This window comes from Bidens hawaiensis, unplaced genomic scaffold (assembly GCF_021521415.1).
Source record: "Bidens hawaiensis isolate Kalapana, Puna unplaced genomic scaffold, B.hawaiensis_p1.1 tig00014098_1, whole genome shotgun sequence".
NCBI classification, from domain to species: Eukaryota; Viridiplantae; Streptophyta; class Magnoliopsida; order Asterales; family Asteraceae; genus Bidens; species Bidens hawaiensis.
Window position 1 is genome coordinate 574,321 of NW_027492213.1, and position 72,089 is coordinate 646,409.

Consider the following 72,089-nt stretch of genomic DNA (forward strand, 5'->3'; position numbering starts at 1 on the left):
CATCCAGCATTTGTAAGTTAAAACATCTCAAAGAGCTTTACCTTTCCAAATGTTCTGAACTCAAGAAACTACCCAAGAATCTAGGAGATTTAGAATGTTTGGAAAAGTTGAATCTAGAGGGTACTCTGATGAGAGAGATTCCATCTAGCATCTGTAAGTTAAAACATCTCAAAGAGCTTGACCTTTCCAAATGTTCTGAACTCAAGAAACTACCTGAGAACCTAGGAGATTTAGAATGTTTGGAAAGGTTAAATCTAGAGTGGACTCTGATAAGAGAGATTCCGTCCAGCATTTGTAAGTTAAAGCATCTCAAAGAGCTTTACCTTTCCAATATCTCTGAACTCAATAAACTACCTGAGAACCTAGGAGATTTAAAATGTTTGGAAATGTTAAATCTAGAGGGTACTCTGATAAGAGAGGTTCCATCCAGCATTTGTAGGTTAAAACATCTCAAAACGATCGACCTTACGAAATGTTCTAAACTTAATAAACTACCCGAGAACATAGGAGATTTAGAATTTTTGGAAAAGTTAAATCTAGAGGGCACTGTGATAACAGAGATTCCATCCAGCATTTGTAAGTTAAAACATCTCATAGAGCTTAACCTTTCCAAATGTTCTGAACTTAAGAAACTACCCGAGAACCTAGGAGATTTAGATTGGTTGTGTTATTTAAATCTAGATGGTACTTTGATAAGAGAGATTCCATCCAGTATTTGTAAGTTAAAATATCTCAAAGTACTTGCCCTGTGTGAATGTTCTGAACTCAAGAAACTACCCGAGAACCTAGGAGATTTAGAATGTTTGGAGCATTTAGATCTAAAGGGTACTTCGATAAGTCATCTTCCCCGTAGCATTTCTTTGTTGCAAGGTCTTACAATTGAAGGATATGAAAAAAGGATTAACCCAAATGCAGTTCTTTCTGAAGAACAAAAAATGGCACATGCTCCTAAAAGAATAAAGGTCAATAGTGAATCAACAGCATGTGACAGAGGTTTTTGTTTAAATATATAATGTTTCAGTCTTATTGAATAATGTTTTTTCTACTCAGATATGTACTTAAAATATATTAATGGTATTGTAGGTGACATGGTTGAAAAATGAAAGCTAGAGCTAGGATGGGAAGTGATATTTTGTGTAGGACTAAAGCTGGAACAAATGAAAGCTGGAAGAGGCAAAATGAAACCAGTCTTAAGCATGTGTTCAAAACGCATAACAATCAACAGAACAAAGGACTTCGATCCTGTGACTATAACAAAAGTTCAGGGGTTTAAGCTGAAAATTTAAGAAACATCATTACCGTCATAATTCATTTTAAGTCTGTACTTATAATGTCTCTCTTTACATGTGTTCTTTGAAACAAAATGAACATAACTTCTGTTGTCTTTGCTTGTAAGTAGTAACAGAATAATGCTGCTAATAATATCAATAACCGTTACATTATACACACAGATTTGGTACGTAGAGACGGCAATTTTAACTCTTTTTTTAACATGTGTTGATTTAGATTATGTTTTGTTTCTAAAGGATGAAAAGGGTAAAATAAAAGTATTTAGCTTACTTGTTTTGAGCCAAACCAGTTTTTATCAATTACCCAACGCCTGACCAATGCACTTGTCACCTCTAGGATTTAGTAATTAGTCCATTGTCTTTTCAATACAGTTAATTTGAGTACAAACTCATAGTTATGCGCGCTGCAGCTAGGTTCCTAGCATTGTAAGGCTGCTTGATGTGGCATTTCTGTTTATGGACTCGGCAATTTCTTGTTATAATAGTTAATTTGGGTGCGGTTTTGAGCAACTATTTTGAGGTTAGTGTTTTTTTATCTATAAATTATTGAAGTAGTGATGGTTTACTGTTTCTTAAAATCTTGTTATCATGTAGTTGCCATCTTGATTTTAGTGATGAATCGGTTGGTGAATTGTTTGTAATCGGCAAAACGGAAGTCAGTCTGGTTTTGATCTAACCTAAAAGGTGAATAAGATGTAATTAATACCAGAATTTCCCAAGATGCGGTCATAAGTTGAGCTGGATGTCAATGATTTGAAATCAAAGCTACGGTTTGGACGTTTATTACCATACTTGGATAGAGCCCATATGATACACGGATAGTTAAAAAAATAAAACAAAATGAAAGGTTGTGGATCTATAACAATTAAGAAACAGAGAAAGCTAACATCAATTCATTCTAGTTGAGTTGGTAAGCCACAAGCATTTTGAAAGCAAGGTAGTGAGTTTGATATCTGTCAACAACATATTTTTCATTTTATCCTTCATGAGGAGAAATTGTAAAAATGAAAATGACATGTGTAAACATTAGGTAGATTTTCGCTTTAATAAGTCAAATAAAGGTTTTAATTAAATTCGGTCAAACCCTTGATTGAATGCCATATATTAAAATGACTTATCATTTGAAACCAGATGCACATATCATCACATTAGGTACCAATATCACCATTCTATTACTAAGTGCTATGGTTTGACTTTGAAAAGGTCAAACTTTTGCATTTCTCTTGTGCTTTTTTATTGGTACATGCATTCATTTAAGTATCTAACGTTTCGGAGAAATGTGAGGTGTTTGTTGCAGCAAAACCAACTCATAAAGTTAACTGTCAAAGTATCTAGCTACTTAAAATATATTCATTTCGTTTTCACTAAATTATCTTGGTGTAATAATCTTTTTAGAGGGAGTATACAAACACCTCGTAAATGTTGGATTTCTGAAAAATACTTGATAATTTGATATTTAATATACACGTAGGCTAACTTTATGCTTATAAATGATAATGAAATGCTTGAGACTCAATGTTGACGTTAATTAATAGAACTTTATTAACCTTATTAGCCCTAGTAATTAAATGTGTGATCGTTGTTTCTTTGCAGTCATGCGGTAAAACCCTGCAAAACATACCTCGTATGGCATGTTCTTCAAATTCGTTCATTAAGAAGAGCTATCCGTATAATGTGTTTCTGAGTTTCAGTGGTGAAGACACTCGTAAGAACTTTGTGGGCCACCTTTATGACGCCCTTAAGCAGCATGGTATGCACACCTTCAAGGATGATGAGAGACTCAAAAAAGGAGAAAACATTAATGACCAACTTTTGAAATCTGTTGAAGATTCAAAGTTCCTCATTATTGTTTTCTCAAAGAAGTATGCATCTTCGTCTTGGTGCTTAAAAGAACTTGTAAAAATCATGGAGTACCAAAAGTCAACTGAACAGATTGCTTATCCTGTTTTTTACGATGTCGATCCCTCTGAAGTCCGCAAACAATGTGGCCCAGTTCGAGAAGCCAATGACGGATACCATAATTTCAGAGGTAGTGTTCAAAAAAAAAATTACCCTATTTCATACAATAACCGAATTTTTTTCCCAATATTTCATATAAGCGTTTTGTTTTTTTTTAACTTGCTTTTGGGTCGATATCATCATTTTTTTTTAACTTGCCTTTGTTGTTTCATCTTCCAAATTTCCTAATTTTAAAAGGGAGAAAATTTAAAATATAAATCTATAATCAATTTCAATTTACACATAAACCCTAAATCCCTAATCAATTGCAATTTCCAATTTATATTATCCGTATATCCAACAAACTATAATCAATCATTCAATTGCTTCCAATGGGGTGGTGACCCATTGCCAAAGGCAAAGTCTTTAAAACACCTGGGTTTGGAGGGGAGGTCTTGAGTTCAAATCCTAAAGACAATAAAAATTAAAAGAAGTTCACTGTTAAAAAATCATTTAATGGCCCATAAACAATTCCAAATTAACAATTTATATAAACAAATAAACAATTACAATTTTAAGTAGAAGTAGAAGAATACCTAAATTGAACAAGTAGAATTCAAACCGTGGACGAGGGAGTGAGGGACTGAAGGAGCACCGACCGTTGGCTACTCGGCTGTAGCATGCAAGGGGTGGGGCAGTGTGGGGTGAAAGCAATGACTGAATGAAACTTTGTTTTGTTGATGTTGATGTCCGACATAAACCAAACGTTTTAAGCATAAAGGAAAAACAAACAAATGGTTTTATCTAGTTTGTGCTTAAATTTGGTTGGGCTTTAATTGATTTCGGCTTTTAATTTAGTTGGCCTTTAAACAAACAGAGGTAACGTTATATTTTTTTCAGGGGTAGCGAAATACGAAAACCGACCAAAACATATAAAATTTGTACTGCCGGCGAAAAGTTGAGGGGTAGCGGAGGCTACCCCTAGTTATATACTAGGTCCGCCCCTGCGAGAAGCCCTTGCCAAACATACCACCAAAGAGACCGGGAAATGGAGCGAAGCTCTCACAGAAGCAGCTAATCTGTCTGGGTGGGATTTAAGGAACACGGTTGATGGGTAATTCCTTCATCATTTCTCTGCAATATCCTTTCTTTTTTGTTTTCTTTCTAAATTTGCAGAAAGCTCGAATCTTATCAAAATATGCAACATGAATTATCTGTACGTTATTACGCTTATTCGTAACACTTTCGTACTAGCGAGGAAGAAGAAGAAGAAGAAGAAGAAGAAGAAGAAGAAGAAGAAGAAGAAGAAGAAGTTTTTTTTGTGTGTGATCTTAGGCAAGCTAATTGAATGTTTTATAATTACAGGCATGAATCCAGAGTCATCAAGTTAATTTTTCAGCGTATTTCACTTGAGCTACGGTCTATTTATGTGAACCTTGATGATATGTTAGTAGGCATGGAACTCCGGCTACATGACCTTCAGAAATCTTTAGATATTGCTTCGAACGAGGTTCGCATGATAGGGATTAAGGGGATGGGAGGTGCTGGTAAGACTACACTAGCCAGGGTTGCTTTTGATCAAATATCAATTCACTTTGAAGCAATCTTTGTTGAGAATGTCAGGGAAGTTTCAAATTAAAGCGTCGTTGTCCGGTTTGTTGTCATTGCAAAGAAAGATCCTTTCAAATTTGCTAAATGATCAAGGCTACAGCATAAGTAGTATACCTGACGGGACAAACATGATGAAAACAAAGTTGCATGGAAGAAAGGTACTTATGGTTTTAGATAATGTGGATAATAAAGAGCAACTTGAGGCACTAGTGGGTGACCTTAACTGGTTCAAGCCCGGAAGTAGAATTATCATTACAACAAGAGATGAGCAAGCGTTGATGGCACACAAAGTGAAAGGGATTCGTGATGTCAGTCTATTATCGGCTGATTTGTTTACTAAGAGCCTTCCAATTAAGTACCAACGATCATGATCTTCTTTGCAAGTTGGGGTTGTCATCTCCTCCAACTTAAGGGGGGGGGGGGGGGGGTATTTAAAAATAGCTTACTTGGTTTTCGTTAATAATAGTTAGTTAGTCGTTAGTGTCTGTTAGTTTGTTGACTTTCTGTTAGTCACTCGTTAAAGTTTTCTGACTAGGTTATATATACACTTGATTTCAATGAGAAGTTAAGTTTTCTCCCAATTCAGTTCTCTAAAAAATTACAGTTACATCGATTTGTTGAAGTATTTGTAAATAGAGCATATCTTTCGTTTTAATTTTGTAGTAAACATTTTGATTTTTTTGTAAGTAGTTATGAACTTTTTGTGTTTAAAAAAAGCCTCTTCTTTAAATACTGATTTTTTCAAGTGGGAAATATACTAATTCTTAACGCATTTTTTTAACAGGAACGAGCAGGGGGTTAAATAGTGGTTTTGTATGTATACTCTCTCCAAGTAGATCTAGATCGAAACAAGTCAACTGGTCAACTTTAAGAGAGTTGAGACTGAATTAAGGCTCCAGTTGGAGTATTTTTGTGCGTTGTGAAGCAACTTTTTTGAGGTTATTTTTTTAACTCGAATCATTGAATTAATGAAATAGTGATGATTTATTTATTTATATCGTATGTTAAAGTCGTGGTTGGTGGCATTAAGAAGAGTCCCGATGATTTGCAAATTGAGGGGCCCACTCTTTGATTTTTTACGTTCTATGATTTTGACTATTCAAATTGTATTATTTTTTTCTTGTTCCACTTGTTTACTTTATGCTTGGACATAATAATCAAATATATTAAAAATATCATCTTGTAAACAAAAGTCTAGAGGCTGCTTGTCTCTTTACAGTAAACCATTATGGTTGCTGGTTTTCCATCTTATTTCTCATCTTGTCACTTACGTGTAGTACTTGGCCTTTTAGTCCTGTTTAACTTTTGCTTATCTAATCAAAACTCGGATCATATATTGTGCATTGAGGGCGAGAGACAAGCACTTCTCCGCTTCAAGTCTGGCCTCATTGATGAAACAAATCGACTTAGTTCGTGGGTTGATGAGGACATAGACTGTTGTAGATGGGTTGGGATTGTTTGTGATAATTCCACCAGTCATGTCCATCGGATTCATCTTCCTGGACCTGATGGTCAATGTGATTATCAAGATTATGGCACCCCGAAAGAATACGAAGAAGCCTCAAAGCAAAGGCTGAAGGGGGGTTTAAGTCCATCATTGTTGGACCTAAAGCAGCTCAGACATCTGGATTTAAGTTGCAATGATTTTAGAGGGACCCGAGTTCCTAAATTCATTGGTTCTCTTGAAACCTAAGGTATCTTAACTTATCTAGTTCCAACTTTGGTGGAATCATCCCTCCTCAATTGGGGAATCTTTCAGAGTTGCGCATCCTTGCTCTTGGAAGTTTTCATAATCGTTTTGTCCCAAAGAAAACAATTGTGTGGAATATGCAATGGTTGTCAGGTCTACGTCGGTTGTATCATCTGGATATGAGTGGCATAAACCTTAGCAAAGCAAGTGACTGGCATCAGGTGATTAGCACCCTACCTTCTTTGGTCCAACTACATTTGTCTAATTGTGAACTCTCTCATATACATCCCCATGTTCCTGGTATTAATATCACATTGCTTTCGTTACTTGATCTTTCTTTTAACGATTTCAATAGTTCAATGCCACTGTGGATATTCACGTTAACGAATCTGGTTTCATTGGATTTAAGTGGTGCAATATCCATGGCATTATTCCCAGTAGTGTTTATAGCTTCCGTAATTTGACTTTTCTCATGTTTCTTGATCTTTATGGGTACGAGTTTATGAATTCTTCATTTGTGTTAAAAGAGTTGTCTGGTAGCAATCTCATCTCATTAGATATTGGTTCTTGTGGTGTTTCAAGTTTACTTCTCAATTCCATTCAGAATTTAACTTCTCTCCTTAGCCTTGACCTTTCATACAATCAACTCACCAAGAAAATACCTAAATCATTGGGTAACCTGTGTAATTTAAGAGAAATTGATTTATCAGGAAACCGGTTTGGCGGTCTTACTTTCACAAGCCTTCTTGAAAGTTTTTTTGATTGCCAATCACCTCGTTTGGAGTCATTATCCGTAAGTAACTCGAGACTTTCTAGTCCCATTCCTTCTACGATTGGACTTTATCATCGTTGAGGGAATTATATATATCAGATAACCGAGTGAATGGAATCCTACCTGAAAGCCTCGGTCAACTTTCAAAGTTGAATACTTTAGATTTCTCTTACAATTTGTTGATGGGTGTTGTGACAGAAGCACACTTTGCCAAACTAGTGAACTTGAAATATTTAGACGGTACACACAACAACATAACCTTAAGATTGCAAGTATCAAAGTGGATTCCCCCTTTTCAGATGCAGTCTCTGCATTTAAACTCGTGGCATTTGGGTCCGGAGTTTCCATCTTGGCTTCAATTTCAGAGAGATTTAAGACATCTGGACATAAGCGACACACACATATCTGCATACATGCCTGAGTCATTTTTTGGATCATTCCCCAATTTATCTTATTTAGATATGTCGGAAAATCATATCCAAGGAACATTAACATTGTTGGATATCCCAACAACACTTGAGGTACTTGTTTTGAACTCTAATGAGTATCGAGGATCATTACATCATTTTTTGTGTTCTGGTGGTGTGAAAGAGATACGAGATCTTAATTTGGGAAATAATCATTTGTCGGGCGTTATTCCAGAGTGCTGGGAGGAATGGCCAAGTTTAGTATTGTTAAACTTGGAGAACAATAATTTGTATGGCGAGATTCCAAGAACATTGAGTTTCATACCTTCCCTACAGTTCTTGAGCATACATGGGAACAAGATATCCGGAAAATTACCTCCTTCTCTGATGACCTTGTCAAACTTAAAGGTCCTTCAACTTGGGAGAAATAAACTTATTGGAAGCATTCCAACATGGATTGGAACACAACTCACCCTTTTGAGAATTCTCAACCTTAAATATAACAAGTTTGATGGAAATATTCCTCAAGAGCTTTGTTATCTTTCACATACTCAAATATTGGATCTCTCTCATAACAACCTCTCCGGAAACATTCCAAGATGCTTCAACAACTTTAGCGTCCTTTCCGGTAAAGAAACCAACTCAGATGTTCAATTTTCTTTTCACGTTGGCCTTGCATCATTTGTTGCTATTGTTGGTGATTCATTGGTGATGAAGGGGCAAGAGGACACATATAGCACTATTCTTCCACTAGTGATGTTGATAGACCTTTCGAGTAACAAGCTCACAGGACACATTCCCAGTGAGCTAACATCCCTCGTGGAGCTGAAATCATTGAATTTGTCAAGAAATCAATTGACTGGAAGTATCCCAGAGAAGATCGGAAACATGAAAGCACTTATATCTTTTGATTTGTCAGTAAACATGCTTTCTGGGGAACTTCCCGTGAGCTTGTCAAAATTGAATTTCTTGAGTAGCTTCAACGTGTCATACAACAATTTAACAGGAAGAGTTCCAACGAGTACTCAAATTCAAAGCTTGAATGAATCAAGCTTCTTTGGCAACAAACTTTGTGGAGCCCCGCTAAAGGAACAAGATGGTTGTGTAGTAGTTGAAGCGCCGGTTCATAAAAAACAAGACAAAAAGGAAGACCATGGAGCAGACTGGGGATTGATTATTACCGTAGTGGTTGGATTTCTTACAGGATTTTGGATCATTGTGACTCCACTGATAGTCAACAATTCATGGAGGATTGCATATTTTCGTTACTTGAATAAATGGATCAAGATACGTGGTTTGTGATGTTATGCATGATGTTGTGATATGCTTCCAAGTGATGAAAAGGCAACAATGTTATTCATTCTTTTACTTAGAAATATGTACATTTTTAGTTAATTAAATTACAAACTTCTACTCGCGCGAGATAATTGTATAATGTTGTCTTGCTTTAAGTAAGTACGTTTCTCAGACATAATGATCATAGAGAAGATTGGTTGAGGTATAATTACGTTGTTGTGGTTGATTTTGGTCGGGATAATGTAATTAAATTCGTGCTTTGTGTGTTGATTAGTTTAGAAAGAGTTAGATTGATTCTGTTATGTGACAAAAAGAAAAAAAAAGCGTTGTCATTTGTTCTGTAGCAAAACCAAAGGACGTAGCAAAAAGATGTTAAATTGCAAAAAGAAAAAAAAAGAAGATGATTATAAATTCGTTTTAAGTGGACAAAATGTCTTTAGGGAGTGTTTGTTTCATGAAATTCGTTAGAATTCATAAGAATTAGAATTTAAATCTAAATTTCTATTAATCAAGTTTCATTAATAAGACCTTTTAAAATTTTGATAATTTACAAGATTTTATATAACTTTTGATAATTAATTTATAAAAAAAAAGAAAAAATATATTAAATGGAATGTTTTTTTCACAAAAATTAGTTAGAAGATAGCAAGATTAGTGGCATGTATTGAAACAGATAAGAACCATAATTAAATCATCATTTACTTTCAAAAAGAAAGATAAAAATGACAGGGTGTGATGGGTACGTATATTTTATCTGACCGGTGATATTTAAATAGCAATAGAAATGTATCATTTAATAAGCATGTATCATTCAATAAAAACTACAGATATGAACATAAGATACATTTGACTATTATATTGTAAGTACTAGGTTGGAACCCGTGTAATACACGGGCTTGTCAAAATTTAGACTAAATTGTAATTATCAACAAATATACAAAAACATGATCCCGTAAACCTCGAGGAAAATTAGCGAATAAAAGGAATGCAAAAAAGAAATAACATATTACAATATCCGTTCATGCATGTGTTGAACAATATTCGTCATTAAAAAAAGAATTGCTAAACACTAAAAATGGCTATTGAATTTACGTACAAAAAATCGTTCACCAACAAAAGAAATGGATGAACCAATCTAGTGATCCACTGGGAAAAAAAATAAATGAAAGCCAGAAAACATAATTATAAGGATCTCCATATAACATAATTATAGGGATCTCACGATAACATAATTATTGGAGTGTTTATCTTTATCCTAATAAAGAATTTTATAAATGATAGGATTAAGAGCATTCACATTAGCATCCGTATATTTTCTTTTAAAATTTATTTCTAATAAATTCTAAATGAATGGGCTCGGTTCAAGGCGGGCCGGGTTAGGGCATGTTGATTTAAAAACAACAATTGAAGAGATAAAACAACAAAATAATGAATTTTTTTTAAAAATCGCACTTGAAATTCAAGTTAGAATTTTTTTTCTTTCGAAACTGAAAACCAGAACCAAATTCAAGAAGTTTAAAGCTGAAACAAAAACCAAATAGAATTTGGGTTGATTAATTACTTGAAATCCGGATATACCATATTCTGCACAAAAATTTTTGAATCAGGAGAGCAAACATTGATTATGAAGTATAAAGATAATATAAAAAAAATATGATGTGCATGAATAACTTACAAACAATTGATTGAACCTGCATCAAATGTTAAATACTTCAAAGCCAATAAAAGCACTTGAATATAATTGAGTATCCACATAATTTGAGAAGGGGGGGGGGGGGGGTGACATTTAAGCTCAGTCTATATGGGGATTTTTACATTTGTTATTACCCATGTTGCAATTTGTGCAAATTTAGCTTGTACCAGTTGTTGATGTGACTTACAAACAAAATGAACTAAATTTGCACAAACACTTTAGACCTTAGATATGAAACTGACAAAGTCAATCATTATAACTTAAATTTAGGTCAAAAGGATAAGTTGACCCGAACTCATTTTTCTAAGAAACCATATTGACCCGAACAAAATTGATGTTTTTTTAAAAACGACCCATTTTGACGGTAACTCATTTTGCTAAGAATCCATATACGAATCCATATACGAAATCTGCAACTTTGACCCATTTAGCATTTTGGTCAAACTTATTCCTTATTCTTAATGTTAACCTTCTTTAACATATATTTTTCAACAATATTAAATTATGTTATCTTGCAGCTGATAATCTGATTTGGGTTGTGATAACTTTTAAAGTAGATATCCAAACACCCGCATAGTAGGATTTATTAAATGAACGACAAAAAGTTAAATGAAAAAATAATTACCACGTTACCAGGTGCCGAGGGTCAGCAAGCATGGGAAAAGACCTCTAACAATAAGTGATTGGCCCTAATGAAAAATAAATAACATTAAGCTTCTAGTTCAAACCAGTTTACCTCTAAATTGTCAAATAATACATAAATTAGAAACATCATACCTAACTAAATGTCTTATGGTAGATTGTCTACAGTTCCTAGCGCCACTGTGGCTACCAGAGATGGCTAGAGATGGCTGAGTTAACTGGATCAGAGATCACTCCAAACATCCAGCCAACAACCTATACACAAGTATCTCATAAACGATACCAATAATAAAAATTATATTTAACAATGAAGGAAATAATATTAAACAAAGTTACTATGATTCTTGGCAACCCTACGATTCTTGATGACAAATTTCTTTATTTTTTACTGTTGCTACCAGAAACGATTGAGTTAACTCGAGATCAGAGATCACTCCAAGCATCCAACCAGCAGTTCCATCACCGCCTACAACCTATACAACCTATACACACATATCTGATAAGAGATAATAAAAATAATAGTGAAAACAAATAAAAAATAATGTGCATAAGGCGCATGAGTTGGATCTTAGAGATTAACAATCAAGATTCGTACCTAAGAGTGTCACAATCACTATCAACAAAACAAATCATAGTTTCTATTTCAGAAACCAAATTGCATACCTGAAAAAAATATATATATTCATAATACTTATTAATAGTGAAAACCATTTGCTATAAATCTAGAGCTATACTATACAAATTGATTAACAAATATATGTTCAATGTGGGGATGGTAAAGGTTGATGAGCAATTCCATTTCGGTTCACAATTCATCAGATTGCAAAACTCAAAGAACACTATTTAGGACAACTGACAAACAAAACTTCCTCAAGTATAGCTGGTGAACTATAAAAAATAAAATAAAGCCTCGATCAATTCAAATGGGCATAAATTAATGATCGATTGAGGGCACAAATCAAAGATTGATCGGATAATAAAACATTATTACCTGCAAATGAATCTTCAAAATCAATTTCAAAGGTTTGGACTAAAGAGTACCCATACCTTAATAGCGAATCATGCAAAGATGGTGGAACGGAGCCTGAATAATATATTGGAATCTGTAAATTGAATTTGTATAGTTGTAAATAGAATTGGGGTATAAAATCATCATAGAATTAGGGTTGAATTTGTAAACTGAATCTTTGAACATAAGCATAAGTTTCAACATCAGATGAATCGAATTAGGATGCAATCGGATCACATATGAAACGGATTACCCATGAATCGGTTTGTTTAACGATGACATCAGATGAATTGGATTACATATGAATAGGGATGAATATGGTTTGTACAGAGGAGCCCGCGTAGTTAGTTTATTTATTTATTTTGATTAATGAAAAAAAAAAGAAAAGATTACATTATTAGGAAAAAATGTCATGTGGCAATTTGAAGCTATTTGATGAAAAACTGAGTTTGATGAAAATCCATTGTTTTATTATATAGAGAGAAGAGAGATTTGATTAATGGAAAAAAAAAGGAAAGATTACATTATTAATTTAAAGCTATTTGATGAAAAGTAAGAGTTCGATGAAAAATCCATTATTTTATTATATAGAGAGATAAGAAAACAAATAAACATTATTATAATAGAAGTTCAAATATCGTACGTAATAATCTTGCACTTGTAGTTAATAGTTACGTTGCGAGAGTTTGTTATTCTTTGACTTCAAAGGTCTTGAAAAGAGGGAAAAAATGAATCATATGAATTAGTTATCAAAGCAAACACATACGATAGGGTGTTTAAACGGTTTAGATCTTCATAAAATAAAGTCGAATTTTATGTGTTAAAAAAGTTACTTAAAAAAAGGTATCAAAACAACTATCTTATAATAAAATTAACAACCAGTTGAATCAAGTTGGAGTTTAATTATCATATACTACCTATTATAATAAAAGAGTATTACGATTTTATGCATCCACATTCTTGGTCTGCCCAAACTTCCCTATTCGCTTTTTTGAAAATAAATGACTAAATTGATAAAGGTTTGCATCTAAAGGATGACGTGAGGAAGAGTATCGGGTAAGACTTAAGGGTCTGTTTGGTATAAGGTAATGGAATAAACGAGAGAATGGAATGGACAATGGAATGGAATGGATAAAGGAATGAAATGAATCATTACCATTTCATTGTCTTGTTTGGTTACCACGTAGGAATAAAATGAATCATAACTTTGTTATTATTTTTTTATTAAATAGTAACCTATACACACATAATATTTTTATCATTAATGGAACGGGAATAACATGATACGATATAATAAAAAAATATAATAATTATTATAATTTAATAATAGTTATACTATAATAAAATAATAATATTTGTTGATCATTTTTCGTTCCATTCCTTGAAGGAATGAAAGAAAAACCACCATTTACTAAGGAATCAAAAATACTATATATGGAAGGAATGACATTCCTTAGGAATGATTCATTCCATTGATGAATGACAACCAAACTTATTTTATTTCATTTCTTTGGAATGATTCATTCCATTCCACCTATCATTACTTCATACCAAACACTACCTAAGAGTTTGTCAAACGAATCGTTTTCCGGGTTATAACACATATAGGCTCAATTTAGGTCGGGTAATATCCCGCGTGTAAAACCAAGAAGGGATCTGTGTTAAAAGTTAATGATGATTATTGATTTACAATTAGCATGGAAGATTATGATATTAATATTGTATTTAAATAAAGATAGCACATATTTAAGATATATTATTGGTGTCTACTTAACTGGTTAGAAACCGCGCATCGGCAGGTGGCAGCTTGTAATCGGATTGGGAGCCTCATCGTTGAAACCGAACCGAAACAGTATTGAAACCGGAACCGAGCGGCCGATCCCTTTTCACTTGGAAACCGGTTTGAAAGCCGAAACGGTTTGGAGCTGTGTAGTAGAGTATCATGGCCACTTATCTAATATGCTCCTTACTGGCATTAGGGCTTGCTTGTAAAGTAATATTATCAACATATTAGGAATTTGAAGTTGTGTAAGTGGCTTAATCTCACTTAGTCATTGCTATAATCATTGGTGCTTTGAAAATTGAAACTCAAACAAATGAATTTTGACTATTGAAGTCAAACTTACAATTTGCATATAAGAAAATTTAAGTTGGAATTTAGTTGTGTTGACCTGAAGAGTCAACTCAATCTTGGCACATTAACATACATAATTTCCTTGTATGAGTTTTGTTTCTAACGTTTTAGGTGATCATAATTTGTGAAATTACATTTTACAAGATGAAAGGAAACTATACGAGCTCAGAGCTTCTCAATAATATTTTTCACTTATTGTGTTCATTTGGGTTACCTAAATTATAAGAATGTGTCTAGACACATGGCAGGTTGTTAAAAAGTGTAAATGAAAACACTAGGTGTAAGTTAAAACCAAAACATGGTTGAAAGAGACTCATTATCTATATCTAAATCCATACTATATAATATATATAATGCATGAGTGGTGAGAACCTCTTAAATTTTAAGAAATACAATCATTATTACATAAGGTATAATCTTTAATGCAAACAATTTTGAAAATTTAGAGGTAATATAGTATTTGCTCACTAATGATGTACGGTTAAAGTTTTAACAATTTAGTTTGAAAAATAAATACACTAACGGTCCTTAAACTTAAGGATAAGTTTTGTTAAAAGTTAAGTGCCATTTTGGTACCTGTGGTTTGACCAACTATACAACTTTAGTACCTATACTTTATTTTATGCAAATGACTACCCCAGTTTCAAAAAAACTTGCATTTTTAGTACCTTTTTTTAACTCCGTCTATTTTATCAGTTAAGTCAAGGGTACTTTGGTAATTTTGTAATTTTCTTAACTTTTTTCTTTTCTTTTAAATGCCTTCCCCCCTTTTAAATGCCGGCGACATTCACCCCCACCGGAAGTCCACTGCCGGAAACTACTTCAGCTCGTCAGCGAACGCACCAGGTTTGCCGGAAATGTTCGTGAACTCCATCGTCGTTGTCACTTCGTACTGAACCATCATAGGCCTAATCCGTCGCTGCTCGTTCTTCTCCACCGTTGTCGGAAACTTTGGCGGAACCCTAGCCGCCATCATCATTGTCATCGTCATCGCCACCAATTGAACTGGTAGCAGCGGGGGCGAGAAACCTGGTATCCGACACAGTATCCGACAATGGTGGAGAAGAACGACCATGGTGGCTCAATTGACAGTATCCGACAATGGTATCCGACAGTATCCGACACAGTATCCGATAATTGAACCACCAGATTGACGCCGCCACTGCTGCTGGTTCAATTGGTGGCGATGACGATGACGATGACGATGGCGATGACTATAGTGGCTAGGGTTCCGCCACAGTATCCGACAACGGTGGAGAAGAACGAGCAGCGACGGATTAGGCCTATGATGGTTCAGTACGAAGCGACAACGACGACGGAGTTAACAAACATTTCCGACAAACCTGGTGCGTTTGCTGACGAGCTGAAGTAGTTTCCGGCAGTGGACTTCCGGTGGGGGTGAATGTTGCCGGCATTTAAAGGGGGGAAGGCATTTAAAAGAAAAGAAAAAAGTTAAGAAAATTACAAAATTACCAAAGTACCCTTGACTTAACTGATAAAATAGAGGGAGTTAAAAAAAAAGGTACTAAAAATGCAAGTTTTTTAAAACTGAGGTAGTCATTTGCATAAAATAAAGTATAGGTACTAAAGTTGCATAGTTGGTTAAACCACAGGTACCAAAATGGCACTTAACTCTTTTGTTAACTTATTAAATAATTACACATTTACCCCTTTATTCTAAACCAATTAACGACCATAACCTTTTTACATGTTAATATATATATATTTTTGAAATACATCATAAAAACGAACATTTTATTCTATTTAATTTGAGTATTGTATTGATATACTTTTTAAATTTTAAAAAAATAACATGTTAAGTGACAATCGATTAGGACTGCAACGGGTCGGGTGGGTTTGGGTCATGTGTCAAACCGAGTTACATGTTCACCGACAATGGTTACACGTTCGGCGCCGCATTACACGCATACTATAGTCGGGCTACGTGCATACTATAGTGAGGTCACTGCTTACGCGTTCGATGCCGTGTTTGCGCGTGTACCTTGCAGCATCGCGCGGGCACGCGGCTAGTATAATTTATACAAAACTCGGACTTAAAAACTACCTAATTATGGTCCATCCAAAGGCTCTTTACAATTTCTTTGTGTTTTACAATAAGGTTACAACATGCATAAATTAGTGAGACTAAATGAATGCGTAAGGTTTAACTTGTAATTTGTAAAACACATTTCTATATGGTTGGGAAAAACAATCCAAAACTATTTATAGGCATGACAAAGTTTAGGCTTACATCTAAGAGACAAAGACTACACTTGTTCATTTTAATTACATGTAAATACTCATTTCATAATTATTAAGATCTAAATCCTTTATACAATGTGCTTGAATAAGAATCTATATCTAAAGTTCTACAATAGGAAAATTGGATTTAATAATCTCAAATATTGACTATTGACAAATAACAGTCCCAACTAACTAACGAAATGTCTATTGACGGTTAATGACCGTGTCGTACCAATCATGCAAAAACCCAATTAACCTATAGACAGGGTAAGCCAGGTTCGAATCTAGAAAAGCATGTGATCAATATTACACAGTTGGTTTGATTACTTAAACTAATTATAAAAAAGTAGAAAACAATTATGAAGATTTGTCTGGTGAGCGATGAACACACTAGTAGGTAATGGTTGGAAAATAAACAAATAAAGAAAGCAAAATCACACCCGGGATTTAGATATAGAAGATCATAGACTTAACTTTTATACACATGGTTTGATTAATCATAAGTGACATTCTGGATTCATTAGCTAATATGAATTCCTCCTAATCATAGGCATCAACAATCGTATCTCATATGTAATTGGTAACTAGAGGTTCATTCACGATATGACACAACTAAGGGCAATTGCATGCTTCATAAACTAATAACACTCAACAAACCCTAGCATGCATCAACCCTAATAGCAGTAATCATCTCATAATGTTAATGATGCAAGAAAATCTCGACGGTTAAAGTTTCAGAATAATACTAACAATTAAGTGCATACGAATTCAATCAAATATGACCCGATAATTCAAACCAAACATACATGAATTAAACCTAAATCTTACAATCCTACACCGGGTATGATTTGGGATGAACTAGCCTCACGTAGTCTTAATCGGATCTCCAAAGAATGGTTGAAATGCGATTGGAAGTGTTCTGGGGCTCCCGGAGTCACCCCATGTCGTCCCAAGACGGCTGAAGAGGAAGATGATCTTTCCCTTTCTTCCTGACGGCTTTTTTAACTGAAAACCCCAAAATATTCTTCCCGGGACTTCATACCATGCTCGCACAAGTCCCAAATTAGCATCTTTAACCATTAATGACTTGAAATACATAAAGACGTATGAAGTACCATAGGTCACACTAAAAACGAACTAAAACTAACAAAATTAATATAAATAAATACTAAACTGATAACCGACCATCAACGGTCCCATCAAAAAACATATTTGCTCCCAACGATCAGCAACTAACAAAATCCTAACATCATTAGTCACTGGAAAAACGTTTTTGCCATTTTTCTCTAGAAAACTCAAAATATATATAAATACCAAAGGGCTTGTAGTCTAGCGACATGAAGGCGTGCACATAGTGATGTTACTCTCTAAGTGGTTAAGGGTTCTAGTTTTATGATAACTAAAGGGGTAGAGCTAGAACTATGATTAGTTTTCTATAAACAAATAACTCACCTACTAGTAGTATAATACTAAGCCTAAATCTAAAGTATTGTTCACTAAGAGATTTTTACCCTTATTCTTATAATAAGGGATATCATTGTGCTAAAAGCTCTTTGTTTAAATTATAAGGCTATATATAGTGGAGTGGCTACAAAATTGGGTTGGGGGAGGGGGGTTGACACATGACCAAGGGGTCGATATGTAGCTCAGGGGGCGGTGTTGTAGCCCACAAATCACCTCACCCCCCAATACTTGCTCGCCACATCAGCATGTCTATTACACAAGCCAGTGACAAATATATGACCACCAACACTTATCGCTGGGGGGGGGGGGGTTGTTCTCGCCCAAATTCGCCCCTTGTCGCCCACTACAGTTGGCCTTAGTGATCGATGTCGAAAGGTCAATCAAAAACATTTATAAACTACCTTTACTAGCAAGGGCAAGTAAGGTGTCGAATCCACAGGGAATCAGTGGAAAGTGCTAATCAATTCTAATACTTAATTATTAGTTGTACTAAGTGGACAAACGATGTCAAGCGGTTTAAAAGATTTGTATTTGTAAACAATACTGAAAAAACAACCAAACTCCAGGGTTCAGGTTTTGAAGCCAATTGGATGAATGATTAAACCTATGGAATTATACTCTTTGTTTGAATCTGAAAACCAAAAAACTAAATGTTTGACTATGATGATCGTTAGAACTTAATCCAATTGATTGACACAGCTAAACAATGATCTATTTGATTGTAATCTTGGGCAATGACGAAAGATTAGTTTTATGGTTAAAGATAACTAGGTCAATGACACTAAGAACTCAATCCTAATCGTTGATGACCAAAATCAATAACTGATAAACTGCAAATCTCAATGATTACCCAAAAGCATGTTCAAGCACACAAACAAAATCCAAAAGTAAGGTTTAGAATACCAACAATCCAATGAACAACTCAACCCTACACCCAGAGATGGTCACGAGTGGTTTAGCCTAGCATGGTGGTCTTGAATAGGTTCTTTGATTCTTGAGTGGATGATGCCATGGATGATTCGGGTGATTGAAAAGTGTTAAGATGGTGGAAAGATGCTCCTAAAATGTCCAAGGGTGTTGTGATATTAAAGATAGCCGTCCTAGGGTTAAACCGGCCTTAAATAGTTCCAAAAAACCTGAAAATTCAACTTTTTCCCGTCCTGGTGACCGTAGGCTACGGTCTCCACACCGTAGGCTATGGTGGGGACCGTAGCTTACGGTGATGCTCCCTGCCTTACGGTGACAGCCCCCACCGTAGGCTACGGTGGGTGACCGTAGGCTACGGTGGGTCTGTCACCCACCGTTTTACTTCTCGCGTAACTTCTTCGTCCGAACTCCGATTTATGCCCCGTTTTCGGCCACGTCTTTGTCTTCACTTGCTCTATCATTCCATGCAATAAAATCTTCCTTTCCTTTCCATCTCATGTGCTCCCATTTAGCTCCTTTAAGCTCCGCACACCTGTAATTGCAAACACACACAAAGTAAACGTGTTTCCGGCATATAAACTCACAAAACAAGTGAGATAACTCATTTAATACACGATATTTCACCCACGCATCACTTAGGCGCGTGAGTTAGTTGTTCCGATAAATCGAAATATTAATATAATTATATTTCGTAACCTTTTAAATGTCCCCGTCATAATTTTTTTAAGTGGGTGAATGAACAAGTCAATTCGGAAGTTGTTGCATGTTGAATATAAGAAATAGAACAGCAGATATCAAAACAAGAACAAGTCAAGCTCAACTTCAAGAGAGTTCCTCGGCCTATTTTAGTTCAAGAGAGTTGAGACTGGGAAACCGAAGACTCGAGTTAATTGGGGTTAGTTTTTTAATCTTTGAATTTTAAGTAGCTATGGCTTATCTGCATTATTTAGTTGGCATCTTGATTTTTGTGTTGAATCGATTGGTAAAATGTTTGAAGGAACTCGATCGGGTTTGATCTAAGCTAACGGGTGAAGAAGATGCAATACCATAATTTCTAAAATTGGCAACTTTCAAGAATCTATCATTATGATCGTGTTAAACCCAAGTTTATAAGATATGGTCAAAAGATTATTATCATGTTTTGACTTTTCTAGTAAAGTCAAATAACTTTTTAAGTTTCTACTTTCTATATATCAAACCCTTGATTGAATGCCATATATTAAACTTGTCAAAAACATAATCATAAATCAGATACACATATCATTAGGTACCAAGATCACCATTCTATAAGTAAGTGCAATGGTTTGACTTTGATAAAGTAAACTTTTGCATTTCTGTTGTGCTTTCTTATTGATAAGTGCATTGAACTATTACAAAATTTCCTGGTAGCACATCATCTAACGTTTCAGAGACATATGAGGTGTTTGTTGCAACAAAAATAACTGTAAAAAGTATACTGTAAAAGTATCTAACTATTTGTAATAATGTAATAATCTTTTTGACATGGAATATATAAACCCCTCATAAGTATTGAGATTCCTTAAGTATTAGTTCCTTACTTCCTTAAGTTGACAAAGAAACATTTAATACACATCTACGGTGACGGATCTAGAATAAATGGTTAGGGGTATCCCATGCAAAACATTTTGTTGGACCTAGGGGTACTATAATATTTGCTCAAGGTATCCGATACATAAAACAGAGAAGAAAAAAAAATTGCACTAATTTTGCACTTCGCAAACAAGGTTGAGGGGTAGCCCGGGCACACCCTGCCACCCTGGCATAAGCATAGATCCACCCCTATGCATCCAGATCCATTTTAGGCATATAAATCATAATGAAATGTTTGTGATTCGGTGTTGATGTTAATAGCATTAACCCTGGTAATTGAAAGTGTGATTCTTTGTGTCTTTGCAGTCATCTTCGAAAAGCATATAGCCATAACCACGAAAAGATTTGATAATGCTGTAGGGCTCGTAAAGCATACATACAATGGCGTCTTCTTCAACTTCATTCAATAAGGGGAGCTATCAATATGATGTGTTTATGAGTTTTAGTGGTGAAGACACTCGTAAGAACTTTGTGGATCACCTTTATGATGCTCTTCAGCAGCATGGTATTCACACATTCAAGGATGACCAGAGGCTCAAGAAAGGAAAAAGCATCAATGACCAGCTTTTGAACTCCATTGAAGATTCAAAGTTGTTCATCATAGTTTTCTCAAAGAAGTATGCATCTTCGTCTTGGTGCTTAAACGAACTTGTAAAGATTATGGAATGCCAAAAGTCAAACGAGCAGATTGCTTACCCTGTTTTCTATGATGTGGATCCCTCTGAAGTTCGCAAACAAAGTGGGCCAGTTGGAGAAGCCCTTGACAAACATACCAAAAAAGAGATCGGGAAATGGAAAGAAGCTTTGACAGAAGCAGCCAATTTGTCCGGGTGGGATTTGAGGAACACTGCAGATGGGTAATTCTTTCATCATTTCTCTTCATATTCATTCTTTAATAGGTTCTTTTTCATTTTGAGGAAAGCTCCAGTCTTATCAAAGATGCAGCATGTCAAGTCCCAGATCGATAATCAAACACCAAGTAAACGAATAACTCTCGTTTATATTAATCAGAAAATATAACTCAAAAACTGATTACAACTCTCAAACCCTAACTCGGTTTGACTCTTGATGAACCCTAACTCGGTTACATCTAGATGAACTCTAACTCGGTTACATCTCGTGTGTGTCTCTACATGAACCTTAACTTGGTTGCATCTCACACCCACCCTATAATATCTAACCTATCTTGGTTTATATAGACTAACCCTAACTTCTTAGCCAAGACGTTACCAATTATAATTACTATACAATTAGAAAACATAACCAACTATGACCAGCTTATCAACATTAGTCCCTCAAGTTCACCGACTTGTGACTTGGAGTATGAAATTACTTCCAACAGCATGAATTATCTATAGTTTATTATGTCTTACACTTTTGTATAGGGGTGAACAGAAAATTGAAGTAACCGACCCAGACAGTTAACCAATGGTTCGGTTAAGCCATAACCGATTAACCGAAAATTCTGGTTTGGTTTGTAGGAGTCCGTTCATAGAGTAAAACAAAAAAACACTTCTTATTAATCTTATTACAATACAAAAAGGAAACAAAACAGTAAATTGCAATTCTTTTGGAATTAAACTGCTACAACAGTAAGATATAAAATGCAAGACACAGATAAAAATAGAAAAGGTGGCTGAGGATCCGTGTTGAACAGGGGTCCCATAAAATAGATCGCGGGTCTCCCAAGAGAATCCAGGCTACAATAGCCGAAACAGTGTGTATTGTCGGAGGGGACATGAGCACCCGAATTCGAACTCGCAACTCAAAGAAAGAAAGAAGGAGAAGAAATACTTTGTAAAATCTTTCTAATGAAACTCACTAGCTAGCACGTCACTCTACGCGGGACACGCCAAACACTCGCGCCACCCTTTGTCCGGAAACGCAGGACCCTTCAAGGTTTTGTCTCTCCACCAACGTGGGACAAGCTCCCACTTCTTCCACTTTATTATGTTTTTGTCAACTTTGAATTTCAAACACACAACTTTGAGCATCTATATCTCATTCATATTAGCTCCATTTTGGACGCCGTTTGGTTCGTTGCATAGCTCTCACAACATAGAACAAAAACAAAATTAAGCACAGTTGGAACAGGAAATCGACTGCATGCTTAACAATTCAGTTAACCGAATCAACCGAAATTGGTCGGTTTTGGTTTTATCATAATTGAAAACTTCGGTTTTGGTGGAGGCTCAAATTCGTACTGAACCACCCGTGCACACCCTACTTTGTGTATATTATATGCCTGAAAAGTAACTTTTGTGTAGGTTCTTGAGCAAGCTAATTAAATCTTTTATAATTTACAGACATGAAGCAAGAGTCATCAAATTAATTGTTGAACAGATTTCGCTCGAATTACGATCCCTTAATGCGAACCTTGATGATAAATTAGTAGGCATAAAACCCCGACTACAAGAACTTGAGAAGTCTTTAGATATCGCTTCGAACGAGGTTCGTATGATAGGGATCAAGGGGATGGGAGGTATTGGTAAGACTACACTAGCCAGAGCTGCTTTTGATAGAATATCATTTCACTTTGAAGCTAAAAGCTTTGTTGAGAATGTTAGGGAAGTTTCAAAAGCGTCGTTGTCTGGATTGTTGTCATTGCAAAAACAAATCCTTTCAGAATTAACTCTAGTCAACAACGTAAGTAGTGTCCATGAAGGGACAAACATGATGAAAAGAAAGTTGCGTGGTAGAATGGCTCTTGTGGTTTTAGATGATGTGGATCATAAAGATCAGCTTGATGCATTAGCTGGTGATGTTAGTTGGTTCAAGCCTGGAAGTAGAATTATTATTACAACAAGAGATGAGCAAGTTTTGAAAGCACACAAAGTAAAATGGATTTGTGATGTCAATTTGTTATCGGATGAGGAAGCGACTGGCCTCTTTAGTAGGCACGCATTTGGGAAAGATACTCCAGTTCCAGAGTATGAAAAGCAGTCCCTACAAGTTGTACATTATGCTGCTGGTCTTCCCTTAACAATCAAAGTTTTGGGTTCATTTTTGTGTGGCAAAGACATTCGTGAATGGATAGATGCATTAGAAAGACTCAAAACAATACCATTGGAAGAGACTCTTAAAAAACTGGAATTAAGCTATGAAAGTCTTGAGAATGATTATAAGGAAATATTCCTAGATGTTGCATGCTTACTCAAGGGTTTGGAGAAAGAAAAGGCAATAAGAATACTTGAAAGTTGCGGATTTCATGCTAGAAATGGTCTTAGAGTTCTTGAGCAGAGATCTCTAATAACTCTTGAGCAGGATTCTTTCTTTGCTTCTGGTAATTATACTCCTTTATTTTACTTGAGAATGCATGACCATATAGAAGAAATGGGCAAGAACATTGTACGTCGTTTGCACCTAGATGACCCCCACCAACATAGCAGATTGTGGATTCAGGAGGAAATTGAAGATGTATTGGGTAATGACTTGGTAAGAATGAACTTTACCTCTAACATAGTGATTAAACAAATAAAATTCTTTACTTATACACAAAGCATTCTTAAATTACAGGGTACCGAAGCGACAAGATGTATAAAGTTAAAGCTCACCCCCAAGATTGTTTTAGAAGGCCTTGGAAACATGAAGAAACTTAGATGCCTTATCGTAGACAGTGGGAAATGTGATGACTTTGTAAAAATTGATGAAGCTAGTCAATACTTCCCCAATGCATTACGATACTTGCATTTTCCCCATTACCCTCATAGGTGTTTACCCAAAACCTTTCGAGCAGATAATCTTGTGGCGCTTAACATGATTGGCGGTAAAATCGAACAATTATGGGCAGAGGGGAAGGTAGGATGATTGACTGATTAATTTGATTGATTTATTAATTAATCAGTTATAACTGTTACCTTCTTTTTGGTGTAGCAACAGGTTTTGAATAAGCTCAAATCCATTGAACTATCTCGTTCGAAGTTGACAACCCTTGACCTGGGGTTGACTCCAAATCTTGTGAGGTTAGATCTTGAAGATTGTCGAGATTTGGTAGAACTTCATGTGCCCGTTGGATGTTTAAAAAGCCTTAAGTGCCTAGACCTTAGTGATTGTCAAAGGTTGAAATCTGTTTCGTTTATCAAGGAGTTGGAGTCACTTCAGGTTCTTTTTTTAAGTGGATTAGGAATGGAGTTCCCAGATATAATCCCTAGCTCTAGCTACTCCAACAGTAGTTTGCGTGAGCTCTATTTTGATGACAGTGATATAGAAAACCTACCTTCTTCAATTGGAAATCTTCATAATCTTGATTTACTACATCTCTATCTTTGCAGAAAACTCAAGTATCTTCCGAGAAGCATTTGTAGTTTACAACATCTAAGATGTCTTAAGCTTACCTATTGTGGCATAGAGGAATTGCCTGAGGACATTGGTCAATTGGAATGTTTAGAACGTCTAGAATTAAGTTATTCGAAAGTAAGCCATCTCCCTGACAGCATTTGTATGTTGAAACGTTTGAAAATTCTCGTTCTCACATATTGTGATGCTCTTGACAAGTTACCTGAGGATCTTGGCCAGTTGGAATCTTTAGAGAATTTAAGGCTAGAATATTGCAAAATAATAAAAGATATTCCGAGTAGCATTTGTAAGTTGAAACACCTCAAGGTGCTTGACCTTTCTGAATGTTCTGAACTCGAGAACTTACCTGAGAACCTAGGAGATTTAGGATGTTTGGAATATTTAGGTCTAGAGGGTACTTCAATAAGTCATCTTTCCCGAAGCATCTCTTTTTTGAAAGGTTCTACAATTGTTAGTATATGAACATGGGATTGATCCCGATGCACTTCTATCAGAACAGCAACATATGACACATGGTCCAAAATGGAGCACTAATATTGAAGCAATGACATGTGACGTTTCTGGTGAGATGTGTACTTCAAATATGTTTTTTAAGGTTTTGCGGATCAAAGTTAAAGATGAAAGTTGTAGGATAGAAGCGATACTCTGTGAAGAACTAAAGCTGGAACAAGTAGAAATTGGAGGGGCATCTGAAAACTAGTCTTAAGTATCTATTCAAAACTTATACCATTGGAAGATGCATTAAAAAGACTCGAAACAATACCATTGGAAGTGACTCCTAAAAAACTGGTTAAGAAGATATGTAAGTCTGGAGAATGATTATAAGGAAATATTCCTAGATTTTGCATGCTTAAGAATGCTTAAAAGTTGCAGATTTCATGCTAGAAAATAGAAATGGTCCTTGAGATCTTGAGAGCCGAGATCTCTCATAACTCTTGAGCTGGATTCTCTCTTTGCTTCTGGACTTCTGGTAATCATACTCCTTTTTTTACTTGAGAACACAACCTTGCCTCGCCAATGTAAAAAGATTACTGATTTCAACCCAATTCCCAATATTGAACCGTGCATTTTGCCACCTTTAATGTGGATCATGCTTATGTTGATGCATCAAGTTAATGAGTTGTTCAATTATTTTCAGGAGATGGAAGATATGTTAGCTGATATAAAACATCCCATGAGATTATTAAGACCTGCTAGAAGAAGTTTAAATCCGAAAAGCTCAAATCAAGGCCTCTGAAATAGGCTCTTTGTTGAAGGTGACAGTTGGTGCACGTAAGGCATGCTTCTTGACTCCGCTTTTCTATTGAGGTGACAGTTTTCACTTTTTCATCTGTTTACTTATGAAAGGATTGATTTGGGTTATGAGTTGTTCAAGACGAGTCAAATTGGAATGGGTAAACTGGGTTGAACCGGTTGAAAGTCGCCCATAGTGCTTTTGGAGGTGATTTATACATCACTTTATTTAGCAGCCCTACACCATTAAATTAATAGGCTTGACTTTCACCAAAAAGATGGATAAAAGGAAATAATTTATCAATCGGAAAGGTATAAAAAGATGGTGCAAAAATCATGTCGCGTATTTTAATGTGTATAACCTATTAAACTGTTTTATTCTAAAAGATTAGTTATTATTGTAACAACCTAGTTTTTGTAATCATGTTTAATGAATTCACTATTTGTTAAAACTTGTCAAGAAAGTGCCCGACTAAAGCTGAAAGTCACCCTTGTAACCCCAACCCCTTTTTCACTGAGGTAGCAATTTTGTCTCATTTACTTATGAATTGGTTGACTTCCTTATGTTTTGTCTTACAGTTAGACAGGTCAAATGAAAAATTAGCCAAAATGCAACATTGCACCGGGTTCAGCTTGATTGAACTTGTTGAAAGCTGTAGGTAGTATGTTTTGCATGCTTACAACTTGTTTCATTTAAAAACTTAGATTCTTACATTCATTGTAACCGTATGCCTTTTGTATTCATATTTAATACATTATTTTTGTATCAAAGCTGATAAAAAAGAAAGCTTTTTCAGATCAACTCAATCTAACTTGAACTGAAATATACCCTTTTTTGACCCGAACCCATTACATAACTCTTTACCCAACCGCTCATTAGTTATTCATTTGCATGTGCATGTTACCAAGGAACTTTATGAATATGATTCTGTTTTATGAATAAAGTTTTGTGCACAACGCAGGAAGTGATTAATAAGATGATAAATTGCTGAAAACTCTTAAGGCAGAATGGGGTAGTGGATTCTTTGATGCAGTGGTTGCTGCGTTTAAGGAGATGAATTAATATAATCCTAGTGGCAGATAATTAATTAACAAACTTTGGAATTTCTTTCGAAGACAATCGAAATGCTACATTAAAGGATTTGAAGAGTCGAGCAAAATAGGATTAGGTTAGTGTTTTTGGACAGAGAGCTGGAATGGCAATCATGAAGTAATACATCTTTTCTTTTCTTTTTTTTCCCCTTTTGAACTTGTTTTTGGACCTTTGGAGCTACTTGTGTAAGCTGCCCATTTATGTAGCCACTGGCTGACATTAAGGGTTTCTTGAAATTGCTATTGGTATTTTACTATTTTATGACACAATATAATCATTAATCATTATGTTAGGAAAGCACTGATATTTGACTATTTGTCATCTCAGCACAAAGAAAAAACACCTTTTTGAAGTTCTGTAAACCGTTGTTGCATTGGTGAGCACCGGTCTGAAGGCTGGACTGGATTGGACCATGATTGAAAATTTGAAAATGTTAGAACCAACAACCATGCTCGATACAGTTTTGGAAGTGGCCACGTCCCAAACCAGGCTCAAACAGTTTACAGAACTTCAAAAGGAAAGAGAAGTATTTGGTTCCAGCCAATACTAATAACAAAAGTTTCTTTAAATCACGGACTTTTTCGGTTTCAATGACCAGTAATAAAGGACTGCACCGGATGTCTTCGATCCCGATCTGGCTTCATGGTTTGTCGGTTTTGGTTGTTTGGGTGAGTTTTGCAACCTTAGGTACACGACGCTATGGCATACCAAAGACCGAAATTATTTGGTCATTGCTAGGGCATTTGATCACCCTTTTTTTCTATCAATTTAAAATACTAGAACGCAATGTCGATCGGCTATTCTTAAACCTAGTTTCGGATTCAATGCACCACTTGAAATCTCATAATCACCTTCTAGGGTAGGCGTGCTGCATAGTTTTTTAATCTACCAAAAATAATTTTAAAAAAAATATTAACTTGAATGATGAAAGATTGATAGTGTAGCACATTTTTAACATAAGAGAACTCGAGCTCGGACTCGGCTGTCTTCAAGCTATATAATTAAAGTTTAAGCTTGATTTGGGAGTAATTTTTCAAGCTAGAGTATATCCTGCACTCCTAATAATCCTATAATTCAATCGAGAATAATGTGTGTGTATAACACAATCTGAAACTAGTTATATCAAGAACATAAAACAAATACACTAGACATCAAATACCAGCAGCATCATTTTATTATCAATCATAAAAAAATGAAAACCATGAATATATCTCAAACAATAACAAAACCAACATACCGATATCTTTCTCGTTTCTTATTGTCTCTACCATCGTCGTCAATTATCGACACCTAAACCATACAATACCCCAGCATACTTCTCCAACGACCCGCTGAAGAAATTCTCTTTCAACTTCCTGAACGTACATGCCGTCAACAGACTATCTGACCCCGCCTGATGACACACACCGATCCTCTCCACCTCCAACAACTCAGCCAACTTATTCAACCCACCGTGCAGACTGTTACAGAACTTCATCAAATACTTAATATCAAAAATCGACGGAAAATACATATTAATCAAACTAAAAAACCCCGTCCGCGTGTCCGGAAGGTCCTGACACGTCAGCACCTTCAACAAGTATCCGAAATCATACCCGCTGTGGAACGTAACCCACACCACACCGTCATTCAACACAATCCCCGACGAGATCAACAACTCCCCGAACCGGTTCGCGTCAATCCCGTTCTCGTTATTCTTAACGAAATCAATCCCACTCTGTTTCAAAAGCTCAACGGAATCGTTCGCGAAAACGTCATCATTCACATTAAACTCACGGAAATTAAACTGCCAGACGCAGAACTTATCGGTCCCACACGTCGGCAAATTACCGTGCTCGTCGGTAAACGTTAACCCTAACTGAATCAATTTGAGCATATCGACGTTATCCTTCAACGTCTGGTAATGATAATCATTACTGTTCTTAAAATTGCCAACGGGACGAAGCACAATGCCTGGAAACTCGGTGTCCATGGCGATGTACGGAAAGTCATCAACGATGTTACGGATCAAAGCGAATTCGTCCTCGAGATTGTCGTTCCAGACCTCTCGGATTTGAATCGAATCGCTTTTGGACAAAAGCGACATTTATTGTTATTGCAGGTTATTTATTGAGCATGAATTGGATCTAATTCGATGCAGATCTGCAAAATAGAGGAGAAATTGATAATATTATTATCGTTGTTTGCGTGAATTGGATGGAATTGAAGTGGAATATAAAGGAGAACCTTTGCGATTGTAGATCTGGTAATTAGGGGACGGAGTCCAAATTAGGGTTTCGAGATTGGAAAGGAAGGAATGAAATTGGGGGTGGTGTTGGTTAATATTATTATTATTGAGTGGGGCTGTAAACGAACCGAACGAACACGAACAAGGCCTGTTCATGTTCGTTCGTTAAGAAAATAATGTGTTTACAAACGGTTCACGAACACTTAACGAACGGGATTTTATGTTCATGTTCGTTCATTAAGAAAATTAATGTATTCACGAACGGTTCACGAACACAAACGAACGCAAATAAAATCGGCAGAGCCTAAAGATTGAGACCGATGTATTCATCAATGTGAATAATCAAAGCCTATAAGCGAATCGAATGAACACGAACAAGTTCGTTCATTTAACTTTAGAAGAACACAGACACCTAATCGAACAAATATTTATGTTCATGTTCGTTTATTTAAAGATGGACACTTGTGTTTGTTTGTTTAAAATCTAAACAAACATAACTGAACAAAGATAAACGAACATGTATGAACAAATGTAAATGAACACAAATATAAACGAACTTAAATTAAAACACTTAAATGAACACAAATTAACAAATATAAAACCTTTAAGCCGATAACCTATCCAGATAATATTTAATTATTTTCTATTAATACATAAACGAACATAAAAAAATAGACAAACGAACATAAACGAACGTTCATGAACATAAATGAACGAACAGAACATGTGTTCATGTTCGTTTATTTAATTAAACGAACACAAAATTTTTGTTCATGTTCGTTCGTTTATTAAATAAACGAACATAAGCGAACTTCCCGTCGAACGGTTCACGAAAGTTCACCGAACGTTCGGTTCATTTACAGGCCTATTATTGGGTGGCCGCTGCGTAGACCTTCAACATGATATGATATGGTCTTATGAAAAGAGAGAGATGAGCATAATTTGTTATGTTAATTTGTGAATTGTGATAAGATTTGGTTCAAAATATAATTTTTATGCATCTTTTGGAAAGTGTATAATGTTATAATTTTATTAGATTATAAGTTGTTTTATAATTTTAGAGTATACTGCGATTTTTATTCATGTGGTTTGTTTAAATATGCGGTTTTTGTCTTATAGTTTTAAAATTGTGATTTCGCCCCTGTGGTTTAACTTGCAATTAAACCCAAATTCATTAACCCCGTTAAATCTGGTTGTTAAACTCATCAGCGTGCCCCACGTGAGGGCCAAATTTTGTCCATTTTCTCCCCAAATAAACCTCAGTCATAATTCGCAAGTGTGGGGTGTATTTGGGAAAAAAAGACAAAAGTGCCCCTCACTTGAATGGCACGTTGATGGGTTTAACGACCAGACTTAACGTGATTAGTGAATTCGGGTTTAATTGCAAATGAAATGAAACCACAGGGACGAAAATTACAAATTTAAAACTTTTAAACTAAAACCACAAATTTTGACAAACCATATAAGACGAAAACCAGAGTTCACTCATAATTTTATTATAAGGTCTTATATTTCAAACTTTTACAAGTTGGAACTCTCTAGTCATGGAAACATGATATTTTGAGTATCCGACAATTTGAATAAATTAAATGTAATACTATTCTATGTTATGTTTTGTTATAGATTGTGATGCATTAATATATTTCAATGTATCGTGTCAAAGTGATGGTTGAAGTATTTAATAAATCTATATTATTTTAGATGGACAAAATGGTCATTTAACAATTTCCTGTGAGACGTCGTAAATCTTAATTACACTTACCGCCGGCCACCACTTCAATTACAATCAGCGAACGTTACGCACATCAATTGCAATCAACAACTTAATTGAATGACGATTGGTTACCGACATTGAATCCCAAAATGAATGAGCAATTGGCTACTTCAATTGATTTGAATGATTCAATTGATTGCAACGATTCAGTGGTTCAATTCGATTCGATGGTTATGGCCTATGGGATTACTTCAATTGAGCAATTTATTACCGACCTGATGCTTTATATATGCCCCATGTTTGATATAACAAGTTTCGTTATCATTATCAGGTACGTAATCGTGTCCTCCTCCTTTCTGTCATGTCCAAAACCTAATATAAACCTAACTGTTGTTTTTAACACAGGTTTTTTAAGCAATTGCAAGTTTGGATCTTTCTACCAAGCAGGTATGATCTATGCTTAGTGTTAAGTTTGATTTACTTTATTTTAGAGACTTATCAGTAATGTGCCCTCAAAATTCAAGATCTGCTAAATACATATCCATATTATTTCTAGTGTATTAAGTACTATACCCTAAAATTTGTGTTTTTAAATACTATATTCAAAATGTTTCTGGTGTATTATGCAATATGTTTTTAATTACTATTATGCAGAAAACAAAACATTATTGGAGTAACAACCACATAATGAATTTGAGTAACGCAGTCTGAAAATTTCCGAATCAATGTTGATTGAAATTGAGAAATTAATTTATTGGATCATATGACACCATTCACACCCTTATATATTAATAAGTTATGTGTGACATGAAAAGGAAATTATAAGTGTTGAAATGAAACTTGACAGCTTAATCTTTTTTTTTTAATAAATATAAACTGATGAAATAAAGAAAAGACTCTGTTTAGATTTATTCATGCCATGCATGACTTAACTAACAATGGGTATGTGTTAATAGCATAAGTATAAAGGAAATGTTTCTCATGGGTATAAAGTATTACATTTTTGTTCCCAGCTTTCATTTTTATATCTATACAAAACGATAATGATTAAAGGAAACAAATATCTTTTTGGTCTTGCAATTACTTGAAGTATGGATTATTGGCAGCTTCTAGGAGTTGAAAAGGATGCAATTTTTTTCACGTATCCTTGCGAGTTTGTGCAATACTTTGTATAAAGGGTACTATCGTCTTGCAGGCCCATTTGGGGTTAATTGCCCATCGGATTGGGCATTAACTGACCAAACAGCCACGTGCTGCAACAGCTGCAGGTAACTAAAATTCATTTTACATTGCGTGCTTAGAATTGAATATAGTTTGTTTTGTGTCTTAACATTCCTTTGAATTTTGTTTAATTAATTAAATTGGTGTGGGTCATGTTCAGGTCAGATTAATAAGGGTTAAATAAATATACTAAATATTTTAAATAAAAATTATAAAAATAATAGGCTCGCAAGCTAGCTCGAGATTGATAAGTGAAGCTCAGGCTTGGGCTCTTTTATTAAACGTGCTTGTTTTAAGGCTCGTACTCAACCTCGGTTAAGCTCGGCTCAAATTGAGCTATTTAGGAGCCTATATCGAGTTAGGTATCATTGTGGAAGAATAGAGTGCTCAGAGTATTAACACGGTTCAAGATGCTAATGCTGCCAATCTTATTAAGAAAGGCGGTACATAATCTTTGGATTATGGGTTTTTTTTTTTTTTTTTTTTTATCTTTGTTGATTTCAACTGATGGTGTTTGTGGGACATTGGTAGTTGCTTTTTTTAGTTGGTATGTTGGTAACAAGATTAGTATGGTATTTTAAATGAATTTGCTTGCTGCAATAGCCTTTTTAATTTAGTATTGACTGAGATGAACACACACCTTGAATATTGCTAGATCAAATACTATTCGGAAATGGAAACGAGAAAAAAAAAAGGATATGGTGTCAATGCATTTGGTTTTGCTACATGTGAAGTTGTGAACCAATTTGACAAGTTTTCAACATCTTGACATCATACTTGCAACCGGGTTTGGGTTGACTTGTGACGTCAAACCAAGCTTGACATGAATTGCCACCTTTATGATTTTTTTTTACTTCCTAAGTTCTTAAAAGACGTTTAAGTACATGATATGTATGTGGTGGCCTGTTAATGCTTTTTTGACAAAACAGTTAATGTTTGTAACAATTGTATTATAGTGTAAGTTCCTTTTAACTTGTTCTTGGCATAATACTTTGTGAGTTTGTGCACTACTTTGTGTAAAGGGTATTATTGTCTTTTTGGATGCCCGTTTAAGGTTAACTATCCATTGAATTGGGATACAAGAATGATGGTTTTCCTTGATGCTATGCTTGACAATATTATTGAATCCGATCAACCAAACTTGGTTATCGGTGAAGTATGCACGTGGTCAGAAACTATTGACGGGTCAGACATTAAACTGACCAAACAAATACGTGCTTAACAGCTGCACAAACGAACATTCACGAACATGATGAGATATGTGTAAATGTTTGTTCGTTTTTTAGTTCAGATAATTGATTAGCTCCACAGATTTCACCCATATCTATGTTTGTTGATTTTAGTTTAGAATTATGTTTTGTCGAAATTGAAATTAGGTGAATATCTTGTTAATTTAATCATTTTTATTTCGCCTTCACTTGCAGAACCTCATAGATCTAGCAGGAGTTTTAACCCTTGGAGCTGCGAGTCCCGTGTTATGGTTTGAAACTCTTTAGTGATTGCATAGTTGTTATAATTTTCAGTTTGAATGTTTTGATTTATAAAAATGATTTGGAAATAAAAGTAAATGAGAATCTGAGTTCTAAGCACATCATGAGTTATAACATAAAGTGTTTATAAACAGTAGGAATTTTCTTTTAACATTTTTTATTATATGAACACAATACATAAACTATCAATACTACTCCAAGGAGTATTTGGAAAAAGTTTGTTCAGTTACTTTTTAAATTTAGTTTTACTTTATTTATTTACAAAATATCGTTGCTAAAGTATAGTTTCTAACTCAGTATAAGTTTTGAAATGTTGCAGGCGTCTCGAATAAGGGAGGAGCTTAGTCAAACCTAACCGAAGAGCTAGCATGCTCTTCATAAAAGAAAGGTTGACTTTAAGGCCTTGATGTTGACTTACAATAATGCCCCTCAAGTTTTAATATTGTGATAATTTTAACAGGTGTTGGCGAGTCACGGGGCCACGCAAAATCGACAATGAGTGTTTTAAAGATGCATCAAGGTTCTCATATTTCATGATGTATGCTATTCTTATTACTCAACAATAATATAACAAGTTGCATTTTTAATTTTCAGTTAAAGTTTATAGTAATTGATTTTTATTTTTTACTAAAGTTAATGAATTGTTATTATTTTTATTGCAGTTTTATTTGTTGTTTATCTTTTTTTTAAAATATCTTCTATGTATAGAGCCATAAATTTGAACCAATTATAGTTTATTCCGTCGATTGTTTTGGTATTAGTTCATCCATACCCGCTGTGTTTCAAGCAACAGTTGACTTTTATGGTCAAAATGGACCAAAAGATATAACGTGGTTGTTTGAGGTTTAGTCAACAAGCGGGCAGGGTGGTGACGACAACACACAAATCCATGGTGACACAAGCTTTTCAAGAACATTGCCGCATTGTTTTGGTTTTGATATTTGTTTATCCATTTTTAATCTTGTATACATAAAACTTTAGCCAAATGTATTTTATTTCATTTATTATTATTATTTTGGCATTACTTTTTGCGTACCCGCTGCGAAGCGCGGGTCTTGCATTAACATATAGTGGACTACTGTGCAATCACGAACCGTACCGATGCCATTGAATTCCCGTCACGTCCCAAACTTATACCGACCGAATCTCTATTGTGCCCCCGCCGCAACGCGCGTGCGCTCTTACTAGTATATTGTAAATAATTTAGCGAATGTAACTTAAGCTAAGTAAGCCGTTAAATTCCTCTGTTGATCACAACCCGGGGAGGGGTACTTTGTGTTGATCTCTTATGTCATGAGTATGTAAAGGGTTAAAACTTTATATAATACAATCGGGTTTCTTATATGTTTCGTCGGCTTGAGGCAAAATTAGTCTGAAACTATTACTGATAATTACAGATACCTCGGACGTGCAGATTGGTATGTCATGCTAATCTTGGACAACTACGGATTTTCATGTCTATTTTTTCTTGTTGGCTCGGGGATGCTCGCCTTGCTTGACACAACAAAATGCGTTTGACTGGTTCATAAAACTCGAAACTTAGATCTCCCTTCCATTCAAAATGCGTTTGACTGGTCAATTAAGGAATTGTATCAAAACGTTTTATGCCAATGAACAAAATTCGCTTTCATTTTCATTCCTTTCTATACAATATGTTGGAATAGTAAACACTCCAACTTAACATTCAAATCCATAAATTTGTAATCAGACATGAATATCCTGTATTGAAGAGGTAGGTCCCAGCAGAGCCCAGTTGGACCCACAGGACTCACCTTGAAGAGAGACGTCTGCGCAGAAACCAACTGGATCCGCAGGACCCACCATGCTCAGAGACGTGACGTCCTTACGCGCAGTACGCAAGCTGTTCCCGCAGGAAATGCCTCCCAATGGTGAAGTACTCCGCCTGTTCCCGCAGCTGCGGATACAAGCCATCAGGGAAGGCCACCCGCGCAGCAAGGCTACACGCACAAGGCACTTAGCTCTCAATAATTCAGTAGTCACCTGAAGGAATGAGCAAAGCCGGGAACAATCCCGCACAAAGGCGGGAGGGGGAATACTCCCGCCCAAATGAGCCAGTCCGTACGATACTGGAAGATCTTTTGTACTGTACCTGACGAGGTATGGGCAAAAGATCTGACCAGAGATACGACAGCCCATTGACAACAGTATGGCGAGCAGCATGCTCTTGTACTGTATGTCACTATTAGCCGCTACCTACTCACCAACTCCTGTCATACCACGTGCATAGCCTGCAGTTGGTGGAAAAGAAATAGTACACAGCAGGCCTGGTCACTGTCAGCCGCTGCCTACCCACCAACTACCAGCATGGCACGTGCGTAGGCCACAGTTGGTAGAACAGGAATACTATTCAACCGGCTATACCCTCTTGGAAACCTACCTTCGGCTATAAATACCCCAAATGGTATGATCATCTCATCTTATCTTGTATCTTACATTTTATACCTGATATCTGCTCTAGCAATCTCTTAATATACACTTATATTCAAGAGCAATCTAGTCTGATTCTCACGCCGGATGGTGGTCACAAGAAGGTACCCCCCCCCTTCTCAGTGACGAGCTCACGGTGTCTGTTTTGCAGGTTATCAGAAGAACCATCTTTGCCGGGTCTAACCCCTCGTGGGAAACATCTATTTAACCCCCAGATTATCCGTAATCTGCCCGGGGTCGATTAGTGTTTCTTCGTTGGCGCCATCCGTGCATAAAAGCTAGAACTTCATTTCTTTTCAGTTTTTTCAAACTTCTGGAAAGATGGTTAAAGAAACTCCGGTAACCACAACCCCAGCTACTGAGGGGAATACCGGCGACTACACAGTTTTTACGAACACTACCCCGGTTACCCAAGCCGGGGCAAGTGCAGTAAATTTTACGAACACTACCCCAGTTACCCAAGCTGGGGCAAGTGCAGTAAATAATCGCTCACTGGGATTCACCGATACCCAGTTAGAGAGACAACGAACGAGGCTCCCCCGCCAAACACTCGATGAAGTTAAAGCGTGGGCGGAAGCACGTCAAAAAGAATTCCAAGCTGAGTTGGATGAACGCTTACGTTCACTCCAACAGCCTGAGGAATTCGGAGAGTACTGGGACAATGATTCGGAGGATCCGATAGTGACGCAAACCCTCGTCATAGGGCGAAAGGGAAGCGTAAGGAAACGGACTCCCAACCGAGAAGGCGTTTTGGAGAAACCTTCAAACCAAAAAACGCAGGTGGAAACCCACGTGACTTCTCCAAAACATTTACACCAACTGCTGCAAAGGCGGGAACGTCCAAATTTGCAAGGGACATTGCGGAAGCAATCGTCCCGAAAAGTGCCAAACAGATGTCCAACATCGGCACTTACGATGGTATATCTGATCCAGACGATCATTTGAACAGGTTCATAGCGGGGGCAACCGTCAGTAGTTGGACGGAACCTACGTGGTGTTACATGTTCCAAATGACGCTTGTTGGGGCAGCTAGAGCGTGGTTCGATCGTCTACCGGTCCACCACATCTACGATTGGGAAGACTTCCAGCAGAAATTTAGCCAACACTTCAGCCAACAAAGAAAGTATACCGAAGAGCAATGGACAATCCTCAAATGCATTCGAGAGGAAGATGAATCTTTGCCAGACTTCATCACTCGCTTCAACTCAAAGAAGCTAAGTCTGGGTAATATTAGCGAAGATCTTGTTCGCGCTGCTTTCATCCAGGGCGCGAACAACCCAGAGCTCATCCGCACCTTAACGGGTAAAGATGGCATGCCATCCACATGGGATGCCATCATGACAGCAGCTAAACGCTTTGCGGAAACGGAGAAGCAACTGGGTAGAGATCTCCCCCAGAGCACAAACCTCTACACCCAGAAAACAAGAGAAGACAACGTCCTTACCGCCCGACTAAACAAAAAGCGGAAGCTAGGCATTTGGCAGTCAAGGGTAAACTTTGACACCTCATCCGGCTTGCAACATCGGTTAGGCGGAAGGGATAACGTACAGTCGAACCAGAACTCCAGATGGACGCCACTCACCAAAAGCGTCACCGAGATATTCGCCACTGAGGAGCTCCCATGGCCAAAGGCTCCAATAATCCGACATCGTCACAATGCTGATCGGAGCAAATACTGTGACTTTCACAGGACAAAAGGCCACAACACTGAAGAATGCACAGACGTAAAGGACATCGTCGAAGCATTTGTCAGAGATGGGACGCTCGCACACCTCGTGGCGTAACGAACGCTGAGCAGGCTGATGCGTGTAGAACCCCAGCTGGGGAAAACACGAATAAAATTGCAGCTTCAATGCCGGAGACTACATACTGCGTAAACAACGAGATCCCGAACCAAGTGCATATCGGCTCGATGGCACTCCCATCCCAACAACATGGAAGGGAGCTCAATTACACAGTTTGCATGTAGATCAATTCCAAATTTGTAAAGAAAAGGCCCAGAGCCACTTCTAATGGAAATGATTCTCCTTAGAACATCGACGCTGATGATTTTACATTTATACTTATGAACTTTCCACACGGATATGCCGGTCTTCACCGCATACATAAGTGTGAAAGAAGTCGTTGCGTGGGGAAGGCGGCAAAACCCGCATAAACCCAAAAAACGGCAAACCTTCACGCAGGTCAGTTAAAGGTAAAGTTCAGTCATCCCACTAAATGAAAGTGCCGGTCTATCCGCACGAATCATGATAGAGGAAACTGAACACTAACCTATTAACAACCGCGCGTCGAACGGTTAATTTATTCAACACTGATATGTCGGTTTTCACCGCATAATTACGTGGAAAGTCGTTGCGTGGGGAAGGCGGCAAAACCCGCATAAACCCAAAAGACGTCAAACCTTCACGCAGGTCAGTTAAAGGTAAAGTTCAGTCATCCCACTAAATGAAAGTGCCGGTCTATCCGCACGAATCATGATAGAGGAAACTGAACACTAACCTATTAACAACTGCGCGTCGAACGGTTAATTTATTCAACACTGATGCCGGTACTCACCGCATAATTACGTGGAAAGTCGTTGTGTGGGGAAGGCGGCAAAACCCGCATAAACCCAAAAAACGGCAAACCTTCACGCAGGTCAGTCATAGGTAAACTTTGGTCATCCCACTAAATGAAAGTGCCGGTCCTAACCGCACAAATCATGAGAGGAAACCGAACCTATTGACAACCGCGCGTCGAACGGTTAACTTATTCAAAATACTTTAGAAAATTTCTAACAGAAGGATGAGGAAAACCTCCACGCAGGTTAGATGTAGGTAAAGTTTAGCCATCCTACTAAGTGCAAGTGACGGTCCTACCCGCACAATCACGAAAGAGGAAGCAAAACTTCAACCTATTATCTACCATGTTCAAAGGTTAACTTATTCTAAACACTTAGAAAATTTCTAAAAAGATGAGGAAAACCTCCACGCAGGTCAGATATAGGTAAAGTTTAGCCATCCTACTAAGTGCAAGTGACGGTCCTACCCGCACAATCACGAAGGAGGAAGCAAAACTTCAACCTATTATCTACCACGTTCAAAGGTTAACTTATTCTAAACACTTGGAAAATTGCTAATTTAAACTAAAGTATGCATGAGCAAGTCATATAACGTTTATAAAGCAAGTCATCCGGTGAAAGTAGCGGTCTTACCCGCACAAAGATTTATATTTCATAATATTCATTACAAGAATGGCCGGGTAACTACCCGCCTACAAGAATATAAATCTATACAAGCTAAACCTATCCTAACAGTGGGAAGGGATCTTCAGGATCAAGCTTCAGGACCACTTCCACTTGGACCAGCACCATCAGTAGAGCGTGGCGGTTCAAGGAAAGCTTTAAGGATAGCTAGCCCATCATCAGCAGCAGCAACTTCGTTCACCTTCTCCACCACCGGATGCGGGAAGGCGGCATACTGATTCACTGCTTGGTCATAAACAGCTTCAGTATCCACATCATACAAAGGGAAGTTGGAAGGCGGGATGCCTTTCTCAACGAACCCTAGACCAAGCAGGAAGCCGGCCTTTTCCCCATCCTCATGAGAAGCGTTGAGGGCTGCGCTCATGGCATCGTCGTATGATGTGTCCATGAAGACTCGATGCACAACCTACAAAAAAAATATACAAGTATCAAAACATTTTCTATTTACAAAGAAAAGCGTGAAGACATTATGAAGCTAAGCTTACCTGAGACAACGCTTCTCGAAGAAGCCATTCCTTGGTAACCAGAGCTTCCTGGAGGGCAGCTTGAGCTTGGTTACGGGCGCGTTCGGCTTCACTTTTGTTAAGGTTGGCAAGCAACACTTCTTTAGCCGCAGCCTCTTCAACGCCCTTTAGCTTCCGCTCAGTATGGTCAAGCACCCCCCTCTGGTCCAAGATCTCTTGGAGCTTCTTGGCGTCTTCCATCACCAAGGCATCATGAGCCTGTTGGAGCGCCTCTAGTTTGGCTTTAAGTTCCTCATTCTCGAGGCGTAAAGGCTCAGCAACAGCTTCAGCCTTGGTGGCCCTCTCGGTTGCGTTCCGTGCAGTTTCCTTAGCCAGCCGAAGTTGTTCGTTAACAGCTTGGGCAGCCTTGGAACGGGCCTCGAGCCGGGCCTGAACTTCAACCTCGAGGGCCTTGAAGGCCTTCTCCTTTTCCGCAGCCACTGCGGTAAGCCTCCTATTCTCCTCCCGGACAGCCCGCGCCTGAGCTACTTCTTGGATGCGAGCTGCTTTTAACTTGTCGTTTTCACGACAAAGCAGCTCGACGCGCGGCTGCATCCGGGCCAGGAGAACCCGAAGCTCATTGGGTAGCCTACCCTCCTAGTAGCTAGCCATGGCTTCCCCCAACGCACCACTGGGAGCTGCGTGACGAGCCCACTCCACGCACTCCACAGGCGTGCGAAGGGTTGTTCCTCTGCGGATGTTCCATCGTGGAACATACACTTCATTGGAATCCGACACTGCAAAAAACAAAAAGCAGTTAGGAAAAGATGATAAAAAAAAGGCCAAAAGAACCCTACGCACCTGTAGGGTCGACAACAGGCCGATAGCCGCCAAACCCATCACCTGAACCCAAGGGAAATCCATCCAAGAGGTCAGGCAGATGGGAAGGAGGCAGAGGTTGGCGAGAAGCCCCAAGCATACCTGGAGGATCGGCCATAGCTGCCGACGTCGGAGGAGGCATGGAGGCCGCCGCGGTAGAAACCAACGGAGGTGAACTCACCGGAGGTGAACTCACAACCGTGGTCGCCGCTGCGGAAGTACCCGCAGGAATAGTCACCGCCGGCTCAGTAACAGATTCAGTAAATATGGCACTGACAGCCGGCGGAGATGTCATCGCAGTTGGAACAGTTGGCTCAACTGGGTGAGCAACTGAACCAACAACTGAAGCAGGCGCAGTCGCCTGGGTCATCGCCTCAGGTAGGTTGACCAAACCTACCGTCATGGGTCCGGAGGTGCTCCTCCCCGCTCCACCCTGGAATACGGTAGCATCCACGCCTGCACAAAGAAGATATAAGTATAATGGCGGAAAGATATGAAGTTAAAAAAGTAAAGGAAGTTTGTACTTACGGGTTTTCTTGAGCCTAAAAGTGCGAACAGGCGGGGACGAACCCGATGGAGCCGGCCTCTTCACGCCGCTCACCGTCGTTGTCCTGGGCTGCTCGGAGGTGACGGTCGTCTCAGCCTCCGGAGCAGTGGTCTTATCACCACCAGGGTTCCCCGCCACCTCCTCGCTCTCAGTCTCTGAATCAGACCGAGGCACCGGATCGGCAGTGGAGGCAACCTTCGCCTTCCCCTTCCCGCCGGCAGCCTTCTTCTTCCGCACCAACGGAGGACCATCTGCGGATTCCTCATCAGAACACAAGATTAGAGGAATTCCAGCAGAGGTTTCAGCATTGAGGGGTCGAGGGTTGAATAACTCCTTACCTGGCCGCCTGGCGCTCAGGATCTCGTGGCCTGGCGGGTAGACCTCCACGAACCGATCCGCCGTCTGTTCAAGGATGGGCAACTCGTTCTCATCTAGAGCACGAGTACCCATCCGAGCGGGACTATCAGCCTCCCGCGGATGCAGGAGCGACTGCAAGTCGTTCCCCTCTGAAATAACAGAAAAACAGTTAGAAGACAAACCTATATAAACAAAGAAGACAGAGCATACCGTAAGGGACAGAGTTCAAACCGTATTCGAGGACGATGGGAACCTGTGACGCCTCCTTCCACACCCGGCTCATCCCAAGCATCACCATCCCAGACTCCGCAAAGCGGTATACCGGAGTCTGGACCCGGGAGATCCTGGCGAACCACTCCGCCTCCTGGTAGTTGAGGGCGTGAAGGGCGGGGAGTGCTCTCCCATTCTTAAAGGTCATCGCAAGGGGGATGACGCGAGCGGAGATATAAAAAAACTCACGCTTCCACGACCGAAGACTGCGCTCGGTAGCGCAGATCTTCAACCCCTTGATCCGATTGACCAAGGTGTACCACCCCTGGATGCACCTCCAAGAATAGAAGGTCATCAACCGGTCAGCATGGGGCTCCACGCCCAGAATGAGGCACACCCACTCAAAGTGGCGGATCTTGGCGATCGCCATAGGGTGTACCTCCGTCAGATGCACGCCGTGCCTCTCCAAGACACGGTATACAAACTTCGTCAATGGGAACCTGAGATTCCCATAAACGAAGAATGCAGCGTACACCCCTATCTTGCCCTGGGGGGCATCGTACACCGTCTGGTGTGGCTCCGGAAACTCAGGCTCGAAAGACTCGAGCATGAACTTCCGGACGACGTACCGATAGAGGTCGGCCGGAAGAGCACACTGGCATTCGCCAGCAGTGCTCTTATCGTCTTTATCAGACGTAGACGTCGGGATCTCGACGTGCACGTCAGATTCTTCGGCAGCAGCTTCAAAATCGTAGGTAGAAGACATGGTTTGGAGGTAAAGAAGAGTGATTTCAGGAATATGCTTGGCAGAAAGTATTCGCCGGAAATCGTTTACAAGAAGAGAAGAGTGAAAGTGTGAATTACAAGAGACCCTCTCCCCCTTTATATACTCATCGCAATTAATGCGATGAATTTAATGCGGAAGAGAGAGAAATCGCAGGTGCAATGAAACTATGACACGTGGCAAAGTGCAAGCTGGCAACAGCTGTTGAAAGGACGCGTGCCATTAATTTCGCGGCCACGCGCCCGAAAAATCGCGCCCACGCGTCTGAAAAAGCGTCTGGAATGACCATGTACTGTCACGTCACCATAACTTCCTGCACGTCCTGACACAGTCAGAAGAAACCGTCGGACGACGTTTCAACAGTTTGGACTGTTCTTATCCTTTCACCAACTCTTCGAATTTCAAAATTTCAAAAAGATTCAAAAGTAAGCGGGAAAATACCCCTTACCTTGGCAACCAAGTAACTGTAAGACAGGTGCGAGTACAGTGTTAAGGCAAAACCCTTCACATACTTAGCACCTGCAGGGAATTGAAGCCAAGAATACCTCGGCGACCAAGTAACTATAAGACGGGTGCGGGTACAGTGTTAAGGCAAAACCCTTCACATACTTAGCACCCGCAGGGAATTGACGCCAGGAATACCTTGGAAGTAAAGTAACCGTAAGACGAGTGCGGGTACAGTGTCAAGGCAAAACCCTTCACATACCTAGCGCTCCGCAGGGAATTGAAACCAAGAAGGATCTTCTGGGCAATGCTTGCGGAAACGGGAATAACATCCCCGCATAGCGGGAACGTCGAGAACTACATTGTTTGAAGCTTCAAGATGGAATTGGTGGTTTTAACATAATTGATCACTATGTTCAAAACTACCAAAACCTCATGGAGAATCCACACAAGTGTGACTCAACGCTCCTGACTTGCGAGGAGGTTACAGACCTACCCGCATCATACCCAAAGATCAAGCAGAAAAGTCGGGAATTTCTGCAAGTGACATAAGGACTTCCGCGGGAAGAATCCCCATGGAAAACCTTAAAACTAAACCCTTTTCAAAAACCCTTTGCTTAAGTCCAAAAGTTCACCTCACTTATTAAACACTCATGAGAAGAACATTGGACTGGGGGGACTTGAAGAGGTAGGTCCCAGCAGAGCCCAGTTGGACCCACAGGACTCACCTTGAAGAGAGACGTCTGCGCAGAAACCAACTGGATCCGCAGGACCCACCATGCTCAGAGACGTGACGTCCTTACGCGAAGTACGCAAGCTGTTCCCGCAGGAAATGCCTCCCAATGGTGAAGTACTTCGCCTGTTCCCGCAGCTGCGGATACAAGCCATCAGGGAAGGCCACCCGCGCAGCAAGGCTACACGCACAAGGCACTTAGCTCTCAATAATTCAGTAGTCACCTGAAGGAATGAGCAAAGCCGGGAACAATCCCGCACAAAGGCGGGAGGGGGAATACTCCCGCCCAAATGAGCCAGTCCGTACGATACTGGAAGATCTTTTGTACTGTACCTGACGAGGTATGGGTAAAAGATCTGACTAGAGATACGACAGCCCATTGACAACAGTATGGGCGAGCAGCATGCTCTTGTACTGTATGTCACTATTAGCCGCTACCTACTCACCAACTCCTGTCATACCACGTGCATAGCCTGCAGTTTGTGGAAAAGGAATAGTACACAGCAGGCCTGGTCACTGTCAGCCGCTGCCTACCCACCACAGTTGGTAGAACAGGAATACTATTCAACCGGCTATACCCTCTTGGAAACCTACCTTCGGCTATAAATACCCCAAATGGTATGATCATCTCATCTTATCTTGTATCTTACATTTTATACCTGATATCTGCTCTAGCAATCTCTTAATATACACTTATATTCAAGAGCAATATAGTCTGATTCTCACGCTGAAGGGTGGTCACAAGGAGGTACCCCCCCCCCTTCTCAGTGACGAGCTCACGGTGTCTGTTTTGCAGGTTATCAGAAGAACCATCTTTGCCGGGTCTAACCCCTCGTGGGAAACATCTATTTAACCCCCAGATTATCCGTAATCTGCCCGGGGTCGATTAGTGTTTCTTCATGTATAGAACAAGTAACAATAAGTAAGCAACTAAAAAGACAAAAATGATGGAAGCTAATTTGGTGGTGTCAAACAAAATGGTGTTTTAAGTATCGGCAAGTTTGTATTTTTCAAACATTTTGACATTCAAAAAATCATATCAACGAGTTTACCAAATAATAAGCATTTCAAAAGAAGGGTGAACTGCGGATTGTTCAAATTTACCACTTCAGTTCAAAAGTTTATAATTTTGCTATTTTCGTCCCTAAGGTTTCATTTCCATTGCAATATTCATCCTTTACGTTAACATATTTGGGCCGAAATAGCAGATTTTAGCAAACCACAGGGACGAAATTGCAACATCTATGAATTCTTAGGACCAAAATAACATATTTTAAACTTTTGAACTTAAATAGCAAATTTGAACAAACCAAAAAAACGAAAACCGCCGTTATTTCTCAAAAGAAATTAATTATAATAGAGTTGCAATTAATTCCATGAAGGGACAGAAAATAATAAAAAAAAACTTGAAGGGGTAAAACTGAAACTAAGATAGAATTAGGGTTTAGGACTCCACAGCCTTTATAATCTCTTTCAGCAGCCGTAGCCGACCTGCTCTCGCTTGCGTTTCTTTAATCTTACAGCAGCAGGTATTATTCATCTACATCTCTTCTGAATCTGCTCTTAGCTCATTGTATCCACCTTTATTTGCATAATAACCTTCGAATCCTTTTAATCTATCGTTTTTCTACAAAATAAGGATTTGAATCGGTGTAATATGCAATTGATGTGTCGATAGATTAGATTTGTTTGAATTCATGATTTGATTGTGATTGAATATCTGGACAGCTGAATTTTGAAATATGTTTTAGAGTAATTATTTGGCTTTATTTAGGTTAGGTTTTGATTATGACGATGTGTTCAGGAAATATATCTGCAGATTAATGCATTTCAATAGATTTTAGATGCTTTTTTTTGGTCTATGATAATTAAATAAAGATTAGTTATTTGATGTTTTGGTGTAAATTTTTATGAAACAGAAAGGAATGCAGTAAAAAGACTGATTTTAATCAGCAAGTGAAAGCAACAGTTTTAATATGATATTCATTTTGTGTATATTTTGCTTGCATATTTTTCGTGTTCATAAGAAATGGTTTAACTTCATGTATTTGCTTCTGCTTGTAAAGTTTTGTTTACACAAGTTTTCTTAATGCAAATGATTTGCTGCATAGAATCAACTGCTTAATTTTGCGTGCTTATTTTAGTTGCTTGTGTTGTAAAACTTTTACCATAATATTTCTTTCCCTAATTTTAATAATGGTTCGCTTTGTGGCAGTCATACTCGAAGATCTTATCAACCGAAAACATGGCAGCGTAAGTTACTTTTATGCTTTGTTGTAACTAGTTCCTTTTGAGTTTTTATATATAATTATATACACTATACTATTATATGTTTATGGCGTTTGGTTTTGATATTACACATCAATAAGTACCTAACGTTAAATCAATGATTTTTTTTTGTTTTGCAGTGAAGATGGTGTTGTTCCAGTTGAGGCACCTGCTCCCGCTCTCGGTGAGCCAATGGACATCATGACAGCTTTGCAGCTTGTGCTAAGAAAGTCACTTGCTCATGGTGGTCTTATCCGTGGGCTCCACGAGGCTGCAAAAGTGATTGAGAAACATGCTGCTTTACTTTGTGTTTTGGCTGAAGATTGCAACCAGCCTGATTACTTAAAGTTGGTCAAAGCTCTTTGTGCTGACCATAATGTCAGTTTGGTAACCGTTCCTAGCGCAAAGACCCTTGGCGAGTGGGCTGGTGTAAGTCTCTTCTCTTGTTACCTTAGTTTATCGAACCTTTTTTAAGCTTTATCATTATTGTGTATACACACATGGCAAGTTTGATAGTTTGGGCAGTTTGGTTAACATGTTTTGTTTTTAATCAGTACGGGTTGGGTTTGGCTAATGACGTAATGAGTGTTTGTGGTTTATATTGACCCTGTTTAAAGCTGACCTGGTTTAGCTGGAACCCATCTTACATGTTCATGGGTCTTTTTTCTACTGTTTTCGTTGCATGTTGAAAACTCCATCTTATATAGAATTTTAAGGAATATTGTTTCATTATTTTTACCATGTTTGGTGGTTTTACTTGTGAATAATTAAATACAGTTGTGCAAGATTGACTCTGAAGGCAAGGCAAGGAAGGTTGTTGGCTGTTCATGCCTTGTTGTGAAGGTATTATTACCTTTTTTAAATATAAAATTTTATTGTATTTTTATAATCTGTTGTGAGTTTTTATGTAATGTATTTTTTATCTAACCAAAGTTTGTAAATATTTCAGGATTATGGTGAGGAAAGTGAAGGGCTTCACATTGTCCAAGAGTATGTGAAATCTCACTAAATATATGTTATTGAGTCATCATTATGTTTTATGAGTTTCTGAATTTTGTAAGAGTGGAGATTGTTTTGAGTGATAACTCCTGTCAAACTTCATTAGATTTCAATTATCTGAATTTTGTGTTTGGGTCTCATATAACTTCTTAAAAGTAGAGATTGACCAATGATTTCACTTAAATTTGATTTTTATTAGGTGTATTCTATTTTTTTTCCTAACAGCACTTGTTTACAAACAATTTAATAATTAAATAACTTAAAACACACTTAGACCAAACCAACCATTCTAGGTGTAACTTACACTGAATCATAAGAAAGCAATAGGATGCTATCTTCTTCATTGCTCTCGGGCCTATTCAATTCATTGTAAGAGAGTCACTATTCTTAGTTACTTTGTTTCTGCATTTAGCCCTTGCCTCCTTTAAGCCGCCCTAAACTGGGCAGTTTCTTTTAATTCTTTTATAAGAGCCTTAATAAATGATATCCACTCTTCTTGCTCTATTTTGCTTAATGCCTTCCATTGAATCGATTGGTGCCATTTCTTCTGTTGGAAGTAGGGCAATAGATTCATTTTGTCCTTGGCGTGTGAAGGGATTGATTCAATTTGCTACAAGTAATATGATTTGGTAAGAATTGATTTCATGTTTGCCAAGTGGTATTCTTACAACTAAGAAAGTAAACTGGTTGGGAGACTATATTTTGCATTGAAGAAGGAATCTCGAATACGAGTGATCCAATACTTGAAACCCTTTTACAATTCGACCTCCTTGATGAATCTTCTTGCAATTATCAACTGCAATCCTACAAAATAGATGTCATCCTCGCCACAAGATGGGGGTTCCATATGTGACCATTATTCGGCGTAAGAATCAAATACTAGGTCCTTTAAAGAAAAATAAGTACAAGCATATAAGTGCTAGTGAAAATGAGATTTGAGTTCTTTATCTTTGCCATTTGTAGTTGGAGGGATTATCGTTGATGTCAGCATTCAAATCATTGGTCTCCACCTGGTGAAGGGCCTAACGGAATATGATAGTGACATCTTCTATTCTTGTTTGTTGAAGTGATATGCAACACTAAATAAATGTTTTTTGAAAATATATATTTTAAATAACCGTATCATATATATCTTTAAGACGTTTTAAAAAAAAAGGCTTATGGTATAATCATATTACCAAATAAAATAAAATAATTTATAACTTCAATATAACTTTTGTGGCCTACAAAGATGACATAAAAAACATGTGTGTAGGAAAATGAGAGCAAAGATATATCTAGTGATGCTTTGAGAGAGAAATAAATGAAGGTAAATGATTGTTAATTACGGATTACAGGTGAAAATTTTTAATTCTTTTAAAGTTCAACTTTTTATTTTATAAATGTTTAATACTATCAACGTTACCCGCGTTACGGCCGTGCTATTTTTTCGGTGAGACATCATTTTTATTTTTGAATTGAATAATTATGACAATTCATAAAAGTTAAAAAAAAATACATTAAAAGCAAAAAATTCAAATATTATAAACAACTATATAATTGTATTTCATGTTGAGCAAGTATCATTTGAATAAAACCCTATTTATGCTTATGCTTTGTTACTCATTAATTGCTTCATCATATACCAAATTCCCAACTCCTATAGCATCCCCAAATCCAAACTTTAAACAGAAGTAACATGTTTGACATCAAAAGTAACATGTATAAACTCATGTACAATTTATTAAAACAATTTGCTTCTTCCTTGCTTGTCTGTTTTTCCCCATTTTCAACGCAATTATTATTTTAGGATTTACGACACACACAAATCAATCCCGAAATTTCATCTCAACATTTTCGTGTTATACTATCATAAACGATCTCTGTGAAACCACATACATCAATCAATCGGTATCGGCCTGATACGAACTAATCAAATGACCAAAGAAAATAGATAGAAACCATATTAAAGATTTTTGAGAGAGATTAGTTTTCATTCATATCCAAACTAAGCACACAAATAAACTACCCACTGCTTTAAAGAAAACTACCAGAGAGTTGCATGATTGTGTTGTATGTGTGCATGGAGAACTTGTTAGATTGTGGCACACAACACGGCCCTCTCTATAAAGACGACTTATCTTCTCGCCTCAGCGCTTGGGTCCGGAGTCTTGTAACGTTTCGGTGCCGGTTCGTAACTTAAGGTAGCCAGCGCTTCCGGTATCATATCTGGTACAGGGGCGGTAGGTTTGAAAGGGTGGCGGTTGTTAATTATTACAGTTAAAAGACGGTTAGTGGTTAATGACACAAAACGGTTAAGCAAATAATAAAATGGTGTTAGAAATATCATTTACGTTTACTTGATTCAATTTTATTTTATTTAATTATTATTTGTTGAAACATTTATCATGATAAGGATTAGAATTCTCAAACGATGCCGGTTAGTTATCCTTATCCAACACATACCGAATTATTTTATTCTATTTCTAATAATTTAATGAAAGGATGGCAGCGTGTTTAGACTTTTGATAAAGAAATAGACTTTAGATAAAGAAATAAATTGAAATGTAGGCGAAAAAGATAGTGTGGTTTTATAGATAAAAAGACAAAGGGGAAAACAAATTAATTAAATTAAAAATGGGACACAAATTAAAACTTGTGAATATGGTATGTGAATCCATTTAGATTAAAATTTATAGTTGTTTTGGGAAAATGTTAGAAAATAGGTGTGATTAAATGTAGTAGATAGAAAGTATATTTTCAATATTTATAAATGTATATATTTTTTAAAATTTTAAAATGTATTTGTTAGTTAAACTTATACATTTTTTATAAAATAAATGAAATTGAGAATTAAATAATTAGAAAAAGAAAACTTAGGCCCAACCAAGTGAACCAACAATCCAACCCAGCCCTTACACATTCGTCCTCAACTCCTCATAGCCTTGCTTCTCAAAAAACTCGATGCTATGGAGTAGAGGTGCACAAACGGGTATTCTCAGGAACTGTAACCAGGTATGGTCAACAAAAGTCAAAACCGGGTTCGGGTAGGAAAAGGTCCCGGTATAATCGGGTATTTGACCGGTTCCACCGGGTTTTTTTTGGGGTTTTGGGTAGGGTTGGGTGGGGTTTTGACCGGGTATTGGTGGAATCGGTTCCACCAGGCCCGGATTGATTCCGGTTCCAGACACAGTTCTGGGAATAAACCCAAAGCCCGGTCCATACCCACGGGTAGGGTAGGGTCGTCCATTGTTGTCATGCCATATTTGTTGGGTGAAGACACCGACATTTTTTTAAATGGCAAACTAACCTCTCATCTCTCATCGTGGATGGCTTAAAGCACTTAAACTAAGTAACATAGATTCTAACTTCAAACAAAATGGAGAAAAAATATATTAACTTTTTTTTTATTAACTTTTTTTTTGACTTATTAAACTACTCTAAAAGGTTAATGCAATTCAAACAAACATATTTTGACGTATCTTTTTTCTCTCATTATTTTTAACAATGTATTAAAAACCAAGCTTATTATCTAACTAGTCTTTTTAACTGGTTTCATGGACCGATTAGATGATGTTATCATATTATAGTTTTTAAACTTCATTCAGTTTATAAAAATACGTAAGACATTAAAAACTCAAACAAGGGCAGGGGTTGTGGGTGGGATATTCTGCTCGTCCCAAAGATTTTGGGCGGCGCCAAAGGTGGAGGCGGTGTTTTAGCCAGTACCGTCTTGTTGCATAGTTTTTCATCATGATCCTCCAACTTCTTTGTTTCCTCTACTGGGAATGAAGATGCCACTTATTCTTCCTTTACATGTTTCGATTTTCCTTTTCTCTCACATCTTACTTTCAGCTTCTCCTTCTCTACCACCTCATTGACACATCACCAATCCCACTTTCACACCCGACCACCCTAAGGCTACTTGTTATGGTGAGGCTTTAAATATTAAGTTAAAGCGTCACGTCATTGTCACGTAGACAGTTGGATTTTAACTAACACGCCACTTTAACACCGTGTTATGGTTTAAAGCCATGTTACCACATTAAAGCCCCGCCATTTACTTGTTTACCGCCCAGGCCATAACGCCTAGCGCGGTATTGAAGCCCCGTACCATGTCACATTACTTGTGACGTCTCTTTTGAAGCCCCACAACTAGTTGTCTAACATACGATGAATAGTTTAATAGGCAATATTTGTAAGCCAATATATTAAGGTTTCAAGGTTCAACACTTAAATTTCAATTCAAAAACTAAATTACTCGAGTACTGAATGGTCAATGGTAAATAGTAAACATTCCTCTAGCCTTCGTGCCTTGTTTAAAATTTCGTGAATCTTCATCGATTGTGGTTGCCTGTTTCGACAAACCACCCGTATACTATATTACTATAAGCCCAAGCCTAGGTAAGAATTGAAAACTAAGCTTTCAAAGTTGCAAGAGAAGGCATGGAGTCCAAGCGGTCCTACCATCACCGGTTCAACCCCGAGCGATCCAACCCATTGAGAAAATTTTGGTTTAATCGATCCATCCGTCCAGTTCGATGTTGAAAACTTTCTAAAGATGACAAAACCTTTGTGTGTTTCAGGCAAAAATATGTCTATTTTATCAAAAGGTCAAAAACTTGCTACAAGCCATATCACTTGGAATTAAACCACTAAGTAATTCTGTGGCCTGCACTTAATTAAGTCACCCTCTTGTCTTGCAAAAAAGTAAGAGTAGATTTAGATGGTGGCGATGGACAAAATGTAGAATTAGTTCAAAACAGTCAAAAGTGCTTTCAAACCTCTTATAACTTCTTTTTTATTAAAAAACTTCCTAAGCAAAAACACTATAAAAGATTTAACGTTCTAAAAACTCTTGATAAAGTTCACATAACGCTCATCCAAAAGAAACGAGATTGTCAGAGAACAATACTAGTCTCAAAAGGACCCAAAATCTGGTGTATGTATGACATGACATGCTTAAGTGTTTTATTTCCCTTACAAAACCTACACATATAATATGTGATCAATAATATATAGAAACTAATGCAAGATCTAGAAACGTTAGAAATTACACTAAATCATGATTCATTCATTTGCTTTCCGAAACTGGTAGGTAGACACCCTCCACAGCCAACCAAACATTGTCCGCACGTTTCTCTCTCACACCACAAACCTGTAAAAGATAAAAAAGAAATAAAAATAAATAAGATATATAAAATTCGAGATCTCTGAGACATCTGAAATTTGGTCAACAAAAAGTGGGTTTTCAAAAGTTATATTAGTCACACGAAATATATTATTTAGATAAAAATCTAGTTTGTTTTTTAATAAATAGGCCTGGAATTAATGTAATAGAATAGCTCATGCAATACAAACATGAAACGAACCTCTTGTTGACCGCCAGCGATACGGCTATATTTCTTATCATGGCTATGTAGATATCCGCTTGTATCGACATGTTTAAGTCTTATTCTCTGATCTTGTCTCCAAGTTTTTCCTTTTCCCTCAATTTCAAGTCTGAGGGTATCATGGATCAACCAATAAGGTTAACACACGTCTTAAAACATTTTATTTTTGTTTTAGTTTTTTTTTAGGGATTTTTAAAATATAAGTAAAATGATTATAATAGTTCATACCTCCAGTAATCTCCTGTATCTGAATTACCATCATCTCCAAAGCAACTCACCTACACGAAACCTCACTTGCTTACATTTTAAACCAATCATACGAAGCCAAATTTATTGTACTAGATAATAAAATATTATATATAATTACAAGCAAAAGAACAAACCTCTAGATTGCCTGATATTGGTGAAGCATGCAAGTGGCTATGAAGCCATCTCCTAGTTCTCATGTGTTGCAATCGAATAATGCTTCCGGTTTTTATAGCATCTCCCTGTTTTGCTGGTGTCTCTGGCATAGGCCTCACAGTCTAGTTTTGTAAGAGTTCAATTTGAATAAATCAATTATTTGTAATTTAAAAAAACACATTGAACTTAGCTGGATATATAAACAATATTAACATACCCAATAGCTATTGGCATCATCTACATTGGGAAAGCCTGTAACAGATTGCTGGCCACTGCCTGATCCATATGGCACATCATGCGAGTGTAGTCGAAATCTTGTCTTTTCATGCATCAGCTTGAGTACCGATCCGTAAGTAATCTGAAGCGTATATGAAGTGCAATAAATGAGCATAAAATGAAAAGTATACAACATCCAAAAAAGTAAATGTACTTACAATATAGAAAAATATATTAGGTTCCTTTTATTTATAGTTTACTCACAGTTTTACTACCTTCTATTTTCCAATCATTACATTTTACATCCTAAAGAATTCATTCTTATGTAGTCTCTTATATCATATCAGGTAATATACGTACCAAACAACCACTTGAGCTAAAGTGCTAAACCCTAGCACGGGAACCCTACATTAGTCTCACTTTGCTAGTTTACAAAAACGACCTCAACATGCACGTGAGTAGGTTAATAATATTCACAGATATGACAAGTTCATATTACTCGAGAATATTAAAATTACACACTCCAAACCGAAAATAGCAAGAAAATCTAACCCGTTCAAGTTTATTGTGTTTGAAATCTAGAGAAAATCCATGGACTTTGTAACAAAGTTTGACATTTTTCATTTCTAGTTCATGCTTCATCACAAAAGTCTCATGTAATTATCACATTTTACTCAAGAACTTAAATTTGTAACACGATGTGATCCACTTGACATTGACAGATTCTGTTCATCCACAAATTGACCACAGATTCAAAGGATCAAGTCTTCTTACATATTAGTGTCCGGGATCCGGATTATTAAAAAACCTGATAAACTGAATGAGTACAACTAGTCATTATTATAGAGAAGTCATTATTATAGAGAATATATTACCTAAAGTTAACTATATATCCAAAGAAGGTAAGAACTCTAAGGGCTCTAATACCATACAACAATAAACCCTGCCTAACAAATTCACTATATAATAGCCGTGACTTTGAGATTTGAGGTCAACCATAGAACTATGCTGATGAAAATTCGGTAACATAGCAAAATACACGCGCACACGCCCAACCTAAATAACAAGAAAATCTAACATTCTAACCCATTCAGGTTTATTGTGTTTAAAATCTAGAAAACATCCATTGACTTTGTTACAAAGTTTATATCTTTTTTCTTTTCTAGTTCACGCTTCACAACAAAAGTTTCGTGCAGTTATCACATATATCTTAAGAACTTAAATTTCTAACACCATGTAATCTACTTGACCTTGAGATATCACAATTTTTTCTCTTCATGAATAGTAAGAAGTCCGTTAACTCGGCTCATCCCCCAATTGACCACAGACCTGAAGATTAAAGTCTTCTTACTTCTTAGTATCCAAATCAAAAACAAAAAACTTATAAACTGAATGAGTATGACCAGTCATTATAATAGAAAATATATTGCCTAGAGTTAATTATATATATCCCAAAAAAAAGGTAATAACCCTAAGGGCTCTAATACCATACAACATATAACAATAAACCCTAGCTAATATATTCTCTATAATAGTTGTGAATTTACTTAAAACTTAACACCAGCATTCTGATATGCTTATTATTATCCCAAAAAAAAGCCTTACAAAATTTATCAAATTCCACTTAAAACACTACTTAATTCACTCCAAACTAATACAAAAAGTAGTAATCTAGGTCAAATTTCAAGCTATTAATCCTCTAAAGCCTAAACAAATCAATTACCAGTTAAACTCATAACTTGGTCAGCCGTGTCAATTAATTGGACCGGCTCATTTTTCCAACATAAAGAAAACCGGAATCAGATCTTAAAACAAGGCAATTACCTCAACGCCTTCAGACGTGGCAGCATAAACCGGAGCCGACGATGAGTAATCCGAATCTAGGGTTAGAAACAGGAACACGGCGAGTCCGAAGAAAGAAACCGCCATCAACAATAACAATCCGATGAACCACGTCCGCTGCCAAAACGGTAAGTCTAGATCCGATTCCTCTCTGTAAATGATCCGAGTAGGACCCGACGCACGTGACAAAGGAGAGTTAGAAGAAGCGGCGGCGCGTCGGCGAGTGAGGTGGACGTTGCTGCTCTGTTGCGGTTGTCCTGACGGAGGAGCCACGGCTGGATGATTTCTCGGGTCGGAGCCTCCAACGGAGATCCGGCCGATCCGGCGAGTTTGTATGGAGTTAAAAATTAGAGAATGAATGTGTGTTTTTTCCGGCGTTTGGATGCTTAATTTGTGATTTGTTGTTTTTGTAGTTTCTTTGATGGTGATGACACGTTGGTGGCGTGTTTTGAACGAATGGAAGTTTGACACGTGGGTGGTTTTGTACAGGTGGAGTGCTGATTGGGATGTTTTAATAGTTTATAAAGATTTGGTCCTCGTGGTTAACCCGTTAGATTTACATTTTCATTGTGTATTTTATTTTGTATTTTAATTATAATTAATTAACTACTTATTATTAAACCAACTTTTAACTTTCAAAGTTTTGGAGATGTATATTGTTCCATGAGTAAAACTAAGTTAATGTTCGTTTCAAGGATTTGGAAGGAATTCTAAGAAATAGGATTGTAAATCCTATGAATTGATATGTTCGTTTAATTAAATGAAAGAATGGGAATGGAAACTAAATCCCATCAAATCCAACATTTCATGAGATTTTAAAATCCCACATATTTTATAATGATTATTATGAAAAGTAAAAACCCCTCCAAAAAAAAATTCGAAAAAATTAATAAAAAAATCATAACTCAAAATATAAATCAAAAACGAAAAATATGAAAAAACTAAAACGATTCCACCATTCCCCTTGTTCTTAAAAAAACCCCGAGAATGAAGAAGATTCCAATTCCAATACATATTAACCAATCAAACACATGATAGGGATTCACAAACATTCAATTCCATTTCAATTCCAATTCAAAATACTTTAAAAAAAGTTCGTGAAACGAACGCGCCCTAAAGTGTTTCACGCTATCTATCTAATCATAATTTGTTGAAAGGTTTTGATGTGAGAACGAAAGAATTCAAATGGCTCCTGATATTTTATGATTAATCAAAGACTATAATCGAACGAAATGTTCAAAAAAAATATTCTTATAATTCAAATTCAATAAAAATCAACCAACTAAAACAAGCTAGAACAAATAATACTTATAGGACTGAAAAGAGAAACGGACAAACACTCAAAACAAGGAAAATGATAATGACTCCTGATTTAAATAAAAGATAAAACTCAAAATTTTCAAACTTAATATTATAACAAACCATAATAAAGAATAAAATAATCAAAGAAAGAAATGAAGAAATGAGAAAGAAAAGAAAATAAATAAAAGGAAGAATGGAAAATATAAAGGAAAATTTCCATCCCATGTTGGTGGAGGAAAGAAAATGAAAGGCTTTCACCATGGTATAAATAGGATTTATTTCTAACTCTTGTCCCACATCGCTAGATTACAAAACTTGTAAGCTTTTATAAGGAAGAGAGTTTACATGATAATATTCTTATGTGCCAAATCACACCCAGTAGTTCTCGCGGAGGGTGCGAAGCACCACGGGCTTGGGCGAAGTGCGATGGGCACAATGTGACGCTTTGATGGCGCACTTTGCACTTCGCACGCTCGCATCGCCGCTTAAGGGCCGCCTTAGTGTTTTTGCACCTTCGCGATATGCGAAGAAGTATGCTTAAGCTTCTTCGCGATACGCGAAGATGTGACGTAAAACCGCCTTAGTGCTTTTGCACCTTCACGATACGCGAAGAAGTATGCTTAAGCTTCTTCGCGATACGCGGAGATGTGACGTGAAAGCTACGCAACATTGACACGTAGCCTGACACGTGTCGAGCCACGTGGCATAGCTAGGGCTGACTCGACAAACCTACTGCAACTTCGCGATACGCGAAGATGCTCAAATTCAAGCATAAATAGGGCAGCAATCTAGACTTCACAAACTCGTCCCAAAAATCATACTTTCTCTCGTATTTCTTATGTAAGGTTGATATTATACCCGAGTAATTGTAACGGTACCTCTCCGATTGAGAGGAACTTTTATAACACGAATCCAAAAGCTATACCTAACCAAGGTATGACATTGTGCTATCGTGTAAAGTTTCATGTCTCGTGATTATCGTTATGATTATGGGTTTATACTAATATAGATATACTACATTGTGTTTAATCTAGGTGCTTAATCCCAGAAGGCTTGTTAAATATAAACTTGCAAGGTGAGACATTCGAGTTTTTGCACAACTCACATTTGCGTGAGACAACTGATTTTCCAATGCTGTCATGATGCTTTTCCAAAACCATCAAACTCATGACGGATAGTTTAAATATTTTCAAAGGATTTAAACTACATTACAATGATTAAGTCTCTGTAGACTTACAGGATGGTTACTACTGGTATTGTGGGGTTTTGTATACAAGACTTGCCTACTGGGCTATTACACGTTACTTATTGGACAAGTGTTAGCCAATAAGTAATATGACCACAGTCACAGATACGGTCGAGTGACAAGTACCTTTCGGTAATTTGTAAGCAGGCAGATGTAAAAACATCTTAATGCTGTAACTGTAAAATGTGTCATATATAAATGAATGTACTCACCAGTATTTCCTGCTGATTAAATATTTTTAAACATGTTTCAGGTGACTTGTTAGAGACAAAGGAATGATGCATGCGGGCTTCCAGCTTAAATAAGTGGCTTGTCACCAGAATAAATAAACGTGTTTTGTAAATTAGGGATTATCCCTATAAAACTTATGTTTGTATAAAAAATGGGTTTTTATCCCAGTTTATGAAATAAGAATTATGGTGTTTTTATAACTCTAATTAATTTTCCTAACTACGGTTCTAATGAAATATTCCGCTGCAAATTATTTTAATAAACATCGATACCGCCACTCAACGTTCACGACTCCCCTCCCGGAGTATAGGGGTCGGGGGCTGTGACAAAATGCTTAATCCGCATCAGGTTTCTAATGAGAAACTGGTGAAACTTAATAACGTGATGGAAATGATGAAGGTGCTGGGTTTTTTCAGGTGCAAAGTAGGTCGAAATCAGAGACGATGACGTTGGATAGACGGAGGAAGTTTAATGTGTAGTTCCTTATAGTTTCTTGATTGCTTGTTATAGTTTTTCGATTGCTTGTTGTAGTCTTCAGGCTGTTTTTAGTTATGATGCTTGTACTTGCGGGCCCGTTTGCAACTTGCCATTGAGGTTTAGTGGTTGAATAAAATTCTTTTATTCGTCCTTTAAAAATCAGCTTTGAAGTTCTTTTCTAATTACTAAATTAGTGTTTCTAATTGTATTTCATAAGTTAAATATTTAAAGCCTATAGAGAACGTTGAAAAGATGATAACGAGTCGACAATATCCGATATGTATTTTTGTTTGCGACTTTTTAATAAATGTAATTATAAACCTACAGAAAACATTAAAAAGATGTTAACAAATAACATGTCAACACCATCCAATATATTTTTGTTCGCAACTTTTAAATTCGTATTCTTTTTATATATGTTGGAAAGTCTATATATGATGTTTTATTTAAACAAGCCTAAAATTCAAAGCAAACATATTGGTTTATCAATTTTGGCAATTTTGCCATTGACAAGTTAAATGAATGTATAACATGATTTAATTCTGACACTACCAACTAACTTATAACATGATTTAATTCAGATAACTTCATGTTCAACCTTGAGTGTGTAAGTTCTACATCAGCATCATCATCATAATAGGACATAACAATAAATGTTTAATCAACGTACTAAGTAAATAATAATATTGTTATGACTCACGGCCAAAAGGCATGACGAGACATGACCGTGAGCCCGTGTATACTGTATACACTCTTAAAACTGCAAGAAAAGAATTAACATTAATAGATCCCAAAAGATTCATGAATTTTTCTTAGCACGTACAAGCAGTGGAACTTGTTGAAATTTTGTTCAAGTGGAAATGATTTTTCATTAATTCTGAGCATAGTTACCTAGATAGTTTTATTTATGTACGTGTCATATAGATTATTTTTGGACTTACATTCTACTACATGAGAGCTTCACAACATATCAAACCACGTCCAAAACAAAGTTAAGTTTTATTGAATTTATTTTATTTTATTTTATTTTATTTTATAACTTGTGCCCATTATTTTTTTTTCTTTTGATATCTAAATACTTAGTGTTGCTTTTTTTTGTATGAACGATCGACATAAAAAATTTTTGAACTCGTAAGCAGCTTGGGCACATTTCTGGATCGGTAAGACTGTAACTTTAATGAAACATATTTTTTTATGAGTAGATACTTATTAATTTTAGATACTATACGTTTGTGTTTTTTCAATTTATAATGGTGTATTTTAATTATTTTATTTTATATTATTATTACATTTAAAAAAGAGTTAAGAGTTGAGAGTTATTTGATTATTATTATATGTTGGTAGAGATTAATTCGTACTCAAGCAATGCTTAGACCGTTCTAACTTTGATTTATTTCCTCCGACAATCACATATTTATTTTTGACGTCATAAAAAAATAACTGAGAAGTGTGGCCGCCTTGAGCGTATGAATGATGAGCTCCGGCCAGCTGACATCATCTCTATTGGGATATGACGAGTGAACCGATACCCTAGTCCGTACAGGCTTCAACACCACTTACATCGTCCATCACTTTGGTTATTAGTCCGGTCCAAAACTAGACATCTTTCTTTAACTTTAACGAAATGGCATTGTTTAGGTAACAGATTAGACTTAAATGACTAGCCTGGCCAAAAGTTTGAGCCCGCCTTGGGACCCGACTGGTTCCAAACCAAGACTAGCCCAAAATTTCAAATGTCCAGAACAGTCTATGAACCGTTGTACACCGATGCAGTAACATGTTGAACTTCAAACTTCTAGCTAGACTATAGCAAAAAGGGGGCATTTTTGTGCTGAGATGATAAACAGTCAAATACCAGTGCTTTCCTAATATACTGATTATACTATATTATATTACCAAAAAGCAATTTCAAGCAAGAGTGACTGCTGCCAAAAGGTCCAAAAAAGAGTTCAGAAGGATGCATTACTTCATGATTGCCAACGCGTATTGCCACCAGCTCAGCTATCTGCATCAAAGATTAGAGATCTCACAGTTAGAAACATCACATGACAATTTCAAGTTTTCAACCCATTAATATCAAAACAGGTCAATTTTAGTAAAGGGTGAATCAGATGGATTGACCGAAACCAGTTTCAGGGATTTCTTTTGACCTTTTTTGCAATTATTAATGTTTTGGTTACAATAAGAGTCTAAACTTTTTATCGAAAAGATGAAGAGGTTGTGAGCATTAAACTTTTAATGACCGGTTAGCCTTTTCCTTGTTATTTGGCCTGGTTGAGATAAAACACAACACAAATCGACACATTTTAAGTAAATGCATGCAGGTTGATTTCGAACAATGAGAATGTTAAATAGGATTTGAAAAACTTATATAAAGGAAAGAAAAGAAAATAAAATGGACATGTGATACAAACCGTATCCTCTTTTGCGTTTAGGGCTCTTGATATTCTTCAAAATAAAGCTAATAACTTCCTTTAATGTAGCTTTTCGTTTGTCTTTGAAGTTCCAAAGTTCGTTAATCACATATCTGCCACTAGGGTTATATTCATTCATCTCCATAAATGCAGCAACCACTGCATCAAAGATTCCGCTACCCCATTCTGCCTTTAGAGTTTTTAGCAGTTCATCATCTTCATTAATCACTTCCTGCAGTATGCACACGATTTCATTCTTAACACAGGCATATAGACTTGAATCATATTTATAAAGTTACTAGATGCCACTCATAACGCTCATAAGTAAATGGTACCGCCTCAATGGAAAAACAAAGTCAGCAAGTGAATTTTAAGACACGTACCTTATGTGCACCATCTACTGCAACAACTTTGACTGGATGCCACTCCGGGTTTTTAAGTTTGTCCTCCCACAAAGAGCATAACTCGAGACCCTTCATTTCAGCTTCTTCAGAATTAAACTTCTTCTTACAGGCATCATGGAAGGGTTTTGTATCAAGTTGACCCATCCGCTTTACTCCAATATTATTGCATCCACTTAACATACCTTCCATGCCCTGTAAACAAATCAACAACTCTTTACGGGCTTCTTGCAACTCATCGTTACTTTCACGGCCCTAAACCACAAGCGTTTGATTCATAGCCTCCAAATCATTCATGTCCTCCATCTTCGCTTCCAGCTCATCCTTCATCTTTTTTATCTCCTCCTGAACCACGGTATCATCTTTATCACCCAAATGTTTCATCACCTGCAGCTTTCCTCTTAATTCCACGATTTCCCTCTCTAGTTGCTGTTTGGCTTCTAGCTGTCTCTCTAACTCAAGTACTTTCTTCAAAGCCGCCTCGCCTTCTCTCTGTGATTCAAGCAAGATCCAGTCAGCATAAGTAGTAATCATAATATTAAACCAGCAAAAATACCTTTTGGTCTTCAACCAGCCTTAAGAGATCCTCACCAGCTTTTTCCTGCTCTACAGAGGCCATATGTAGAGAACTGTTTCGTGTGTCATTCTGAGTTTGGAAAATATAGGCTATAAATAACATAATATGATAATAAGAAGAAAAAACACTTTGCATTAAAGTTTGTATTCAATAAATTAACAATCACCTTTCTTTTCTCCTCCTCTAATATTTGTCTCTCACGTTCTGTTCGGGCTACTTTCTTATTAACTTCTCTGTCGTGATTCATGTTCCTTCCTTAGTTTCTCTACCTCAGCAATCGCCTTTTCTCGTTCATCTAATAATCCTTCAACACGCTCACGTGCATGGCGTTGCAGTTTACTTCTCTCTGAAGATAATCAAAATTTCCATTTCAGCAAAATCTCAAAACTTATAAAAATGGAATTCCACAAAACATGCGTATTCGTTTAACAAGAGGCAATCAAAGAGAGAATAAGTAACCTTCACGGAAAGCTTGATGCGTGCTGTCTATTTCTTCAATCACCCTGCTCAAAGACATAGCTTTCTGATTATACTTGCTTTGCAAATCCTCAAGATTTTCATTCCTCATATCGATCTCAGTTGCTAACTCAACCACCGGTCTGTTTCTAGCATTTGCAATCTCTTGCTCCACTTCAGATACCGTTTTCACAACCCTGTTCGTGCGAAGATACTCTCCTATTGGCCCTTGTGATTCAAAGTCATCTGCACGAGCTAACCAAGCATAAATACTTTGACTATGTTGACCACAATCCCATTCTTTCTTACTGTGATGACCAGCTTCAAAAGCTTTCTCAAACTCCATAGCATTATTAAAACCAATCAAACCGTTGTTGAACCTCACAAACGCTTGCGCGCTTCTCTTTTCAGCATCCCATAACAGCTCAACTTCTTCTGGCTTGTATTTCGAGAATCTCATGATCCAATATTCAGTACTCTCCAAGTCATTCCCATTGTCTGACTCTTTGACTATGTTGACAACAATCCCAGTCCAAGGCCAGCAAAACAAACTGTTTTCTTCAGTGATTGGTGCTGCTACTTTAACCGGCTTTTCAGCCTCGTCTGCCAATTCATTTTCTAAGTACAGTTTTAGAGCAAGATGATTCGCCTTTTGCTTTGCATTTCTGTTGGACGAGCGATTGCCGACTCCAGAAGCATGTTGATGCAAGTCTTTGTATTTGAAAGTTTGTTTTTTCTTGCCAGCACAAAAAGGACACCTGAAGTTGCCATCTGGATATTTAACTTTCAGTGTTCCATTCCTGAGTTGCTCATATGGCTTATCTTTGCGCTCGTTAATCTCTGAATCACTGAACTCGGACTCTTCACCAGAGCTATAATCCATCTACCCAGAAAACAAACACAAAGATTAGACTAAAAACTTGTTGAGGCATTAAGAGACTGCCGATAATATCATAAACACTTAAAACTCAAATTGATTCAGATTTTAGTCTTGAATAGAGGTGTAAATGTTCCGAGCTGGTTGCGAGCTCCAATCGATAAAAAACTCAAAACAAGCTGAGCCCAGGTGTTAAATAAAGCTCATTTAGATATCAAGCTTGGGCTCGAGCCTTGTATAAGAAGTTTGTTTAGGCTTGTCGAGACTTTACGAGCCCTGTGCATAATTAAGGTTTACCTATTTTGGACTCGTATGTATTAATTTCACAGTGAACAGTCGAGCTAAAGCCGAGCTTTGGCTGGTTTTAGGTACCACACGAGCTTGAGCTGGGCTTAGCTTGAAAAATCAACAAGCCGAGCTCGAACTTGAAAAATAGTTTAACAACGTATATAAATTAATAAATAAATAAAAAATGATATTACAATTTTCAACATGCCAGTCAGATTATTGTTATTATTATTACTATTACGAGAGTAAAAAAAAACACCCTAATTTACCAATCCAGGTAGGAAAATGAAATGAAGTTGGATTAATTAAACAAGTTGCAGAAAGAAAGCATGTGATGGGTAAAGGAAGGATAGCTAATAATAATAATAATAATAATAATAATAATAAGTTGTAAGCGAAAAGGAAGCATTAGAAAAAAAAGCAAGTAAGTGTAGATAGCTAGTAGAATCGAAAGCAAAAACACCAGCGTTCGTCACTAGAAAAACTGATTTCCGTTAAGGAAGACGAAGCGTTAACTTACTTGCACGAGTATAATAACCGGTTGCAGTTTTGATTAAAATATAATAATAATAATAATAATAATAATAATAATAATTAAATACAGCACAACTAACTCTTCTCTCTCTTCTCACGTCAATCAAATCAACGATTTTTATTTTTTTTTTTACGGTTCCTGTCTTGTATTTTCTGCTCTCCTCTTTTCTATTTAATGTAAAAACTTTATTTTCATCTCTATAATTTAATTAAGTATTTTTTTCTTTAATAATTATTTTATTGATGGAAAAGAAATAACAGCAAACAGCGACAAGCAACTAGATTGATATGAGGTGACGAGAAGAAAGCGTAAAGCGTAGAACATATTCCGTTGGAGGAAGGCGGAACACAAAGTAGTAGAAAAACTGGTTATGGATTAAATCAAAATAATAAAAGTAAATGCACCCCGCATGCTCTAATAATAATAATAAATTTTTATCTAGATGTCTCTATACTGTCATATCAATCAATTCAACTTTTTACTTGTCGGTTTTTGTCATATCTTATATTGTTTAAAGATTTTTTTTTTGTTTTGTTTCGATTTAGACATGTAGCTGGTTGATGGAACCCGCAAAGTACAGCTGTACATTTATTTAAAGATTTTTTAAAAACTTTATTTTTATCTCTATAATTTAATAAAATATATTTTTAAAACATTATTTTATTGATTGGGAATAAATGAACAAACGGCGACAAGCAACTAGACTGATACGAGGAGATGAGAAGAAGGCGTATAAGATATTTCCGATGGAGGGAGGCAAAAACACATAGCAGTATTTTCTTTTATGAGGATGACATGTGACAGAAACTATTATTTTTTTATTAGACTAAATAAAAAATAAATAAATGAATAAATATATCTTCAATGCGTTCATACTCTTGCTACCCGAGATGACGTGGAAATTATCCACAAATTTAGGCGCATTGAAGCACATCCAAAGGAAAGAGATCCGTAAGGAAAATCTGACTGCAAGTGCACCATTATATAGGTTTTTTGTGCCAAAAAGCTTTAATGGAGAAAACTCTGGTTGAAGAAGATGAATAGGATAAGTGTATACTTAGCCGTTTAGTTTTGAAATAAATTACAGAGTAACCCTTGGATATTTTAATATTAAGAAATCCAATTTAAAAAAAATCAATATTAAGGTATGATTAAAAAAAATAACTTCATGCCCAGTTCTTCCTTTTCTTTTCCTATTAATAATAATTAAAAGTGTAAACTTAATTTTATTACCATTTTAAGAGATTATATAAGTAACGCTTAGTTCTTTAACTTTATTTTATTAAATTTTAAGAAGAAATAGGTTATGAGGTGACAGCTGAGTAGGCAATTAAGAACACCTTTACTATTGTTGGATTTTTTTTAAGAATTTATAAGAATGTGACTGAGCAGTTAAGAGCGCATAAATGCCTTCTTAACACTGGAGATGGTCTTATATAGAGTGAGGAGATGAGATTTGTTTGCATATGCATTGTGTTGAGGGTGTTTTCATTAGGTTGTTTTAACTGCTCAGTATTGTTTTACTAGTTTGAACCCGTCATAAAACATGCAATTGTTAGCTATTATATTTTGTCATAAATATAATACTTTTAATAAAATTAAATAAACACTCATGCTTATATGGTAACACACCCGTCATTCACAGTAAATAGTGCTGCAAAACCAAATTTGATGTTTAAATTGTGTTGCCATTTTTTTCTTATTATTTTACATTGATGTTTAAGTTTTAATGCATTTGTGTTTACAGATAGTGGCACATTTTACAGCATCATGGTGCACCTCTTCACCCTAACAACTAATGATTTTTTTTCCATTACATCTAGATCTCTTTAATCACTCAAATCATTTGTGTAAGTTTTTCTTCTTTTATCAAGTACACCGAGAAATGTTTTATCATGGAAATTCGAATTTCTATAATCATTTCATTCCAATTCAAGTTCTTCGTTATTTTAACCATAATCATTCATGAATTGTAACACCCCCGAATTTTATAATTAAAAATGATTTTGTGAAATAAAGATAAAGGTCTTGAAATCGTTTAAATAAAATAAGTGTGGAAGTAAACCATATATATATATTTCACACAATAGTTGTGATGTGCTATATATTTGAAGTTTTGACATTTACAGATGAAATCAGCGAACTTTGCTAGTGAGGTGATCAGTTTTGAGGGAAAATTAAGAACCGGGATGACAGTAAGGCATGTCGTCACTTTCAACTTTAAAAGTTTTTTAAGAGACAACTTAAGATTCTTTTTTAACTCAGAAAGGCTTTTCTTCATGGGAATTAGTTTTTTAGATATGATTCTAATTGAAAATTTAATTATGTAAACCTGGTATAAATCTCTAAAACTATGTTGTTAAAAATGTTGATGGTGAATATGCAATATTTGTCTCACTTTGTAACTAGAAAAGCATAGGCTTGACCTTAAAAGTCTAACCCATAAGCCAAAAGGAAATGTAAAAAGTTGCATCCAACATCCATATGCATGTTCATGTGTCATGACTGACTTGACTCTGTTAAGGTCAATATAACTGAATTCCAACTTCATTCATTTGATTGTATAATTTTAAAACATTTACTATACATTTGAAAATACTTTTGAAGATATGCAAATTCTATAAATGACTTCAAAAGTCAAAAGTCGAACGTCCATCATTCTAATCCAGCATTTACATCAATTTATTAACAAAAAATAACAAGAAACTACTAGTGAATCTTTGATCTTTTAGGATTTGTCATTGCCGATGAACATATCACATATTATTCATCATGAATAGGCTTCAAACTACAAGACGGTTTAGGATTTGTCATTGCGACCGAGGTTACTAAAACTCTACTGCAAGAAAGTAAGCAGAAACTACAAGTGAGAAGGTGCTGTTTATGAATATATCATATCTGAGCTCACCACCTCAGTTACTAACGCAAAATAAGAATATTATGAGGTAAAATCAAACTGAAACTTGAACCATACTTTACATATATACGAAGTAAAGAAAAAGTACACTGTCATGAATTTAATTTGGTACTTACATCAAATTATTAACAAAATTAAACAAAAAAACCAGAAACTGCGAGTGAACAGTTGATGTTTTATGTTACTGTTATTGTTGATGAACACATTAGATCTAAGTTACTAAAAGTCTACAGCGCGCAGTGACAACTCAAAATCAAACTGAAAGTAAGCTAGGCCATATATATACAAAGTAACGTAAAATTACACTGTCATGAATCTAATCTGGCATTTACATCAAAATTATTAGTAAAATCAAACAAAAACAACTGTAAACTATTATTGAATCGTGGATGAACATATTGGATCTGAGCTACTAAAAGTCTACAGGCAGCAGATACTGGATAACTCAGAATGTAACTAAAAGTAAAACACAAGGTAAAATTGCACTTTCATCAACGTTGCTTGCATACACACAACTGAACTGAAAGCAATAAACCTTTGAATCATAGACGAGCATTGCAAATTTTAGGCAGTTGAAAATCACAAATCGTAAGAAATAATAATCGCATTGTTGAACTTACAATCGCAAACACCATTTTTGATTAAATGCTGCCAATCATATTGGGCTGGCTAACGGTATATGTATCTAGACCCGTACAAAACCGAGTTCTTTTTTTCAAACCAGCACTTTTGCCAAACCGGTTTCAATACTGAAAAGACTCTTTCAGTATGCCCCTTCAGCTTTCAATTGTGTCTGCTTTAGTCCTTTACAAAGTAAAACTTCCCATTCCCCCTCAGCTTTCATTATTCAACCTTTTCACCTACAAAGACGTAAGCATACGTTTCAAGTACATATCTCACTAGAAAAAAAATAAATATATTATTCAATAAGATTGAAACATTATGTATTACAACAAAAACCTGTGTCGCATTTTGTTGCTTCATTGTTGAGCTTTATTCCTATAGGAAAACCACATGTGAATACTTCCTTTGTTTTATATCCAACAATTCCATGGGGAAGATGACTTATCGAAGTACCTCCTAGATATAAATGTTGCAAAGATTCTAAATCTCCTAAGTTCTCGGGTAGTTCTTTGAGTTGAGAACATCCAGAAAGGTTAAGCACTTTGAGATGCTTTAAGTTACAAATGCTGGATGGAATATCTCTTATCGGAGTACGCTCTAGATTTAAACTTTCCAAACATTCTAGATCTCCTAGGTTCTCGGGTAATTTATTAAGTTTATAACAGTTAGAAACATTAAGCTCTTTGAGAAGTTTTAAGCTACAAATGCTGGAAGGAATATCTCTTATCGGAGTACCATTGAGTTATAATCTTTCCAAATATTCAAGATCTCCTACGTTCTCGGGTAATTCCTCGAGTCCAGACCATCCAGAAATGGCAAGCCTTTTGAGATGCTTTAACTTAAAAATGCTGGATGGAAAAGCTCTTATCTTGATGTATCTTAGACATAGTACATTCAATGATTCTATTTGTCCAAAATCCTCGGGTAACATACCCACTTTACAACCATCTAGAATGAGAGTTTTAAGATGCTTTAACTTACAAATGCTATCTGGGAGCTGTTTAACTTTTGAACTTCTTAAATATAATTTTTCTAAACATTCTATTTGGCCAATATTCTCAGGCAATTCCTCTATCCCACTGCTTCCAAGTTTAAAATCTTTTAAATGTTGTAAACTACAAATGCTTCCAGGAAGACTCTTGAGTTCTTTGCAACAAGAGAGATCTAAATAAACAAGCTTATGAAGATTTCCAATTGATGAAGGTAGGTGATCTATATTATTTCCCCAAAAATGAAGCTTCTGCAAACTACTGTCGGAGTGGCTAGAGATTATATCCGGGAACACCTTCAGATCTAACCCACCCAGATTAAGAACCTCAAGTGATTCCAACTCCTTGATAAATGAAAAAGATTTCAACCTTTTACAACAGCGGAGGTCTAGGTACACAAGCCTTTTTAAACATCCAACAGGCACATGAAGTTCTACCAAATCCTTACAACTTCGAAGATCTAACCTCACAAGATTTGGAGTCAATCCCAGGTCAAGGGCCCTCAACTTTGAACGGTGGAGTTCAATGGAATTGAGCTTCTTCATAATCTATTGCCAAACCAGAAAGAAGGTAACATAGTAATGAGTTATAAATAGAACAATCAAAATAACTAATCAATCATCGTACCTTCCCCCCTACCCAAAGTTGCTCGATTCTGCTGTGGCGCATTTCAAGCGCAACAAGATTATTTGCTCGAAAGGTTTTGGGTAAACACCGATGAGGATAATTGTCCCAGCTCAAGTACCTTAATGCACCTGGAAAGTATTGATTAACTTCATCAATATTTACAAGGTCATCACAATCCTTAGCGATATGCCTATTTTTCATGACAAGGCATCTAAGTTTCTTCATGTTTCCAAAACCATTCAAAATAATTTCAGGGGTGATCTTTTGAATTATGCATCTTGTCACTTCAGTACCCTGTAATTTAAGAGTGATTCATGCATGTATAAGTAGAGACAACTACGCTTGTTTAAACACTATGTCAAAAGTAAATTTCGTTCTTACCAAGCCATTATCCAATACATCTTCAATTTCCTCCTGAATCCACAATCGGCTATGTTTGTTGGGATCGCATGGGTGCAAACGGCGTACGATATTCTTGCCCATTTCTTCAATATGGTCATGCATGCTCAAGACAATATTAGGAGTACCATCAAGATCCCTGGTATAATCATCCCTAAGAGTTATAAGAGATCTCTGCTCAAGAACTCTAAGGCCATTTCTAGCATGAAAACCACAACTTTCAAGCAGTTTTACTGCTTCGTGTTTCATCCACCCTTTGAGTAAGCATGCAACATCTAAGAATATTTCCTTGTAATCATCCTCAAGGCTTTCAAAGCTTAATTCCAATTTTTCAAGAGTTTCCTTCAATGGAATTGTTTCGAGTCTTGCTAATGCATCTATCCATTCAAGCTTGTCTTTACCACACAAAAATGAACCTAAAACTTTGATTGTTAAGGGAAGACCAGCAGCATAATGAACAACTTGTAGTGATTGCTTTTCGTACTCTTGAACTGGAATATGTTTCCCAAATGCGTGCCTGCTAAAGAGGCCAATTGCTTCCTCATCCGCTAACAGATTGACATCATGAATCCATTTTACTTTGTGTGCTTTCAACACTTGCTCATCTCTTGTTGTAATGATAATCCTACTTCCGGGCATGAACCAATTAAGATCACCGGCTAATGCATCAAGCTGATCCTTATGATCAACATCATCCAAAACCACAAGAACCTTTCTACCACGCAACTTTGTTTTCATCATGTTTGTCCCATCATGGACGCTACTTAGGTTGCTGCCTTGACCATTTAGCAAATCTGAAAGGATCTTTTTTTGCAATGACAATAAACCATCCAACGACGTTTTAGAAACTTCCCTGACATTCTCAACAAAGCTTTTAGCTTCAAAGTGAATTGATATCCTATCAAAAGCGGCTTTGGCTAGTGTAGTCTTACCAGCACCTCCCATCCCCTTAATGCCTATCATGCGAACCTCGTCCGCATCGATATCTAAAGAATTCTGAAGGTCCTGTATTCTGGGTTCAATGCCTACTAAATTATCATCAAAGTTCGCATTAGTGGATTGCAACTCGAGTGAAATCCGCTCAACGATTAACTTGACGACTTTAGCTTCATGCCTGTAATTTACAATTTACGGATGATCAATTAGCTTGCTCAAGAACCCACACAAAAAGTTACTTCTAAGTCTATAATGAACATAGTTAAGACGCAATAACATATAGACAATTCATGTTGCTTCTTTGGACAAGTCTGGAGCTTTCCACAAAATAAGAAATAAATTAAAAAGGAAAGAATATCGCAGAGAAATGATGGATGAGTTACCCGTCAGCAGTGTTCCTCAAATCCCACCCAGACAAATTGGCTGCATCTGTCAGAGCTTTTTTCCATTTGCCGATCTGTATTTCGGTATGCTTGGCAAGGGCTTCTCCAACAGGCCCACTTTGTTTGCGAACTTCAGAGGGATCCACATCGTAGAAAACAGGATAAGCAATCTGCTCGTCCGACTTTTGGCACTCCATAATCTTTACAAGTTCGTTTAAGCACCACGACGAAGATGCATACTTCTTCGAGAAAACTATGACGAACAGCTTTGAATCTTGAATAGATTTCAAAAGCTGGTCACCGATGGTTTCTCCTTTTTTAAGTCTTTCGTCATCCTTGAAGGTGTGAATACCATGTTGCTGAAGAGCATCATAAAGGTGATCCACAAAGTTCTTACGAGTGTCTTCACCGCTAAAACTTAAAAAAACATCATACTGATAGCTCCTCTTCTTAATGAATGAAGTTGAAGAAGATGCCATTGGAGGTATGCTTTATGGGCTCTACAGCTTAATTAATTTTTTTCTTGGCAATTGCTTTTGGAAGATGACTGCAAAGAAACAACGGATCACAGTTTAACGCTCAAAAACCTCTTTAATGATAACGAATAAGTTGTTAATCACACCTTTACGTCAACATTCAGTTATATATTCCATCTTCAAAGACTATTACACTAAGATAATTTAGTTATAGAATGGTGATGCTGGTACCTAATGATATGTGCATCTGATTTAAAATGATGCCATTGACGGTTTGATAAATATATGACACGTTCAAATCTTAGATATGATACAACTCATCTTATATATATAATATAAGATATACTATTATATAGGACAAACAAAATCGTATTAATAATTTGAGGCTTTTTCTTGAACAAATATTTGTGAGGGTCTGACTAAAGTTACCAACCGATTCAACACTAAAAGATTTCGAACCTGGTGACATTTGAACCACCATAATCTAAAGTTTTCTACTTCAATAAACTTAACATAAAAAAAACTAACCTGAAAAATAGCTGCAAGTATGCCAACTCGAGCCTTTTAACTCTGTTGATCTTAAAGAAGAAAGATGCTGATGAATGAATAATTGATCCAATAACATTCACAGTCATTGCTCTTCTCTTCTTATCATTTACCAGGAAATCACGCACACCTACTTTCGACGTGTCTTCTTTATGACCTTAAAATGTACATAGCCTCTTTAAAAATACTAAATATCTTT

At 36.7% G+C, this 72,089-nt stretch overlaps 4 protein-coding genes and 4 pseudogenes across 6 annotated transcripts; 4 read left to right on the forward strand and 4 right to left on the reverse strand.

The window, feature by feature from the left end:
- LOC143545909 (TMV resistance protein N-like) overlaps positions 1–5,209 on the forward strand; it is an 8,209-nt pseudogene extending 3,000 nt beyond the window's left edge.
- Positions 5,210–7,024: 1,815 nt separating this feature from the next.
- On the forward strand, positions 7,025–9,065 carry LOC143545933 (receptor-like protein EIX2). The gene has a single exon (XM_077037709.1). It carries the CDS (start codon positions 7,483–7,485, stop codon positions 9,007–9,009), a length of 1,527 nt encoding a protein of 508 aa, XP_076893824.1. The 5' UTR covers positions 7,025–7,482; the 3' UTR covers positions 9,010–9,065.
- A 12,037-nt stretch (positions 9,066–21,102) lies between these two features.
- Positions 21,103–25,723, forward strand: LOC143545910 (TMV resistance protein N-like; annotated as a pseudogene).
- Positions 25,724–28,422: 2,699 nt separating this feature from the next.
- LOC143545935 (putative CCR4-associated factor 1 homolog 7) lies at positions 28,423–29,638 on the reverse strand. The gene is made up of 2 exons (XM_077037711.1): positions 29,576–29,638; positions 28,423–29,491 (listed from the first exon to the last, which is right to left on the reverse strand). The coding sequence occupies exon 2, from the start codon at positions 29,433–29,435 to the stop codon at positions 28,626–28,628; it is 810 nt and encodes a 269-aa protein (XP_076893826.1). The 5' UTR covers positions 29,436–29,491; positions 29,576–29,638; the 3' UTR covers positions 28,423–28,625.
- A 16,666-nt stretch (positions 29,639–46,304) lies between these two features.
- LOC143545939 (small ribosomal subunit protein eS12-like) lies at positions 46,305–47,486 on the forward strand. Its single transcript, XM_077037713.1, has 4 exons — positions 46,305–46,343; positions 46,499–46,787; positions 47,136–47,201; positions 47,308–47,486. Exons 1-4 carry the CDS (start codon positions 46,336–46,338, stop codon positions 47,365–47,367), a joined length of 423 nt encoding a protein of 140 aa, XP_076893828.1. The 5' UTR covers positions 46,305–46,335; the 3' UTR covers positions 47,368–47,486.
- Positions 47,487–52,364: 4,878 nt separating this feature from the next.
- LOC143545938 (stromal cell-derived factor 2-like protein) lies at positions 52,365–55,491 on the reverse strand. The gene is made up of 6 exons (XM_077037712.1): positions 55,172–55,491; positions 53,349–53,489; positions 53,113–53,253; positions 52,958–53,007; positions 52,709–52,838; positions 52,365–52,494 (listed from the first exon to the last, which is right to left on the reverse strand). Exons 1-6 carry the CDS (start codon positions 55,274–55,276, stop codon positions 52,411–52,413), a joined length of 651 nt encoding a protein of 216 aa, XP_076893827.1. The 5' UTR covers positions 55,277–55,491; the 3' UTR covers positions 52,365–52,410.
- A 3,643-nt stretch (positions 55,492–59,134) lies between these two features.
- LOC143545911 (factor of DNA methylation 1-like) lies at positions 59,135–63,289 on the reverse strand (annotated as a pseudogene). Its single transcript, XR_013137524.1, has 6 exons — positions 62,297–63,289; positions 62,004–62,183; positions 61,817–61,906; positions 61,243–61,752; positions 60,860–61,091; positions 59,135–59,205 (listed from the first exon to the last, which is right to left on the reverse strand). The product of XR_013137524.1 is annotated as a factor of DNA methylation 1-like (transcript).
- Positions 63,290–67,753: 4,464 nt separating this feature from the next.
- On the reverse strand, positions 67,754–71,416 carry LOC143545912 (TMV resistance protein N-like; annotated as a pseudogene). The gene is made up of 5 exons (XR_013137525.1): positions 70,869–71,416; positions 69,532–70,663; positions 69,151–69,444; positions 67,871–69,071; positions 67,754–67,809 (listed from the first exon to the last, which is right to left on the reverse strand). The product of XR_013137525.1 is annotated as a TMV resistance protein N-like (transcript).
- Positions 71,417–72,089: the final 673 nt, after the last annotated feature.

Bases quoted from the DNA above. Each gene is read 5' to 3' on its own strand.
- LOC143545935 (XM_077037711.1), bottom strand. From the start codon at position 29,435: ATGTCGCTTTTGTCCAAAAGCGATTCGATTCAAATCCGAGAGGTCTGG.
- LOC143545938 (XM_077037712.1), bottom strand. From the start codon at position 55,276: ATGGCGGTTTCTTTCTTCGGACTCGCCGTGTTCCTGTTTCTAACCCTA. The intron at 53,254-53,348 runs GTATGTTAATAT...TTACAAAACTAG, and splicing joins ATGATGCCAATAGCTATTGG to ACTGTGAGGCCTATGCCAGA. The intron at 53,008-53,112 runs GTTTGTTCTTTT...GGTTTCGTGTAG, and splicing joins CAATATCAGGCAATCTAGAG to GTGAGTTGCTTTGGAGATGA.
- LOC143545939 (XM_077037713.1), top strand. The intron at 46,788-47,135 runs GTAAGTCTCTTC...AATTAAATACAG, and splicing joins CCCTTGGCGAGTGGGCTGGT to TTGTGCAAGATTGACTCTGA. The intron at 47,202-47,307 runs GTATTATTACCT...TAAATATTTCAG, and splicing joins GTTCATGCCTTGTTGTGAAG to GATTATGGTGAGGAAAGTGA.
- LOC143545933 (XM_077037709.1), top strand. From the start codon at position 7,483: ATGGGTGTTGTGACAGAAGCACACTTTGCCAAACTAGTGAACTTGAAA.